At 44.7% G+C, this 72089-nt stretch overlaps 1 protein-coding gene across 1 annotated transcript; it reads right to left on the bottom strand.

Annotated features, from left to right (window-relative positions):
• Positions 1 to 37590: 37590 nt before the first annotated feature.
• On the bottom strand, positions 37591 to 68489 carry FHDC1 (FH2 domain containing 1). Its single transcript, XM_009487726.2, has 11 exons — positions 68004 to 68489; positions 60868 to 60929; positions 60189 to 60291; positions 51515 to 51600; positions 51329 to 51429; positions 48557 to 48627; positions 48347 to 48454; positions 47366 to 47436; positions 44895 to 45012; positions 42705 to 42869; positions 37591 to 39636 (listed from the first exon to the last, which is right to left on the bottom strand). Exons 1-11 carry the CDS (start codon positions 68487 to 68489, stop codon positions 37591 to 37593), a joined length of 3417 nt encoding a protein of 1138 aa, XP_009486001.2.
• Between the last annotated feature and the right edge of the window lie 3600 nt (positions 68490 to 72089).

Below are 72089 nucleotides of genomic sequence, written 5' to 3'. Positions count from 1 at the left end.
ACCACAAGAGCAAAGCCCCGCTCGCTGCCTAGGGCCAGCGGGGATGGAGCTCAGCTGCAGCCTTGCAGACCGCTGCCACCCACACCCTTCGTTAATTAAACCTTGGCCAGGCTCTCTCTCCTCTGCCATTAACGAGCAGGGGGAGAGAAAGCTCTCCAGTGCTCTCTAAAGAGAGCGCCCTAAATGCCATCTGCTAACCAGAAGCGATGCAAAATGGCTGCCTCTGCTGGCTTTTCGTGACCTTTCTCATTGCCGAGGCTACAGTCGTTGCTCACGGGCTCTTCAGGGCGTCAGTGCCAGGGCAGCGATTTGCCCGGGCCTCCCCACGCTGCCACAGCCCAAACCAGCAGCAATAGTAATGTATGTTACTCCAGCCACCGAGCCAGGAAACACGAAATTGCTACTCTACCCTTAATTGGTTTAGTGGTGGACTTGGGAATGTTAGGTTAATGGTTGGACTGGATGATCTTAAAGGTCTTTTCCAACCTAAACGATTCTATGATTCTACTACGTAATGCCCTACTCCATCAGGATGGAGCTCTTCTGCACAACCCACAGCTGCGCTGGGCTGGAGGGCATTCCTGGCTTTCAGGGACCGATGCAGAGAAGGAGCAAGTAGTGATGCATATGCATGGTGCACATTTTGATAGAGTTTGGGGGTTTACAGGTGTTGGTTTTTTTTTTTTTTTGCATAAGAAAACCTGTTTGTATTTATGCAGGGTTGTATTTGTGAAGGGTGCAAGTTTCAAAGTTTGCCCATTGCTAAGCATAAAGTGGCCAACCTGAGTTTTCTCAGATTTTCCCCCTTATGTCAAATCAAGCCACAAAGTGAAAAGTCATGCAGGGCAAACATTTTTAGTTCTAGCACCCAACCCAGCTTTGACAAAAAACTCAAAGGCAGCCCCTCCTCTGCCCCCAGCTGTGAGATCTAGGCCTGCAAATTCGCTACATAATTAAAAAAAAATGCAATTTTATTCTAAGAATTTCTGCCAAAGCTTAGTGGTAGGACCACACTGAAGTGGGTGCAACAAAGAGATACAGTAATATCTTCAGATGTCCTTGGGTGCATTGCCTCCTTCAACCACTTAACTGATATAATGAGCTAAATGAAAGCACATGCTTTTGTGTATCACAGACCTGCTCTTTACAGTAGATGAACTAACTCGATTTTTAATTTAATGTCTCAACCCCTTATCTTGACTCTCAACAGCTGCAGGAGCTAAGCTGAAAAATCTAATGATGGCTAACCTGCAGACTTCAAACTTGGTCTCAATTGACTGAATGGTCTTTTCCACCCAGGAAGCATACCCCTTCCCCCATCTCTTCCTGGAGAATCTTCAGTCCTCATGCTGCTTCCCCACATGCAGCACCAGCAAGCCAAACCCTTCCTTCCTCCCCTAATTTCTTCCCACCACTGTATACTTCTGTCTTATGCTACAGGATCGCTTTGGCATAGCTTTGTTTATGTCTTGTTTTGATAGCAATGAACTGATCATTATTGACAGGGAAAACAGCATCTCAGTGTTTCCCAGTTGTTTTGTTTCGTACATCCTGTAATTTTTATGACAGGGTTTTTTCTGTTTACCTGCAAAGTGATATGATAATCTAATCGTATTCTTGGTTTCCTCAGGCCTTCTCAAAGCCTTTTGCTTTTTATAATCCTCTTTCCAAATCCTGAAAATAACATTTTTCTTAGCATTGCTGTTTAATACTTGCCTTTTGAACTCTGCAAGCATCTTCCCTCTGAAGAGGGGGATGCAAATACATGTTCCAGAACAGTCTGCCCTTCTCCATCTGAAGGGGCATCACCTGAGGTATCTAAGAAGCGTTTTTTAAAAAGCTGTTTTTCTACTAGCTTACTGTGTCAATGATCCAATGACAGTTGGCAAAGGAGCTGTTTATCAGGTCTCTCCCTTGCAAATTGCTGTTAATGGGCATACATACCTTATACCCACAAAAAACCTTGCTTGGTGGGCTGTGTGGGTGCACCTGGGCCTGCATTCCTGTAAATATTTGTGGGCACAACATAGTCACATCCTTCCACTTCAGTGTAGTTTTAAGATACGCTTAAGATAAGTGTACATTTCAGATTACTTTTTTGTCACAATTTTACACCCCTGAAAGAGTATGGACCATCTTGTCATCTCTGCTTGTTCAGTGCTTGCCACTTTGGTGTCACAACCTGCTGGAAGGTCTGCCAGATGCTCTGCCAATACACATAAGCAATGACAAGTAATAAATTAAGCATGGAAACCTCACCGGTAAGGTTTCTCTGGAGGTAGGACACAAAATATGATACGTCCTACGTGCATAAGAGAAGGGCTCGAAAGGGTGTTTTTCAGTTATGATTACTTCCGGGAAAACAAAGGTGGGTTTGGATTTTACACATCTGATTTTCAGAATTGCTAAACGTATATAATCGCCCCAGTAGCCAGAGGGAGCTGAGACTCCAACATATCTGCAAGCCTGTCTTGCAAGAGGAGTAGCAGCATGGTATTCCAGCACTGAACTTGTTGTTCTTAGTGCTGGTTTAGAGATGGAGATTGGGACCTTGATTTCACTTAATACATGACTCATTGTGCCATATTAACAGCAAAATACTCCATCCACATGCTTTTAAGGAATGAGGAGCCAGAGCCTGTCAGGTGGATTAGCCATATGTCAACTCCCCAGTGCACTACAGCAGAGCCATCGTTAATCTGAAAACTTGATTGCAAGCCAAAGGGAACAATTATATAACCTAGAAATCTGAAAGGCGAATAGTACAAAAACAAACAAGAAAGAACAATCATCCTTACTTACACATGTTCACATTTTACAACTATTAGGCAATCAAGATTGTCATATAATTGGCTTTTTTAAAATAACAAAAATGATGGAAGGGTTGCAGTAATTAAAAAGTGCAGGCAAGACGTTGAAAGATGATAAATTACATAAAGGCAAAGTGCAAATGAAGCAAAATCTTTACAAGTATTTATTTGCTTCTCCACAATTTAGGGAATTTGTGGATCTGCTCTTTGTCTGTTCTGGACTGCCATTGACAAGCCAGTGTCAAATTGGTCAGAGGGACAGATAGCCATCAGAAGGAATTGCGTCACCAGAGCAGAAGATTACTTTTAAAAAATGGTGTCAAGCCCTAGAAAAGATACAAGCCGTAGGAGTGGGGCTCTTCACCAAGATGGATTGCATGGGCAAGTTCTATGGCACATGCCTGTTTTGCCATGAACATCCAAAGCAAACTTTGGAAAACTGACAACAGAAGAAAAAGGTCCACTTATTCCTCCCACATGGTTAAAGGAGATGATCATGCAATTAATTCAGCTTATTTATTAGGACAGTGCCTAGGGCCCCTCAAGGTGGGGCCTTATTATGTTAGGCACGTGAAAGCAGAACAAGACTCTGCCCCAAAAGACTTCTACTCTCCTTCTACAAGGTAGGAGAGAGGAGGATAAAATATAAGCGGAATGAACTAGCTGTGGAAGTGAGGTTAAGGTAATACTCTAAAACACACTGGAAATTATTCTAAAAGAGGTGTCTACCTAGGTAATTTGGAATGCCAGCCTTTCCATACTGCCCCAGAGCCATCTCCAGAGATCTGCTACAGAACTAGAAGTCATTGTCACATCCCACAGGAAGGTTGCCAGTGTGTAGTAAACTCCTAGGACCCACCCGATCCTCAGGGCTGATTTTCCACAGAATGACTCTTGGGAAGCTAATGGTCCCCCTGCTTCAAGGGTCCTGGTAGCAAGTCTCCAAACCTGGCATGCAGTTTAATACCAAATATCTGGACATACGCTCTTGTACCTATTGTCTCCTGAGATATTATTTGCAACACATGGGTTGCAACCAACTTATTTGTATTTGCAGCTTCCTTGTTTGTTTTGTGTCGTCCCTGCCCCCCCCCCCCCCCCCCCCCAAAGATGCCTCAGGTTGCACAGCCCTCTAGCACTTTACATGCACATTTCTGAATTTACTGTGGTGATATGGCACTGCTCCTCACTGGCATGGGCAAATTCCTTATGCTAAGCACTGCTAGTAATAATAACATTTGTTATTTTTCTGTTCTTTTGTATCTTTAAAGCATTGAACAAATTGACTATCTAAGCTGCTAGAAGAGCTTTTCTAGCAGCATTTCAGATTTTCACAAAACCATCCATTTGCTCTGCGCCCAAGCTCTCAAGACACTGCAGTGCAGGTACAATGATAATCTATAGCACAGAAATGTCAGACCTGACATAATGTCCACTTCAGCACATGTGTATGTATACACAACCCTGTAAGTTAGATGCATGAGTCGTCCAGCTGAGGTCACAGACAGTGGACACTATAACTGAGGGGTTTTTTTATATATGATGTGTAAAGAGTGATTTCAATGAGAATAACCCTTAGTTTGGATTAAGGGACCAGAAGGAAACAACCCAAGCAAAAATCTAGCGAGAGGGTGTCGTGTGCAATTTTGTCTGTATTAGTGTGTTCTGAGTTGGAGACAAAATGGCTGTCAAGCTTTCTTGCCAGCTCCGACATTGACAGGAGGCAGGGAAGCCAAGGGATCGCATGCTGGCCTCAAACTCAGAAAGCCTGCGCCCCACAAGCTGAGTGACGCAGGGCATATTTCACTTCCCCGTGCCTCTCTCTCCTTTCCCACCCATTGCTACTTTTGTAGATCGTGAACTCATCCGGAGAGAAGCTGTTTTCTTATTCCGTTTATGCACAGCAGAGCCCTGAGCTCAGCTGGCCCTCTAGGCACCAGGTTAATATATATAATAATAGTGTGGTACAAAAAAACAAAGGCATAACAGTTTCATGACGGAACGCATCTCAGATGAGTTAATGTGTGCAAAGCACTTTGAAGTTGAAAGATTCTGCAGCATGTAAAAGCTGAGCATTACTTTCATATGGATTTGTTGATCTTGAGGATCGCAAAGCCACTCAAAACATGCCTCTACTCAGTGAAGTGCAGAGTGCGAAACCCTGCTACACACTCTGATGTCCAAATGGAATAGTATGTCCAAGAAATTCCTATTCGACGATGTCATTAATCAAACCCATGTCATTATAAGCAAATATCCTTACTTTTAGCACCTCTATATTAAAAACGAGCATCCCTGGGGAAAAATGCAAATAGGCTTTTCACAATCCTGCTGATTTTGGCATTATCTCTTCTCCATTGCTTTGAGTCACTCTCGCTTTCTGGTTCTCCTACGTTAAGTTGCTATGGGAAATACAAAAATTCAAAGAAAAAGTGTTACAACCTGCCAACAGATTGACATGAATCTTATCCATTCTGGCTCCTGGAGCTGAACTGACTTTCCAAGGTTCACTGAAGACCAGCTGATCCCCGGCCAGGAATAAAGAGCATTTTGTGACTCCGTATCCAGGCTTGTTGGCAAGGTCCTTTTCCGGGGCCGGAGCTGAGACCCAGCCCGAACACTCCCCAGACAGATTCCAGACCCAAACTACTACTTAGGATCGTGCTCGCTTTAGTTGCTCTCACATCTCACCACCTCTTTTGAATTATTATTTACTGTATTTCAGGAGCAGGGAGCACCCCAGTTCAGGATTAAGGATCTGCCTCATGCAGCGCCGCCCAGGCACACCCAGTGGTGGTCCCAGAGCTCATCTGCTGACTGAGACACGATGCAGCAACTGAGAAAAACATCCCCTAAAGAAAGCGGAAGGGTTACAGGAGAACAAGGGGGTATGTAGAGCAGCTTTGTGCCTGATTTTGCTGGTTCTGCATCATTTCAACTCTTCTGCACCGTTTTGGCTACGTATTACTACAGAGATCCACATCAATATGCACGCTTACACATGCATCTTTCCAAAAGGAGAAAAGCTATAATTAAATACGCCTGACAGACACCCACCGTCCCCACGGGCCGTGCACCCTCCCACGGCCACAGGCATCTTTCCAAAAACGGTGCCACTAGGTGGAGCTGAGCAACAAAATTCCTCCCAGGCCATGTGCACGGCTGCAGCATCAGCTGCATTGCCTAAGTCACAGGTTTAAACATGTTTCTTGCTTACCGGGCACTAATGATGTTTCCCTGGCCAGTTGATACAGGGACAAGCTGCGGCGAACTGTCATTAAGAGATTGCAAAACCGTACTCCTCAACCACGCTGATTCACCCTTAGCGGAGGATGATGTCAGTCAGGGTAGATTTGGCAGCCAGAAATGAGTTTGGGAAATGAAAGGAGGGGCTTCTCCATGCCCCACAGTTTATGGGGTGGAAAAGCCGCCTCTGTAATAGCTTCTTTTGGTTATCTAGGGAACAGGGGGTATGGCAGCTCTTGGCCCTTAAGTGACACACTTCTGCTTATTGACAGCCTCCCGAGAGCCTGGGAGAGAGGCGGGAAGCATCTCTGCTTCTCCGTGGTTGCCTCTCCAGCCTTTCAAATGACCCAGTGACAGCAAACTGGACACAAAAGTGCCTGTCTTCCCTGGTGAGGGGTACCGCAACAGAGAGAGGAATATAGGGAAAAGCAGTAGTAAAATAAAAACCCAGCCTCATGGTCCAGACAGAGCAGAAATTTCAGGCAAACAATCAAAATGCAGGCACATCTGGTAGCAATACGACTGTCACTCTCATCTTGCATGGGTAGAGGTGCCAAGAGGCTGAAAACTGGTGCTGTGGAAACACGCAGCCCTGGGATGCCCCACCTGAGAAAAGTGACATTGCCAGGTCTTGTTTACACAGAGCATTGGCAGTGCTCCGTCTCCATCTCTTCGGAGGCAGGCAGAGTTAAGTATGCTCAGCTCCCCACAGCGGAAGGGATTATCCCACCATAAAGGTGGTTAAAACCATTCCATTTATTTTGTAAACTAGTTTACCTATAAACGCTTCCATATCTAAACAAGTATGGTGGCGGGAAATCTGCTTATAAGATGTTATAAGCAGAGGAGATAAATGAATGTGGAAATGAGAAGGGAAAAGGGTAAAAAAATATGTATTAGCAAATCAGGTAATGGCAACATCTAAAAATTTTTTAGGATGCAGTTTGTCAGGTTAAATTTGAATTATATCTGTTGACAAATATTGTGGTCTGCAGTGAGCTGGGAGCAGAAGGCAAATACAACCACAGTTTGTAACATTTAACGTTATTTATGTTATATGTTGAAATGGGAATAGGGATTAGCTAGATCTGCACTGCAGTGGGTCCAATGTAAACTTCAGAGAAACTAGTGTGAAAACAGAATCAGATCTTAAACTTTGCAATCCACTTATACAAATTACATGTTCATATGAGGAAAAAACCTCATCAATAAAGCATTGGATGAATCTGCAAATACACTGTTTCTGTCCAAGCCTAAATGTATTATCCAAAGTAAGTCTATTTTTGTATTTACCTAATCAAGTGGATGTATCTACGGAGCTCATCTCTCACTTTCTTTATTCCACGTGTGTGTCATATTGTGGTAACCTCAGTTTTAGATTGTTATAAAATGAATGCTTTCTGCATCCCAGCTCCTTAAGTGGCAAATGTCTGCAGGCAAACACCATAAAAGGTACATTATGCAAAGTGGGTCGTAGAGCAGTAGGTTTCTGTAATGGTAGCCAAGTGGCTAATATGTCGGAGGACCACTTTTCTCAAGCCAAAAATACTAAGATGCTTTTCAGTCAAGGTGTGTTAAAGCCTGCGGGAAAGGGTGTGGTATGCTCACAAAAGTGTGTCGGTGGCCAAGGTGTTCCCAGGAACGTGGGGTGAATCACCGATGTCACATTGCTTAGCTGCCTGTGACAGGTGACGTTTGGTAGCCGCATTATTACTGCGCAGAAGTATGAGCCTGCCTACATGCAGGCACTGAAGTGTGATGTGACCTTCTGATGCCTTACAGAAAGCTTCCAGGAGCACACAGGACTGAAGCTGTAGGATCATAGGCTGAGAAAAACTGGGCCCTCTGTGCCTGGTGAACAATTTTGAGGAGATTGATAACTTTCAAGAGTCTAGCCATATATTACCCCACTGTAATGAACAGAAATAGTTTTTTAATGATTTCTAATCTAATTTGATAATTAACTTTGTCTTCAGAAAGCAAACCAGTGTCTACTGTAGTTGAAATTTGATGTTGGGAAGCTGGAAAATAAAACTGGGGTTTTTTTTCTACCCTATTGGGCTTTAGGCAAACTTAGATGGCACCCTCAGCCAAGGGTAATTCAGCCTTTGAGCTCAGCTGTGCTACCTGACTTAGGCAAATGGAAGCCCTGTTGTGGCACTGTCACATTAAAGCCTCCTTGGCCACCCTCTAAGGTGTGCAGAGGTGCTCCATTTCCCAGGTCCCGCATTGCACCATTGCCCGCGCCACCAAGGAGGCTTGCCTCCAGACCTGCCAAGACTTGTCAGCCACCCAGTGCGCTCGCACACCAGCCTCCGGTCAGGACTTCCAGCTTGCCCGGGGCACCCTTTGGAGATGGAAACTCAGGTACCCTCGTGCAAGCCCAGCCCATCACGTCTGCGGCACCGGGGGAGCCGGACATGGATGGCGCACGCCCCGGCCAGGCAGCCGGCAGCCCAGGTGACTCTCTGCGAGAGCATGCAGGTCGCAGGGCTAAGCGTGCCGAAGCCTGCCCCGAGCGCAGACGTGGCCCGAGGTGGTTTGCGAGCTTTGCCTCTGCCCTGTAAGAAACACATGGTGGCCTTGCACTTCTGGGGGCCCTCTCTGGCTCCCTCTCTGGCTCCTGCACTCCCCAATTTTACAGGGGCTTGGAGTCAGCACACAGAGCCTCACTGCCTAAAAGCTTGGTTCGACCTTGGTTCATTGTGTGTATGAAGATCTTCCCTCATCCTCACTGGCACGAGGGGATGGTGGCAGCATGGCACTGACCCAGAGGAAGAACCATGTGAGTGTCCAGCCCAGAGGATCCCCAGCTCCCAGCCCCCCAAGCCTGACGTTATCTCCTGCACATCCACGCTCCAGCGGTGACGATGAGCACTTTCAGCTGCTGCCGGCCTGCCTGCTTTCCAGCACTGCGGACCCCACACCTTTTGACATAAATCTGAGCTGAATATAGCCTCAGGCTTCTGCTCACATTAATCCTACTACAAGTTCATACAGCGTGGTGCAGCCAAGGAGCTTGGTACAAGAAATGGAGAAAGAAGGGGGATAGAGAGAGATAAAAAGGGAATGGGGGTGGGGGGTTGGCACCTGCACTAGGGACATGGCAGGGAGCAATTGGAGGATTTCTGACAGCCAGTTTCAGATCACCTTTCATTTAAAAGACAATCCTGCCTATGAGCTGCAACACCTTACTGTGACTGAATAAAAAAGCAAGCATAAATCAGTTTTGCTGTTCAGGGGGTTTGTCTTGCACCCCCGGTGGGGAATGAAAGAGGAGAGCTGGTGAGTCACAGCATGCGGGAGAGGTGCAAGGAGAGCTGGTGTCTCTGTTTCCACCCAGAGATCCTCACTAACACAGCACAGCTGAGTACAGGGCATGTCCCTCGCTATAGTAAGCTGAATGAAAGGTACTTTTTTCACTGAAAGGCAGTGGTTCATACTGGGAGCAGGAGGAAGAGAAGCTCTTTCAGCAGGGGGAGGACTTCAAATGCCGCCAAATCTCTGTCATGTGGCTGTAGTTGGCAGTACCTTCCAGTTAGTTGGGGAATTGGGCAAACCACTCTTCCTCACTAAAGGGCAGGCTGGATTTGCCCAGAATCGGTGGGGAGAGAGACTAATAAATCCCTTGTCCTCTGACAGGTTTACACTGGTCCAAACTGATGCCTGGACTCAGGCAGCATCTCTCAAGAGTCCATGCACCGATGGGGATAACCGGGGCAGAGTGGCCCTATAACCACTGCCTACACACAGCTCCCTGCCTCCCAGCACAGGCGGCTGGATAGGGAGCTGTAAAAGCAGCCTCTTCCCCATGGTAGTTGCTTGCCAAAACTGTGACCACAGTTTTGGTGTGGGGTGGTCATGCTGCTGGTGCCAGGCTGCTGCCGGGCCAGTGCTGTTGGATACTGGGGCGCAGCTGGGAAAAGTACTGCTCCCTGCCTGGGGGAGAGCAAAACCTGGCTAAAAACTGCCAGCACATGAGAAAGGTCACCTGGATGAAATGGCAGAGCAGTTGTGGCTCTGCTGCTCAGATTACAGGTGACACTGAGGAGAGCTGAACAACCTGCTTGACCAACCTGATCTCCTTTTATGACCTGGTGACCCGCCTGGTAGATGATGGGAACGCTGTGGATGTCATTTACCTGGACTTTAGCAAAGCTTTTGACACCATCTCCCATAATATTCTCCTTGGGAAGCTGGCAGCTCATGGATTGGACGGGTATAGTCTTTGCTGGGTAAAAAACTGGTTGGGTGGCCGAGCCCAGAGAGTTGTGGTGAATGGAGTTAAGTCCAGTTGGCAGCCGGTCACGAGCGGTGTTCCTCAGGTCTCTGTTTTGGGGCCAGCCTTGTTTAATATCTTTATCGATGATCTGGATGAGGGGATTGAGTGCACCCTCAGTAAGTTTGTAGATGACACCAAACTGGGTGGGAGTGTCGATCTGCTGCAGGGTAGGATGGCCCTGCAGAGGGACCTGGACAGGCTGGACCGATGGGCCGAGGCCAACTGTATGAGATTTAACAAGGCCAAGTGCCAGGTTCTGCACTTCGGTCACAACAACCCCATGCAACGCTACAGGCTTGGGGAAGAGTGGCTGGAAAGTGGCCTGGCCGAAAAGGACCTGGGGGTGTTGGTACACAGCCGGCTGAACATGAGCCAGCAGTGTGCCCAGGTGGCCAAGAAGGCCAAGAGCATCCTGGCTTGTATAGTGTGGCCAGCAGGAGCAGGGAGGTGATTGTTCCCCTGTACTCGGCGCTGGTGAGGCCGCACCTGGAATACTGTGTCCAGTTTTGGGCCCCTCAATACAAGACAGACATTGAGGTGCTGGAGCATGTTCAGAGAAGGGCAACAAGGCTGGTGCAGGGTCTGGAGCACAGGCCTTATGAGGAGCGGCTGAGGGAACTGGGGTTGTTTAGCCTGGAGAAGAGGAGGCTGAGGGGAGACCTTATCGCTCTCTACAACTGCCTGAAAGGAGGTTGTAGTGAGGTGGGTGTTGGTCTCTTCTCCCAAGTAGCTAGCGATAGGACGAGAGGAAATGGGCTCAAGCTGTGCCAGGGGAGGTTTAGATTGGAAATTAGGAAAAATTTCTTTATGGAAAGGGTGGTCAAGCATTGGAACAGGCTGCCAGAGAGGTGGTGGAGTTACCATCCCTGGAAGTGTTCAAAAAATGGGTAGATGTGGCACTTGGGGACATGGTTTAGTCTAGTCTACCCTTGATTGGTTTAGTGTGGACTTGGTAGTGTAGGTTAATGGTTGGACTGGATGATCTTAAAGGTCTTTTCCAACCTAAATGATTCTATGATTCTATGATTCTAACCTGGAGACAGAATGACCCCTTACTTTTTGAGTCTGCCACAAACAACATTTTGTGTCTTGGGTTTTCACTTTGGCCACCAAACTCCAAAACCAATTTTTCAGCCAGCCCTAACAGTGATTTTAACATCTAGCCAGGAAAGATGTGAGGTGAGGCGTCTTTTCTCAGTGTGTATGTGCGCGTTGACACTGTTCAGCACAGGTCAGCACTAAACATAGTGGTGCTGTTTTTCCCTCCTTTCCTCCTCTTCTTCTCTGCTTTGTAGCCACAAGAACTGGTTCCTGCACTTAAAAAGAAGTTGTGTGTCCTCTCAGGACACATGAGAGATTGTTTTTAAGTCCAGCATCTGTTATTTATTGTTTACCATGAAAGCTTCAGCTTTGAGCTGAGATCAATGGAGTCGCTCTAAGTGTTGGAGAAAGTGTTCAATTACCACAAATCTTCCTGTCATTTCTTCATGTTAGTCTGCCATGCACTCAGGCTCCAGGCCACAAGCTCCAGCAAAACCTCCAGAGCTGGACTGCAAAGGGAGACATAAAACACACACTCCCAGTTATGCCAAGCTGCTGAAATTAAAGCTGGTTAGAGCGGTGTGAAATGCCCTGCAGGCAGCAGGCTAGTGTCTTTTCCCTAGGACCTTTTTGCTGGGTAATGATGAAAGCACTGAACGACTGTCAGGGAAGCCTCTTGTCCTGCCTTCACATGCAAAAGCCATATTTGCTTTGCCAAAATAAAGCTGCTGCCTCTCAACAGCAGAAATGCTCATGCCTAGAAGTGGCTCGCCTTGCCTCTCCCCAGGTGTCTGTTGTGGTCACATCCAAAGACCCCAAATCAAGATGTGAGCGGGGCCGTGGTAGATGCTGAGGCGCGATACGCTGGTGCAGGAAGTCCCACACCCTGCCACAAACAATTTCCACCCTGATGTGGAACAGGCCAGGGGAGCTAACAACTGGCTGTGGGGAAGGTCATGGCGAATGGGAATCCGATCAGCCTGGAAAGCGTGTTCTGGGAACAATTTGATCCTACAAAGTCATTCATACAAGAAACCAAACAAACCCTTGCACAAATAGAGCCAGTTCTCTTTGAAAGCTATTCCAGCCCGCTCTCGGTGTCCCTCACAGGCTGATGCAGACCGTCATCGCCTTTGCGGCCCCGAGGGTGACACAGACCCCTGCGAGCAGCAGCAGGGAGGGCTGGGGGGAGTGGGGCAGGCGGCACCGCAGGGCTGCCCCATCCGCTGCCGCAGAGCACATGCCATGTCCGCTGGTACCTCCCAGAGGGCTCCGGGACAGAGCCACCACCCCTTACGCCCTCCCTAAGTCTGCCCCTGTCAAAAATTGGGTGGAGGTGGCCCAGCCCCACAGAGCTGGGAGGCAGTTACAATGAGAATGCAAATTGAAGCCACCCATTTATGTAAACTACCTCAAGGTACTGAATACAAAAGCAGATGCTTAGAATTGCAATACCAGTTTCAGGCAGGATCCACCAGAGCACAAGATGAATTGTATACACGCAGGATTTCAAAGTGGATCGTTAGGACAGGCTGAGTTCTGCCCACGTCTTAATGACCTGAATAGATTAGCCTCTCCCTCCCCGCCACCATGTGCTATCTGGCTGGGGAAGGAAACTGCAGAGATTTTCGCTTGACTTCAGGCCTTGAAGTGCAGCTTCAGCTTCAGGGAGAGGGCAGGGAGGGCTGGGGGGGGGGGTGATGATGCAGTGCTGCATCCCAAGGAGCTCCCATCGCCCTGCCAGGGGTGGCTGGTTTGCAGAGACGAACCCCAGGGCCATCCCCAAAGCAGAAAACAGGGAAAGGGGAAGAAGAGGGAGCCTGGCTGAGCGTGCTTGGAGAGAGCAAGAAAGGACAAGGGGGAAGAGACTGACTGAAATGAGGGTTTCTCTGGTGTTTCTCAAGCATCGCTAGAGGAAAAGGAGAGAAAAAAGAGAATAAACAGAGGGAAAAAACAATGAAGGAAGAAGTATGATATTAACTGGATGGAGAGTTTAAACAAAAAGACCCCAAGAGATGAATGAAGGGCATAGGAGATGCCCCTGTACCGTGCAGATCCTTCCAGTATTTCCTTAGAAAAACTTCTCTCAGTTCTGTGAAATAAGTGCCTACTGTCCCGTGGTGGAAAGGCTGAGCATGGCCTCCCCGCAGCCTGCGCGGGGTTTCCCTGCAAGGCACGCACTGCCCATTCCTGCACAGAGCAGCTGTCCCCTTCAGGAGCACCAGTAACTAATCCCACACTTGCACACCTTGGGGCAAGTACATTTTTCCTGGGTGAATACAGATTTTTCCAAGCAATCAAGATAAGATACCCAGGCATAAGAAAACAGATGATACAGCAGGGCTCATGAATTTCCATGGACGCCCAGGAATGCTGTGTCACAGGTAAGCACTGCTGTCACCTCTGTTATTTTCCAAGACCAAATTCCAAAGGTAATTTTTGGTTTGCAGTAAACAGCCTTGGAGTCACTCTGGATTTATTCTCTGCAGATCACATCCATTGACTGTCCCCTTATCAGGACAGTTGGTGTCCTTATGACCCCAAGCCTATGGCCCCTGAGGGATGCCCACTGCAGCCACGGCAAACACCCCATCAGGTTTCCCGTGTCCTGCATGCAGCACAGTGGGTCTGGATGGCCACGTACAAAAGCCCACCCAAACCTGTGACTCCTTGCAAAGCACCAGGACACCTTTGGGTAGGGCAGACCTATGGCCAACGTTAGCATCCCTTTAACCCCAGGCAGGTGCAGAAGAGGTGACCTGACACAATCCGCGTCCTACTTCTCTCTTTGCCAGGCAAAAAAATGCTGCCATTTGGGTTCCCATGCCGTTTATTTTATACCCTTTTATCCTAAAACTCCGGCTGTGTTCTTTAATATAATAAGCAAATCACAGGTCTTGTTTTACATATCTCCCCACATGAAATCTCTTTCCGGCACTTTGTCTTTATGCTTGTCTAAAAAGTGCCTAGCAAACTGCTGCATTAAACAAAAATGAAGTCAAGCTTGGGGCTCCTGTACCCAGAGCCCTGGGGTTTTACAGAGCCTTCTTTGTGCAGCTTCTATTTCTGTCTGATTAAGCTATCTAATTCTCAAAGATTAAGCTATCTAAACTGACTGAGTACTGAAGCATTTAAAATGTAAACGTGCTGAGCTTTAATCACTGCCTGCAGACTACCCCCTCTCTCTCTTTCTCCATCTTTATATACGTGGGGGCTGTTTCCTTGCAATTTCTTGGTGTTACACCTGCATCTAGTGGCACTTTCACATCCCACAATTAAATAGAGTGTGCCGGCATGAAGGACAAAGTGTCCAGGTGTATGGATGCAAGGCTGAGGGTGCAGCTAGAGCAGCTAACACGATCCTGTCTCCCCTCTCTGTCCTGCTGCCCTCAGAGCCTCGCACGCCCCGTGTCGGCACCCACACCGTTGGCTTTCCCGGTGGCTCGGCTTGCCCTGGGTCAGGCAGCACTGCTGCCAGCATGAAGTCAGGGAACAGGCGGAAGGCAAAAACACAGCTCCCCCAAATGGGGCCAAAGCATGCTCCGACAGTAATGCATCTCAGAGAAGTGGGAGCTGCCAAGTTCTCCTCCCTCCCAGTACTTCACTATGTTATTCAGAAGTCCCTTGATTTTTTACATTGGAGAAAAATCCTTGCAGAGGACTATTTCTAGTCTGGCGTGGTGAGCCCAGGGGGGAGAAGACACACTACAGCTGTTCTGCAGCTCTGGCCCATAGGGGTTATGGGGGGAGGTGTGGGGCGAGCCTGGCACAACCCTGCAAGCCCCAGCGCTCGGCAGCCCAGGGAATTCCTGAGCCACAGGCTGCATCTGCAGCAGCAGCTCTAACAGGCCTCCATAGACTGCTGTCCCATTAATTTGCCTAATTGCTTTTTGAACCAATGTATAGTTTTGGCACCTGAAGCATCCCGTGGCAATGAGTTCCACCAATTAATTATGGTTGTGTGAAAAAAAGACTTCCTCCTCTTTGCCTTAAAAAATATCCACCTGATGATTTCGTATAACATCCCTCAGCTCTTGTCTTATGAGCAACTGCTGCCATTCCTCCTGCTGTTCGTCACGTTGTAGACTTCTGCCGTAGCCCAGAGTCCTCTCTTTTCCAGGCTGAAGTTGATGCAGTCTCACCTCATACAGATAGCATTGCGCATCTCCGATCATTCCCGTCATATGTCTGTCTGCCCTTTCCCATTCAAGCACAGCCTGAATTTCAGGAGTGCCGCACGCCCACAGCCCCGAGGTGGTTCAGTAGGAACCGAAGGCATTGGGTACCGTGTCCTTTAAAAAATCACATTTGCTGCGGCAGGTTGTGCACCAAAACTGACTGCAGCCACCTCAGCAGGAGTCCCGGAGGTGTTCGGTACCACCTGCCTTTGGTGGAGGGGTGGTAGCACCGCGCCTGGCTCCCAGGGCTTCTGCAGGCGTCAGCTCTGACGTGCCACCCCGGGCTGGCTCCGGCGCTTGTTTATTGGCGCCTCTGTCACTAAGCCCACAAACAATAGGTGACTTCCACAACATTTGTATTTGAGATCATAGGGGCAATAGAAGTAATATGTTCATTGAGCAATTGTAAGTGTTACCTCAGTTAAACAATTATAGGTGCTTGCACTAGAAATATTGCAGATAGGAAAAGAAATGACCTCAGACAGGATCAAATATGCAAAGCTAACTGTGGCTGCGGACTTCTCCCACAAGATAAACAAGTGGCTCAGCCCTCAAGAGGAATAGCAGGAAAGGGGAATCCTGGAGAGATATTCCTGTGCCAGAGGTTTTTTTGCAGGGCTTTAGCAGGAACCATGTCTGGGAGCCTGGGGATGGCCTCCCCGCTGCCTGCTCGCAGCAGCCCTGCCGGCAGGGCGATGCTGCTGGACCCCCACTTCCCCAGAGCCCTCACCCCGCACCCTGCACGCCACGGGGGACAGCAGCCTTGTGCCCACTCTGTGCCAGCAGTTGCTTTGAAACAGAGCAGGACAAAAACATAGGCACAGGTCTTGAAAGGAGGAGGGGAATATTTGCAAGGGCTGGGCGCGTAAGGTGACTTTCTCTTGCCCCTGAGATGCAGAGGTGATTCCAGCTTTCCGCTCCCTCCAAGACAGCCACGAAGAGGAAAGACAAAGTGTGGGGCAGAGAAAAAGCCATGATTCAAAGCACTATATCCACCTCCCCACAACCCTCGGCTGTGGGATAACAACCCGCCAGCCACTTCTCCCGGCGCCACAAAACCCGGGGGGCTGCAGTGTGCCAGCTTGGAGATTATCTTTGCCATCTCTGGCACTTTCCTAGCCCAGTGTATAATCCATCTTTCTTTAAGTACTCTGTTTTTCTTAAACAACAGTGCCATTCCCTTCAAAACATAGCTCTGTTTATTAACAACAAGCTGGGGGAAGCGCAGGGTTGGTATCGCACCATGCCAAATGGCAGCCGCGTTGCTGCTGGGTGTTGCTTGACAGCGCTGAGCTGTGGGTGACAACTCCTTTTTCCAGTAGGTGAAACAGGCAAGTGCCACCAAGGATATGCCTATAATAAACCACCGCTTATCTGTTTGGGCAGAGATTTTTTCCTCTGGTTGCCAACATGGATTACAGTCTGAATCTTCCTTTTCTTTAGCAAAAAGCATTTACAGACATTTCCACTGTTCCTTCTGCAGGTTGTTCTGCAAAAGATGAGGAAAACAATGAAATTGTTGGCTTAGCAGGAGTGAGACAGCTCTTCTTTTAAACAGAGGATTTTGATCGCGCCCTGTTATTTCATCTCTTTAGAATATTCACTAGACAAAGTAATTTTCCTGTCTCTGAGCAGTGCTAAGCTGTCAGACTCCTTTTATCTGAGCAAAAGGTAGTGCAGCATCTTCTCCCCACACAAGTGCTTTTTTGGGAAAACAAAAAAGAAGAGGAAAAAGAAAAAAAACACCCCCACCCACCACTGGTCACTTAGAGGCATAGGGTTTTCCCGAGATAGCAAGAAGAAGAAAACTGTGGCTGTTCACGTAAAACCCCAGCACCCAGGAATCGCTCCTAGCAGGATTGCCACCCCAGGAGAGTCGGCCCCACCTGGTAGCATAACGTCAGGAGGCTCATCTAGCAGCTAAATAACCTACCCTGCAAATATCCTCCCATTTAGAGTCAAATGGCCGATGGGCCGAAATTCAGCCTCAAACAGGAGGGGGGGGGGGGGGGGGGGGGGGCATGTGAAGGATGGGGGCAGGGCAAAAAGAGATTACCCAGAGCCCTCCCTTGCAACCAGCGCAGACACTGCCCGTGTTGTTTCTTTAATTGGGGAAACAATGTGCTCTTTCAGGGGCCGCAGGTGGCTCGGGGCATTGCAGAAAAGGGACATTATGGCTTTCCATGATAGCGTGGTTGAAAGGTTTGGAGCCCCACGTACAAAAAGGCCTTTGCTGAGGATATTGCTGCTGCATCGAGTATCAATGAAAGCTGCATATCTGCTGGTATGAATCCGATCACCGCAGAAAATGAATGGGAAGCATTAAGAGTAGAAAAATAGTATTTCAAGCTGCAATGAACAGCATCCAATTCATCAGTGAATAGCAGGCCCGGGTCAGTGAAATAATAGCTCTGTTTGAAAGAAATATGGAAGAGCCTTGAGCAGTCTGCAGGAGCAGATGTGCAAAAGCAGTAACCCAAACTGCAGGCACTTCTGAGCTCTAACGTAGGGCCAGCTTCGAGCAAGGCAGGCTGGCTGGGCGCAGGGTCTGCAGCTCCCCGCCTGAACCAGTTTATGGGGCCTTTAACGGCACACCAATCCCTGTCTTTGGAAATAAGCTTCACTGAAGAAGAAAAGCAACCTGTATATGCAATAGCGCTATATCTCAGCATAGTTTACCTCCTAATGTCATGGTCAACCCTTCGGAAACCAAACTGGCATGAAAAACAAGGAGGCATTATCAGCATTTTTACAGCTAGGGAAAGTAAGGGTGTGTAGTAAAACCAGAAGCAGAACTTAGATGTCCCAATTTCCCATCCCTAGCCCTGACCGCGCTCCTTCACCAGCCCCCATTCCTCTGACTTCTGGGATGCTGCAGCGATGAGAGCTGCAAAATCCAAAAGCAAGCCCTGCTCACGCCATAGCCGCAGCAGCACAGCCCGGCCTCGGGTTGTCACCGGTGGGTGCCGGGGTCCACGTGCAGGACTGAACGCCTCCCTGCCCTCAGCCTCAGCCCAGCTTGCCCCCTCAGGGGCCGGCCAGGGCTCGGCGGGCTCTGTGTGGGTTTTTTTCCTAGGTGTGTGGGATCCACCCGATGCCGGTCAGCCCCTGCCGATGGCACCCTGCCCACGCGTACCGCGAACTACAGGGAGGACAGAGAGGCCGTGTGCTTGGCCGGGAGGTAGCTGAGACATGGGTTTTTGGCCCGATGGCTGCTAGTCCCTGAGCTGCTGGGGTGCCACGGAGCTGGGCCAATCCCGGGACGTGTCCCCCCAGTTCTGCGCTGCTCTAGGCTGCACACTGGGCTTTTACCCAGAGATTTCTCTGCCTGACCTCTCCGTGGCAGATGCTGGCTTCAAGGGGCGGTGACACAGGAATAGCAAGACAGCTGATAAGGTTTGATGGCTCTTTACTTAGGGGAAATCCTCTTGACTATTGCCCAGGGCAAATAAGACTCAGAGGCCTGAATTCCCAGAGGAGGCATCGATGCACCAGATCAAAGTCTGCTCCCCAGCCGTCACCGCAAAGGCATCACCTCCAGCCATAACAGGAGGTTATAAAAACAAGGTCTCTCCCTGACACATCCCAGGCTGCACAAAGAAACCAGCTCCAAAGAAGGGAAGGCGAGAGAGACCTGGCTGCAAGTGCACTGTGGACTGTGGGTCTGAGCGGCAGGCTCCCACAAACGCTGTGGGACGGTGGCTCCAGCCCCGGGGATGTGCTGGAGCCACTCAGGAGCTGGGGCAGAGGAGCACGTGTTGCTTGGCTCTGCCTTTTTCTTGCATTAGCTCCCTTAGGCAGGGATGCATCCGTTTGCTTCCACTGTTACAGTTTCACACAAGGGAACTTAAATCCGGAGCGCAGTGAGGCTCTTGAGTTATTAAAAGTTCTGGGGTATAGTCCTGAGTTTTTAAACCAATGGGGCATGGGGTCCTGCTGCTGGCAATGTGATTTCTCTTGAGTGGAGGCTTTCCAAAAAGCCTCGTGGCTGCTGGCACCTCATAAGGAGCCCGGCTACAGGCGGGCACAGGCTGTATCACCCCACTCGTCATAACAGCCACGGGACTCACTTGCAGGGCACCACGTGCTCTTATGACAGTGGCTGCCCGCTGGGGCCGGCCTGCCGGCACTGCTGGCACAGGTCGTGCCAAACCGGTGTCAGGAGCCGCCGGCAGCCCCGCGGAAAGCCCGCCTGGCGCAGAAGCGGCCAAAGAGTTGAGCTGTGTTAGGTGACGTTGCTTTGATAATTTATACCACATTTTATAGCTGTTGATGTTACAACTCCTTCAAGGTACTTCAACATGAAAGATGGCAAGGTCCCTGCCTTGGAGAGCTGACAGTCTAGTACAGACAGGTAAACATAACAAGTAGAAACATTAAACCTTAGGTAGGGAGTGGGGACAGGTTGAGGGAGTATGTACAGAAATTATCTTTGGCACATCAAAGAGCTGGAAGAAGTCCATCAGGGGAACCTTTAGGCTATTTATGTATTTCAGGTAGCATGATAAAATCATGAATAATGAGTTCCTGCAACGTCTTTGCAGAACCGGTGCTGAAGCAATGCTTACAGAGGTGCTTCTCTGCTAATGTCTGTCCTTCGGATGGGGAATGCTGAATCCTCCCCAGATTTACATCGCTGACTTTTAACTAGTAACAAAAAAAAAGAAATAACAAGCAGCACAAGCACAGCCAGCATCCTTCCAGGTTTGGGTCCCTGTCTGTGGCTACCTGATCACAACATCTATCTGCCCAGCACCATCCTCAGCATCTCTTTCTTTTCTTCTTCTTCTTTCCTTTCATCACAGACTGCTTCTTCTGAACTCCCAAGCTACCACTCCCCCTCAGAAAAACCCTATTTTGAAGTCAAAGTTCCCAATCCTTAACCCTGCTCTCTCTTGTCCTACCCAATCTGTGCTGTCTTCAGTGAAACACTGCTGAGAGAGGAAAGTTGCACACCAAAGAGAGGAACAACTAGACCCAGCTTCCACAGAGCTCGCTGTTGCCTCGGCTCCAGCAGCCGGAGAGCCAGCGTGCACCAAGGTGCAGCACAGGGTCTGTGCTACCAGCGTGTCCCTGCATGGTTTCTCCGGGCAGGGGGCAAAGGGCTCGGACCCATCCCATAGAGGCTTTCAAACCCTGTTGGTGCAGAACACAGGATTTGACTAGGGAAACAGAAAAGCAGATAACCTGCTCATGCTATGCATCAGATGGTGGGAGGCTCAGGCTCGCAAGCACTGGAGACAGCTCGGGCACAGAGCAGGATGCATTTCTAGGTTTATTATTCTCATTTGTGAGGGCTTCCTTGAGCAGACTGACACAGGACATGAACTCTTTCCAGTATGACGCAAAAATATATCACCCAAAACAAAGACAAATGTACATGGCGGCACTGTTAGCCGTTTCACTGCCAAACAGGCCAAGCCAAAAATGTCGGTCGCTCAAATCACAAAGGAGTGCTGTGCATACAGAGACTGGAGACCCTTTATGCCAGGCTGGCGTAGTTACTGCCAGCCTAAGCCCCAGCAGTGATGGTGTGGAGCGAAGCAGAACTGTTACAGAAAAAAAGCAGCTCCTGCCCACCCCTGCTGCTGCCGTCTCCTGCCCTGCCAGCTCCAGCACTGGTACAAAGAGCTGGGTGAAAAAAATGATCCAGCAGAAAAACAGCCTGGCAGAAAGCATTATTTCTTAGCCAGGTAAATTCTGCAATCCAGTTCATCCTATAGCAGCACCTGTGGGCTGTATCAAGTTAAAAGCTAGCCAGGCTCCATCCTTAATCATCCCCTGGGCAACTGAGTTATGACTCTTCTACTTGGTGGCAAATAACTGCAAGAGATTGCCATTGGTTTTCTTCTCTTGCTGTTTCAGCCCCAGTTTGCCGGTCACCATCTCTCTTGCGGTTGCTGGCAGATCGAGAAGCTTGGTGGTATTTGGTATTTTCGACTGGAGAAGGCTCTCCCCAGATAACTTGCGCTGCTTCCCTGCAGCCTGGCCTCAGGACATGTGGAGAAACCTAGGCAAAACCACGCAGCCCAACGGCAAGGGCAGCCACGATGCTGCCCAGGTGGTGAAGGGGCCGGCAGGTCGCTTCCCCTTCACATGGCTGGGGGCACACAGGGCTAGCGAGACGCTGCCTCTGCCTTAGCCGCCTGATAAACTCTGACATAACTGTCAAATTTCTTTTTCCCTCCTTTTTCCACTTGTGTTCCCCCTGGCCAGCACCTGCCCTCCCGAATTAGCCGAGGTGGGGGACCTCCCTGTTCTTGCAGCTCTCCTCACGCCTTCCCACACTGCAGTACCACCCACCGGTTACGCAAGCTGGGATACACCTCCCTTCCCATCCCTTCCCCTCACCTACAGCAAACACCCCCTTGTTTCCCGTCTGTTTTGACGACCCTATCGAGCTGCTGTGGAAAAGCAGAGGCAGATCTCCAACACCTCCTCCTCGGGCTGGTGGGTAAACAGAGACACAGCGGCAGGGAGGAGGCACAGTCTCCTTCAACCTCTGCGAGCAACTGCTTGTATCTACAGAGGGCACACACATTTCAAGACACAAAGCACTCCACAGAATATCGCACAAGGAGTTACAAAAGGCTTTTAAGTCACCAAATGTCCCCTTCCCCGCTGATTCGGCAGTGGACACTGTAAATCCGTGGTACGCTGTAGACCACAGCTCTCCGCGGCTGGGGTCATCTGCTTGCCCTGCTGGGCACAGAGCCCAGCACTTTGCACGCAGCCATCCCCATCCCTTCTGGGCTCCTCCACTAGAAAATAAAAATTTTTTTACAAAAGCACCATCTAAGTGAGTGGAATTACCAATCACTTAAAGGCAAAGTAAACAATCAGAGAGAAAAAAAAAAGTTTGTAAGTGGGTGGGCTTAATCCATGCCAGGAGAAAAGGATGTTTGTTGCACAAATAAAGTGAGTGGGGGCAAGACTTTCCTGCCTGACTGGTGGAAAGGTCCGTAAATCAAGACTGGAACTCCTTGCCACGTATATGAATCAATTAAAGCACTTGATGAATCATTTATTTTCAACATAGGCAATCAGCAACAATGGTTTGATGTTCAATTGATTTCTCATTTGTCTTGCTCCCCTGAGTAATGACGAACAGCTCACCGCTTACACAGTGCGTGCCTCAACCCGACTGCTCCTGGAGCAGCTTCTTCTGCAAGGAATCATGCCGGGCACCTGCTCCTACCTGCTGACATTTCACACTTCTTGGTCACTACCCGTCAATGCCTTTGGTTCTGCTTGTCTCACTCATCTCACGCCCCGTGCTCTTCCCCCTGGGCTCCTCCTTCTTGCTTTCTTTAAAATAAATAAATAAATAAATAGCAAAGCTTTGTTTTCAGTGCGTGGCAGTAGAGACAGATTCCTTACTAGAAAGCATCAGCATCCTACATCTCAAAAGCTCAGAATATCAAAAATTGCCAGAGAAGCAGCACAGCTCTGTGGACAGCAGGTGATGTAAAACACTCTAAAGAAAGGAGGGAGTCTTTAGAATATTTTCTATTAGATACCATATCCATACAGCACATTTCCTTCATCCAAAGTGCCTCGTAAGGTGCTTTGTGTAGACCTCTAATTCATATTTTGGATGCCTTATGGTACATTTCAGTAGTTAAACTCAGGCACACACCAAAAGGAAGCCCTCGGTTCAGATGCTGGGCTCTGCTGAAGTTGCAGCAGTTAAGACATCACGCTGACAGCGAGCAGTCCTGTAGTCACACAGTTAATTTTAGGGTGTGCGATTCGCACGGCCCCAGATACCTGTCCTGAAACAAGAAGGCTTGGCTGTGGTTGTTGGTTGTTCCTAGCGGACACAAGGCACCCCTGGGACCAGGCCAAGATGAATATTAACATAATCCAATTATGACGAATAAAGTGATAAAAGACGTCAGAGAAAAAAAAAAAAAAAAAAAATCAGGGCAAGCTGAGCTTTCCTGTTCATGAAAACAAGGTGCCCGTGCCCAGCTTGCAGGGCTGAGCACTGATGTGGGGGCACAGGGGCCGGGTTTCCTGGGGGGTCCGAGGCCCCCGCCACGCTCACCCGTGCGCTCCCCTCTGCGGGAAGCGGAGGCAGGGGCTACCCCACCTCCTATGCCCGGCGGGACCGCGGCCTCGGCTGGGTCACTGCCAACACACCAACACCCAGTGGCACAACAGGCGGCACAGAGGCTACAGATGAAGCTCAGGCGTCGGTGAAGGACTAAGAGCGGGCTCCTTTGGCTGTATCACGGTGAATATCAGGGGTACACGAGCTGTGCTTCACCTCTGGCTGCCTATGGTCCCCCCGGGAGCACCCCCTTCCCCGAGCATCCCTTCTTGGGCATGAGGCCCCTGGGGCTCCTTTTCCCCTCTGGCGAGCAGGGCAATCAACCAACAGATCTCCTTGCTTCTTTGTCCATCCCCATCACTATGTAGCTCTTGAAAAACCTTTTTTGGCCATATTTGTGCATAAAGCAGGCCCAAGAGAGCTGTGGGAAAATAAACAACTTGTTTCTTTTGCGCTCAGAACACTTCCAAATGCTTTTGCTTTTCAGCCACTTCACTGGAGAACATCTCAACAATCCTCTTCCATTTATAGACATGATTCAATGTTTTTAGCTCCTTTGGGCACCTCCTCGTCTCTAAAGCTTTCAGGGAGCACAGGCCACCTCGGGCAACCAGCTGCAGGTGCCACACTTCCAGCTCCCGTAGGAGTGAGATGCGGAGACCAGCGACCGCCCAGCGCCCCTTCCCATGCACACACGGTCTGATTTTTTAAAACCTGCTCAATAGGAAAATATCCGTATTTCCAAGATTACCCAACTCGCCACACTGCAAGCTGTTGAGACACCTCTCTCAAAGAGCAAGCCTTGTGTCATTTGCTGCATTTGGGCAGTGCCACACATGCTGTGCTTATGACTCAAAGAGCAAGCGCAGTGGCTAAGGGAAGTCCTTTCAAAAGGCTCCAGATTCACTTCCAAGGACCGGGCGCGTTCAAAGTTCACTGAGCCCAAATTCGGCATTAGCTGCCTGATGTCATTGCAATTGCAGCTCACTTCCTTAAAACCCTGCAAGCCAGAACAAAGCTGGTATTCACGGAGGCCGTGCAAATAGTGCCCTCGGTGCTCTGTCTCTGGCTTGGGCCATGCTCAGATGCACGCTTGCACTAGCGAAGTAGCTGTTCTGGAAAAGGCAAACAGCCTTTTATCTGATAGTTCCCATTTAACCTGCAAAATTAATTAGAGACATTCCCAGGTCATACAGTGCATCCCGCAGGTGCAGAGGGATCCTTTGCCCCAGTTTAGCAGCCTGTCCCTTTTACCAGGGAAGCAATTGGGCTGCCCTGAAATGGGCAAATGTTAAAACCAGACTGGGAAGCTGAACAGAAGGAGGAAAACATACCAGGCCAATTGTCACAAGTACTTCAAATGTGGGGCTTGATACCTTTGGACCAACACGCTGCTGAGAACCACCACGTTCACCCTCAGCTGAGATTTTTACGAGGCTTTTCCGTGACACATGCCAGCGACGGGCCTGGGGAAGGGAGAATTAATGGACACGAGCAGGGGTGGGCTTGGGTACGGTCTGATGGTCTACAGTGAGGAAGTCCCATCTGAGATCAGTTTCTTCAATCCTATCAGTGCTTAGCCCCAGATTTCATCATCTAACCTGCACTGTTAGATGTGGTTAGCCACCAACATACACCTAACAGAGTCAAGGAATGGAAAGCAGCTGACAAAATATTACTTTGGAGATTGTCAGCAGTATCCAATTAGCACTGGCACGTGGGATGCCTTGCCTGGGAAGAGGGATGACGGCCATCATGCTCACAGCTCAAGGAGCAAGCGCATGCGGGAGTTGGTCCTTGCTGACTGCTCCTCGCCACAGCCTGCTGGCTTCCCACAGCCCGGGCGCATGTGTCAGAGCCAGCAGATGCAGCACCGTCACCGTGAAACCCCAGGTATCCCTGGGATAATGTTTCCTCCTCTTTCTCCTGAGGTCTGAGCTCCGGCTGCCAGCAACAGAGGCAAGGAGCAGCTTTGAGCTGCTTCACTGTCACAGATGCAAATTCCAGCTCCATCAAATCCACTCCACCAGCCTTTCTTGACAAACTATGAGTTGATTTTTAATTTCTGTAAAATTCCCAGCCTTGTACAATTTCAAGCCGATTAAAAAAAAATCAACCAATTTTCTGCACTAGTCTTGATTTTACAAGACCACACATTTTAAATAACTAGCCCTTCTCGTAGCTTTTCAAGGTTTGTCCTAGGAGAAGGAGCACAGGGTTATTATTTTTCATATTTGAAATCAGAAAAGACCACTTGATGCCTGCTCAGAAATCAGCAACATCTTTGAAATAATGACAAATCCAATGGAAATGGAAAACTGCCATGAATTATTTTTTTAGAAGAGGCAAAAGCACTTGCTTTCAGCTGGCATTAAACTTGAGTAAATCCTTCAGCTGGGTTTGGCGAGTGAGTTTGAACCAGTATTGCGGTAACCCAGCTTCATGGGCAGGACACAGTATGCAAAGATTATGTCATCAGACTTCATGTCGTGATCACCCAGGATAGGCAATACCTCTTGGAGAATCATAAAAGTAAATGAACACAGGCAATGCAAAGAGAAGTACTTAAAACTAAGTCCTTTGTGGACCGTGTGCCATATAATTTCTCCTTGCCTTACAGGTTTTGTTAGGAAAGCCACCCCAAATTTGTGTGTATCTTGCAGTCTCTTCCTTCCTTCCCTGCAAGAACAATCTTTGCCCTGTTTGGTCCCGTAACACTGAATCACATGCCCGGTTAAGTCACCTGCAAGCTCTTTGCTGAGATGTCATTTTCTCCGGCTCCGAGAGGAGAGCTCCACGTGACTTTATCCTTATTCCCCTCAGCAGGCAATGAGATCATCCTTCTGGTGGCCCAGGAATTGCTGCAAGTCTTCTCAGGCTGCAGTGATTCACGGGGAAGCTGCCGGAGGTGGCTTTGGTGGAGCATGGCACCTGTGACTCACCGCCACGCTGGATAAACACCCGCACCGCAGCGAGCTGGCGGGGCGCTGGCTGACCTGCGGCTGCTGGAGCAGGGCTGGTCCCAAACAGCAACTTCAGAGTCCTTCCTCCCTCCACCCTGCTCCAGCTCCAAAGAGTACAACTCCTTCGGTTGCCATAGTGCGAGGCTCCGCAATAACATCAATAAAGAAAAATGACCCAGGATGAGGCCATCTGTTTTATAGTCCCCTCGAGGCACTGGAGCAAAGGTGTTGCGCTCGACTGAGAGACGTTTCACTGCTGTGGCACAGTGAACAGGAGCAGCACGGCTCATGTAGGGCCAAAAAAGGAAAAAGCTGGGGAAAAAAAGGAAAAGAAGTAAGAGTCCCCTCTTTCTAAAAGGTGGCCTTAAAATTGAGAAGATGGTCATCACAGTCAAAAAATGGTCAATTGAGAAGCAGGTGGCATAGCCGCCATTTAATCTGTAGAATAGCTCCAGGCTCCTTGTCAGCCTTAGCGTAAGGGAAGGAGGGAAGGAAACCCAGGAGAAGAGGGGACAGAGTCAGAGTTCCCTTTTTAAAGGATTTCAGTAAATTAATCATTAGATATTGCCACTCTCCTTAATTACAGAATACTCAACACAGTCCCAAGGCAGGAGGGAGAGAGGTTTACTACAAAATACATATCCCTGGCTTAAGGGACAGCAGGACAAGGCCAAAGAGCTGCAGGCCGGCTGCAGAAGACAACAAAGGGCCGTGTCGATAGGGTTTATCAGCATCCACGTTGTCCCAGTCAGGCAGAACGGAACAGTGAGCACAACGGGTCTGACCACAGACAGCCCTGGTGATTTCCAGCAGCATTCGGGCTCTGTAATTGGCCAGATAGTGGATGCCTAGTTAAAAATAAACATTTAAACACAACCGCCATGTAGTTCTGAAACAAGTCCCTTTTGTTAGTCACATTTTTAGAATCACAGAATTGTTTAGGCTGGAAAAGACCTTTAAGATCATCCAGTCCAACCATTAACCCGACACTACCAAGTCCACCACTAAACCAATTAAGGGTAGAGTAGCAATTTCATGTTTCCTGGCTTGGTGGCTGGATCATTTATAATGAAAGTAAAGACTAGGAATCAATAAGATTGGAGAGGACCTCTAAGATCATCAGTCCAATCATCAACCCGACACCACCATGCCCACTAAACCATGTCCCAGAGTGCCACGTCAACCTGTTTTTTGAACACTTCCAGGGATGGTGACTCCACCACCTCTCTGGCAGCCTGTTCCAATGCTGGACTACCCTTTCCGTGAAGAAATTTTTCCTAATATCCAACCTAAACCTCCCCTGGCACAGCTTGAGCCCATTTCCTCTCGTCCTATCGCTAGCTACTTGGGAGAAGAGACCAACACCCACCTCACTACAACCTCCTTTCAGGTAGCTGTAGAGAGCGATAAGGTCTCCCCTCAGCCTCCTCTTCTCCAGGCTAAACAACCCCAGTTCCCTCAGCCGCTCCTCATAAGGCCTGTGCTCCAGACCCTTCAGCAGCCTTGTTGCCCTTCTCTGAACACGCTCCAGCACCTCAATGTCTGTCTTGTATTGAGGGGCCCAAAACTGGACACAGTATTCCAGGTGCGGCCTCACCAGCGCCGAGTACACGGGACAATGTGACAGAGGCAAAACTTGGATTACCAAGAGTGGTTTTGGGAAACCACTGCAGCAAACACAGGTCCAACCTTTCAGAGCTCCCACCCCATGTCAAAATAAATTCTAATGAACAGATTTCTAAATAGTTCCTGTGGGTCCCTCCCGAGGCCAGTGGTCAGGCGGGAGCCTGCCAGCCAGGGCCACCCTCCCAGGGCAGCCTCCGGCCACGTGTAGCCGTGTGGGGACCAGCCGAGAGCCAGCGCCTGTGAGCAGGAAGACTGACGCTGATGCCAAAAGCCACTGTGCTCTGCTGGGAACGAGGTCCCCCTAGCTCAGCCCGGCAGCGGGAGCACATTGGGATGCCCTCTCCCACGCATTTCAGAACCCTGCACTGTCCCTGGAGCGCGGGCTGGCCCCAGAGCCGCTGCGGGTCTTCACCGGGGGAAATCACAGCTCCTTTTCTGCAAAGGCTTAATCCAAGAAGCAGAAATCCGGTAATAAGTGCTTGCAAGTTTGGCACACAGCATTGTAACAGATCCAGTTACCAGCAATTAGACACTCCACCCCAATTAATTTGTGCTAGAAATACTATGACCATTTTAAAGAGAGAGGTGATTATCTGTTCAAAGTATTTACCAAAGGTTGGGGTGACTTCTCTGTCATTTAAAATGTCGTATATTAAGGTTCGACATCTTATTCAAAGGTATTTACTGTAGTTTAAATGACACTTATTCAGAGAAGTATTTTCAGTAAACAAGGGGTTAGACTCGATCATACAATGGACCTCTGTGATTAGTCATGGATCCACTTTGCCAATTCATGCTGAATTTTCAAGCTACACATTCTCGCAAATCTCTGCTTTGTAGTCTTTTATAATACTGTAGGTTGTTTCTACAATTACAAAATGTCTCCTGCTGTATTTCCACATGCCCTTCTCCCACAGCTTGCTTATGCCACATTTCATATTATTTCAGATACGGTCTTTGTGCAGGTTGGGGACGCCACGGCCGCTGGGACCCCGGGGGTGCAGGGCTGTGCCCGGTGGGCTCGCTCCTCCACTTGCTGTGCAGATGAAGAGCAGCAAATGATTTTCAGGATGTTTCTCACAGTAGTTTAAAGAGCTCCCACCTGCTAATACCCCACTCCCAGCCACTCATCCCTGCCTCTGTGCTGTATCTTCAGCTGGAAACTCATCTGTAAATTATCTTGCAGAGGTCTGGTTTCAGCTGGTTATTTTGTTTATTGGGTCCAAGTGGTCAGTGAGAATTGGTTATGCTCCTACTGCAAGGTACACACGGGGAGAGCAGGGGTTAAGATTTGAGTTGAGCATTCATGTTTTCCCTATAGCCATCTCCTTGTTGCGTTACTCAATATGAAGTCCTTCAGAGCACGACTGTGATCTGGGACCATCTCCACTGGGGTGCGAACCGTTCTCGTGTATTGCAGCAGCCACTGAAAGCACCAGCAGGAGCTGCCACATGATCCAGCCCACCCTCCATCCAGTTGAGTTACATACAAGTCTCCGGCAACAGATTGCATCAAAACCTTCAGAGCAACACAGGCGGTATTTTCTGCAAGGAAAAAATATTCACTAGATTTCTAGGCTTACCAGTTAGCTGCTGCTTTACACACTCAATATGAGCATTTGTATTACTTGGGATCACCATAATGGCTCTATCCTAAGTGTGGGGGTGCTGATTTCATTAGAAAAGCCACCTTGCAAGAAAAGACGTGCATCAGAAGTGTCACATTTATCGGGAGACTTGCTGCTTAGCTCTATACATGTAAACAGGCATCCCATCCCGGAAGACACAAGCTAGTCATGAGGAATACTTGCTGAAACTTAACTATCCTATTTGGCCCTAAGTCCTTTAAGAACAGGGTAAGCAAACATCTGCCAGGAAGGGTTGAGCTAGAGATAGCATTGTCTTGGGGCAGAGGGACGGACTCGCCAAGTTCACGAGGGCCCTTCCTCTGCTTCCCGCACATCGATTACGGTGCTGCCAGCAGCTGCCCACATTCGCCCGTGCTCAGGTTAACAGCCCCGGCCTGGCTACTGAACATCTCTCACCTCTCCTCCTCTCTCTTCATCCAAAGTGCAACTGTCCACCCTTTCCGACAAGCCTCTGCAACTTTCAGTGGTTTTTTCCTCTGATTTCTTTTAAGCCACAAACTTATTTCTTTCTTGCACCCCGTAGGTTCCCTTCTGCTTTCTGTTTTTTCCTCAGAATTCTTTCCCCACTCCTGCCTTCACTTGCTTTACTGACTTCACATCACCATCAGCCAGCTAAGGCAGACTAGTATTAAAAAATACAATATATTCCTTGGACTAGGCGGCAAACATTTTTCAAGCCACAGTCTACAGAAGACGAGCGTTTTCCTTAGTGTTTTCCCATCTTCAGCACCCTTATTTCAGTAGCGAAATCATATACGTCCCTCTTATAACCACTCTGTGCCGAGAACAACACCCTGCGGCCCTCAGCAAAGAGACCTACGTGTGAAGTTAGCCCTTCTTGGAGCAGGAGGCTGGGCTAGGTGGCCTCCAGAGGTGCCCTCTCAGCTCAACTATTCAATGGCTTAGGCTACAACCTCCTGGGAGGAAAACCCATCTTAAACAGGATGCAGTCCTTTTTAGAAAGAGCATGTGTGAGGACCAAGTACTCGCAGCCATAAACAGCGCATACCCTATATAAATACACTATGCATGCGTTCCAAGTGCTCTCCATTTTATGCAGTGATTAGTCACTTCCAGCAGAAGGAAAATGGAGTAGATGCTCTCCAAGAGCCATCTCTGGGCTTCTGAGTGCTGTCTCTTGTTGTAAAAAAGTCTTGGTCCTTACCCTATGAGAGAAAACCAAAATCTACTGGAGCCTTAACCCATACCGTGAAAGCTACGTGCTAATTTTAGAAACACTAATACAATTATTTTGCTCTGATGCACAGGGAAACAGCACTGAACTGACTGCACAAACCTATTTTGCTTGTAATACCGAGATTACGGGTGGGGTTAGGAATCACTGCGCCAAATGGCTTTTTAAGCTGTTGTCGACAGTCTGTCATTAGGGCTTTTTCGACTCGAACCGCAAAGCGAAATTACTCACACCTTTATTTGAACAGACTTTCCTCGCCCACCTCTGCAAAATCAGCCCATGCACTCAGCTCCTCAGCTCACCCTCCTGCCCCCCCCGCCCCCCGCAGGCTGTTGGCCGTAGGGGGGTGAGCGGCGTTCATATAGAAAAGGCGCAAAGATGCACTTCTGCTCGACAATAGCCTCCTCCCTCCCGCTACTCGCTCACAGTGACAAGGCAAAGCTGCAAAATGCAGACACATAAACCTTAAAAACTGAGTCCATTTTGTTGCTCTATTCCCACATCTTACTGGAAGTTGGCAGCGAAAGGTCTCAGCTTGCAGATTTTGCAGACAGACGTTTGGGGCAAGACTCACATTGGCAGAAAGAAGAAAGCAAGCAATGGCGCGAAACGGCCACTGGAGTCAAGAAATGGAGAGAAAGCAGGGTGAAGCAAACGGAAGAGTACGGAAAGCCTGCCATGTGAAAAGAAGATAAAGAAGAGGGATGAGTTATTAGTGGAGGCTGGAAAATTTAATAGAGGAGGATGGAAAATTATAATAGGAAATAGGAGTGGGAGGAAGCGGTCGTGGGACGTAAAGGGGCAAATACAGCTGTAAAAGGGTGGGGAAAAATCAAAACCACATTTATGCCCATTTTTTCATCCTAAAAAAGGAGATTACAGATTTGCATAGGGAATACGTCTGAATCAGTTTAAAATGCTGCATGAGAAATACCAGAAACCAAAACACAAAGCTAGTTAGCAACGTGTCGTATTTTCAGCCCCAGAACTCAAGTGACTCCAGCAGTTCTCAGTGAAATGCTTTCTGCAGCGATTCAGTGGAGTCAGGCACAGGGGAGTCCTGATTTCTCCTGGAGACTGTGGTTTAAACCTGGACCTGCCAGAAACCGCAGCCACTCAGGGAAGCGTGAGGATGCTAATGAGAGAGAGAGAGAGAGAAAAAAAGGACCCATATGGTTTTCAAAAACTTGTCTCCAGTTGTGCCTATCCATTTGTCGTCATCACATTTTCCCTTATGCACATTTCCCTAATTTCCGTAGGCAGCACATCAGTTAGTGGGCTTCAGTAATTCGTAACACCTATTGCGCCTGCATCCATCTTAGAAATATATTCAGTTCCTTCGCAGAACTCGTGCTAGCCCACCAGAAAGATGCAAAATCTGACTCTTTTGAAGAAACCTTCAAAAGCGCACACAGAGGCTCAGTTCGTTTGTTTCCCTAACCCTACAGAAAAGGACCCTGAGGAGTAAGCACTAGGGAAATGATGCAGCTGTGGCTGGGTGGATGGTTTGCACCCATCAGCCCTGCTTTACTGCTCTCTGTTGAAGGTAGCTTTTTTACTTCTAATGACGATGAAATGCAGGAGTAATGGGAAATAAAATTAATTGTAAACGATTATTTAGAAGTGGAATCAACTGTTTTCTAGCCAGCTCCTTTTGCATGCCCAAATGAGCATCGTCTGTTTCAGAGCAAAGAGGAAACAGTCACTTGGATGTGCTCTGAAGCTAAACGGAGTTCCTGCTTTTATGCCTGTTTTGCTGCTGGATCACTGCAGCCACTGAAAATACCAGGTGCCCCTGTGAAGCAGAGAGTTGTTTGAAGCTACCAGCTCTATTTATCAAAGTCCTGTTGTTTAAAGGAAAAAAAAAAAAAAAAAAAAAAAAGTGGGTAGAGTTCCTATCTTTCCTCCACTTGACCCAAGAGGAGGCATCAAAGGTTTTTGCTTTTTTTTTTTCTCTCCTCTTCCCAATAAATAAGGATGGCATAGGATAAAAAAGGAGCTATTGTTCAGATGTGATCAAAAGCAGAAGAGACACATCTCTGTTCAAAGGGAGTCTGTCCAGAGCCTCTGCTTCAGATGGGGTGAGCGGTCTCAGCAAGGCGTGCAACTCTCTCCCCTCCGTGCAGACCAAGGCCACCCCTGCCGAGCATTTGCTCGGCCACTGCAAACCTCACCCTAAACACCACCGCTGGAGTCGATGTGCTAATGCCTCCTCTGTGCTCCCCAGTGGTTCACTGCTAAAAGGAAGGACATCAGCAGCTGGAGGTTAATAAGGATTTTTCTTTTCTTGGGTTTGGTTTTCTTTTTTTAATTGGAGCGAGTTGCTCGCTGAGGCAGTACATACCCTGCAACCTCGGCGTTCAGCCTGAAAAGACACAGAAACCAGCTCTATGGCAAGGAACAACCACTGGCTGGAAACAACTTCCTCAAAGTGCAAGTAGTTGATGCTGGTGGTGGCAATCACACGTTGGGAAGAGAAACACGCTTTTTTGCAAGAAGAACCTTCACACATCGTTCGCCTCAGTGTCACTTTCTTTTACAGTCGCAAGGATATTTGCTCAGCCGCCGGCTTTAACAGCATACAAGATTTCCAGAATGCATCTTCCAGCCAGGAGAACAAGACAGATTATTTAATATTGGCTTACCAGTAATAAAGGAGTAACGTATTTCTGGCTATTTAGATAGTGACGTGGCTAAAACAAACTCCTTTGCTTTCAGCAGCTGTTAACGATACCTGCAGGGAGCTGTTCCCAAGGCAGTTATCTCTGGCACTGGCGGCAGTAGGATGTAAACAGCGTGTATCAAGTTAATGGAAAACACGGAGCAGCCAAATCTGAACGGAGCCGTGTTTAGCTGGGCCTCTCTCGCGGGGATTACGTTCTCACGTGTAGCAGCAGCGGCGGCGCTGGCTTGCGGAGGGCAGGTCTTCTGGGGGCGGACAGCCGGGGCTCTGCTGCAGCGCTGCTGGAGCAGCGCAGCCCGGCCGGCGCGCACCGAGCTGGGGGCGAGGGTATGCGATTACCGCCGCGGCGTACGAGCTCGGGGTCAGCGCCGAGCTAACGCGCCGTACGCCTCCAGCCTGGAGCTGGCTCGTGTCTGGTTAGGTCAGAGCCAGCGTGCGGCTGTCTGCATCCGTCCACGCAGACATAGCCTAAGATTAGAAAGATAGCGGTGGGTTATTTTGAATGACATAGTCCGGACTTGTACACTGTGGGAGGTGTGATGGGAACTCTTTCTGTCTTTCTCGATCATTTAATGAGCTGTTGTAATGAAGGATGCTCTGAGCCCCTCATTTGTATGCAGTTCCCACAAGAGATGCGAATATTAAATTCCGCTCAGTATGAATCAGCAGCTCTTACTCCCACAGCTCTTTCCCCTATCTCTCAATCTCCACCAGCTCCACAGCTCCAGATCCCCTCACGGTCCCCTGGGCTCCCCCACTTCGCTGCCACCTCAACAGCCACCCAAGGAGGGAGTCGCGCCCCTGGCCACAGCCAGAAGCATCGGCAGTTCGGCAGAACAGAGATGGAGAAAAGGTCTCGGTTCTTTCTTGAAAGCCGACTGCAACCAGGCCAGCCCCGTGGCCTGTTAGCGTTTGGGAAAATTGCATGACATGGGAAATTAAACCTACAGGGCATCGCTGTGTCTGACAGCTGGTAGTTTAAATAATGAATTGGTAATTATAAACCCTTTTGAAATAAAAATGAAGTTTAAAAAAAAACACACAAACTTTTGAGACACACCTTTGGATGGTGAAGGGCTTTCCCACGTAGATTCCACCAGCAGCCATCACTCAGCACTGGCAGACAGCAGGTGCTTGCCACTCCGTACGGGGAGAGACACACTCACCAAACGAGAAAAGTCAGGGGCTAAACAAGTTTGCAAATAGCAGCAATTCCAGTCCAAAAATCATTTCCATAGCAGAGGGGAGGAAGTGCTCCCTGAGGACAAGGAGGCTGGCTGGCTTTCACTTTTTTTCTGCTGAATATATGTTCTTTTGTACGCAGTAAAGAAGGGAAAATAATGGGAGAATGGGACGAAATGTAAAAATTCAGAATTGCAGTGTAAAAGTCACCACCTGCTCCTGCAAAACAGGCTATTCTTTATTTCCAAAGTCCTGGGAGTTGTAAACCAGGATTTCTCAATAAAGTGTACTAAGCTAAAAGGCATGAAGATAGCGACAGATCCAGACTTGTTAGTGCCATGAACATTTGTCTTGGCCACACCATACTGTGTGTACACAAAGTGCTGCATCTACCCTCTCATGCCTTCCATGTCATACCCAAACCTGTGCAGAAAGTCCCACCTCAGAAAATGTTCAGAAACTGAAGTTAAATTGCGTGTCTTAGTTTAAAAACAAACCTAGCATTTTAAATGTCACGATTTCTGCTGTAAAGTCATTCCTTTTGGGACTTTCCTACAGTCACCTACACCCCAACTCCAGTTGCTTGAGATCTCCAGGACCAAAGCCAAGAGTATAACAGGAAGGAGAAAGTACAAACCTCATACCCAGTAAATGGGAACTTTATTAAACTACCGAGTTACTCCGAAATGTATAAATGTTCCATTAAATACATTCAGTTTTCTTTTACACAGATTTATAGAAATTTATTTACATATTCCAAACACATTTAAATTATTTTTCAAGCTCGCTACCAATAAAATTTTTTGGGTTTTTTTTTTTTTTTTAAAAAGGAAACAAGTCAATCATCTGCTCTTGCAGATGTGCATACATACACACAGATACAAATAAGAAGGGAGATGCTTTTGTATCTCACCCACAAGGGAGGCAGTATCCAAAAAGCTTATAGGGTTTCAAGCAAAAATTTGCCCCTGCCAAAAAGCGGGCTATATAAATTCTCCCTGTGGGACAGACTCAAACAAGAGGCCCTTTGCAATACTTCATGGTGTTTGGGTATGATGTCTGCATCAAGATTTGCTGGTACGTGGGAAGAGCTAAAGGCCCCTTGCCAAACTCAAAACACAGAGCTAGCTGTCCCTGATACTAGCCCGTGAGAAGCATCTGAGCAACTAAATGGCTCATTCTCATCGAATTACGCTCTCCCAGCACTGAGGGATAGAGCAGACAAACAGATCTACCACTAGCAAGTCAATGCCACTTGTCCAAAGAGATTTTCCTTTCATTTTTTATTTTATTCTTAAATGAGGCTTCATTCATAAGTGAATAAAAAGGCAACTCTTTAAATAAGATGCTTAGGAGAACAGCGAGCAGCTTCCCCACCTACACACATTTCTCTTGGGGAGATGCACAGCATGCTGAACAAGTTTTCCCTCATTCTCCGTACCTTAGTCTGACAGGAGTTAAAATTTGTATCTGCAGGAAAAAAGAGGTGTTTTTATTTTGTAAAAAGCTTATCAAACACCAGTTTAATTCATCTTTTAGAGTCTTTAAAGATTAAAAACCACATTTGAAGCAACCAAGGAAGTCTACGAAAACATTGTCATGCGTAAGCTCTGTGTTTCATGCTAAATATTCATGTTGACAAGGAGAGGGAGAGGAGGAGGAGGCGGCAGCAGGGAAACTAATGGCTCAATCAGAGCCATTGCAACATTCAAGTAATTTGGTAGTAGATAAACCAGTGGAAACACGGAATGGTACGAAAGTGCTCGGCACTACAGCGCAGCCTTCAAGAGTTGAACTGCAAACATCCTTGATATGTATCATAAATATATGGCACTTCTGTATGACCAAAAGCTGGCAAGTTTGCTTGTGACCGAAACAAGTCAGGAGTAGTCACCATCCCAATGGTTACTGAAGGCCCTTCCACCAGGCACAGCCTCCGGCCATGCTACTCGATGCAGCACCAGCCATATCTACTTGTGCATGCAAGACAATGCTGCCACATTCTTGGAGAACAAGCCCCCTGCCCAGCAGAAAGCCTTCTCCAGACACACATACACATTCATAAAACATGCTATAAATTCTTCAGTGAGGTTAAAGACAGCCACAAACAGCAAATGTCTCATTTTACTATTTTTTGGCCAGCAGTTCCTAGTCTGTCCAATTGCCAGCAATGGACTTCGCAACAGGCAAAACCAGTTCCTGAATCCGAGGAATCGAAAGTGATGGAAAGCACAATCACCTAAGTTTGTTTTCAGTACTGTTCCACAGGATCCACTTTGACATCGAATAAGGAACCAACCAGCACAAAGGCTTGAGTCTCAGGAAGAATCTTACGTACACAAAAACTGGCCTTTATCCATGTTTTCTGTCACAAAGAATTTCATCTTGTAGTTTAACTTCTTAAAACTTTTTGGCTTTTGGTGACCTTCTGTATTAACAAATACGCAAAGATTTGCTGTTACGCTCGCATTACATCACAGTAGCTTCAAATACATTCAAATTCATAAAAAAGGATTTAGACCAGAACACAACTACTTGCCCTTTTCCAACAGTGTGCCGTACTTTAATGAGCACATGATGTTGCTTATCGGCAATGTTACTGTTTTACGGAATTTCACGACACAGACATCCAGTGCTTGAACAAGTGTTCACATTCCAAGATTCGAAAAAACCTCCCCCTTATTTCAGTAATGGCTTCAGTATTTTACCAATTGTGGTCCGGTTTGCATCTTTCAGTTTAAGAGAGGCCTTTTCCACTGTTCCCTGCTCACTTGGTGCAGGTTCTACTTTAGTGCTGACAGCTTCTGCCTGCAGGATGCTTCTTCCAACCAGTCTGGCACTACTCGCTCTCTTTAAGGTACTCACACTGTTCTCCTTCGGAGTCGGATCATCAGAGGTCACTGCTGGCTTCACTTTAGGCAGCCTCTGGGACACAGACCTTGTGATAGTTGGAGGTTTGGATGAGCTGGATAGATCCACTTTTGCACGCTTTGAAGAAGAAGCCACTGTATTCCTCGCAAAGTTTGGGACAGCGGATGGTGTTTTGGGAACACTGACTGTGGCAACCTTCGTGTCATCTGTAGGGGTCTGGGGTTTTACGCTGGAGCGACACATCTTCATTTCATCTATCTTTGATTTGACATTACTCCTAACAGGTTTAGAGCTTGGCTTCTTGAGAGAGATTCTGTCTCTCTCAAAATGAGCACTGCTTGAGGTGACAGTGCCCCTTTGTAACTTTGGCTCTTCTACCGACATGCTATGCCTGTAAGGACTTCTTGGCAGCGTGTCTGTTGTGCCTCGGACCGAGCTGCGACGAGACAGCCGACTTTCCACTGTACTAGTTTCACGAAGTGCCGGCTTGGCTTCCGGCTTTTTCATGCTGCTCGGTGCTCTGTTTGACCGAGAAATAGGCACCACTTTCCTCATACTTTCATTCTCAGAGGCGTTCAAAGTTCTTACAGGTCTGGAAGGAGCTGTGTGGCTAGGGCGAGTGCCAGTGGATTTTGAGGAGCTTGGAGATCTATCTTTGAGCGAGTTTCTCTTTGGTCCTGCTAGGTCTTTATTTTTTATGGGCTTTTCTTTAGGAAGGGTGTGCTTGCTACTGGCATCATCCTTATCGTTTGCGGAAGTGTGAAGAGACAGATCCTTGGCAGAAGCAGAATTCAGGTTTGAGAAGAATGTTCTAGCCCTGTATTGAGCATCATTCCCAGAAGAGCGTGCTTTGCCAGCCTCACTTCTTATTTCATTGCCTACTGATTTAAAATCGTTTCCTTCTTCAGAGTCCAATGTCAAAGAACAATCAGTCGTCGTATCCGACACGTAGAATATTGGCCCATCTTCCCTACTTCCCGAAACACTTGTATCCATAGACATGGGGCTGCTGCTGCTGGGCTCTGAAGCTTCACTCTTGCAACCCACTGCCTTGGCTTTATGGTCGTGGGCCTGTCTGGAGCTTCTGCAAGCTGGAGGCAGGTCGTCATCGGCAGTGCTAAGGGAATGAAAGCTTAGATCATCTAGAGTCTCCAAGTCTGTTCCACCAGCATCCTCTAAATATATCAAAGGTGTATCCTCTGCAGGCTTTGCTCCTTGAATATCAAACTTACGTAATCCTTTAACAAGTTCACGCTCCTCAATTGCAAGGGCCAGAGCATTTATATCTGTGGACTCCTCGCAGGACACATTGGAAGCGTGCATGTTGTAGTCAGTGCTTCTCTGCGAGTAACGGGCACCAGGACCGGTTGAGCCACTGAAGTGACTGGGCTGAGCTGGAGGCACCTGCAGTAGGCCACCACTTTTCACTTTGGTTTCAGACTGCTGGTGTAAACCCAAGGTATTTAAGTTGAGATCTCTCGTTTCTTTGGATTCAGTCCAGGCTACGTTTGGTCTCGCTTGTCGGGTGTTTGTACGGGGAAGGCTATTAAACTTGTTTGGATCCTCATCTTTTGAGATTTCCAGGAAACTCTGCAACTCCCTGTCTGCAGTAATCCCCAAAGAAAGTCGAGAGCGTCTAGAATTGGGGTTTCTGTACGAAGGGCTTTGAGGTCTTTGCTGCAAGAAGGGAAGAAATTCTTCAAGTCCTTTTTTGGCCAACATCTCCACATCATTTTCACTGCTGCTCCGCCCAAAGCTCCCAAGCTCTCCAGCTGCCCAGGATCGACGCTTCTCCTCCAGCTCCTTTTGCCTTTGCAGACTATGAAGTTCCTGGATCTCTCGCTCCCTGTTTTCCTGACAAGGAAAAGCATAAATAAATGTCTCAGAGGACAGCGTCCTATGCATGAGAACAAGTCACACTTCTTTATCTTTCCCTTTATTTCTTCCCATTGAAGTTAGCTCCTACTGCTATCACCCTCCCCTAACCCCCAATACATACACACACACACACACACACGTGTGCACGAAATCACCATGGCAACCACAGCTTGCAACCATTAACCATATAGAGAGCAGTTCCCTGCATAACTAATGCTGGTGACACATCAGTCTGGTCAGCCTAAGAAAAAAATGCACAAATCCCTGCAAAGACCAAGAACGTGACCTATCAAACCCACGTAGATATCAAGTCCAGCCAAAGAGTTCCTGCTATAAGACGGAGAGCTTCAAGTCCCCACTAAGCTTAAAGCTGGCCGTTTTATTATGTCAGGTCTTCTACCTGATTATTACATTCATATTTTAAGACAAACTTGTCTAATGAGCACACAGCCAGTGTGCTCCTTCCATCCTCTCTTATTACAATTGCAACTGTTCCTCAGCAAGTGCAGTTTCTACGGGGTGCTACTAACCTCTGACTTGAACATTATCGATTGGAAATTTTGTGAAAAGACATTACTTAATTGCATATGAAAGCAAACAGAAAAGTTTACATAATGCCTCACAATCGTTAGCTAGACTATCAGCTGACACCACTCAAGGACCATTAATCCATACCGCATTCCAGTTTTGGATCTCGTATTCACTGTTGGCTTCACAAACTGGCAACTACTGCACAGAAGTTGCCCAGGGCAGGCTGGAGGGTAGGCAGCTAGGCTGAAGGGTTTTGGTTCAGGAAGCCATAGAAAGAGGTAGTTGGTGTTTGAAAAACAACACAGTAACGCCTTTTTACTAAAATCATTAGCAGTGGATTACTGCAAATATCAACATTTTAACTGTCACCTCTAGGCTTCAGATTTAATCTAGCTGAACCTTCGGTTGAACTTACCAGGTTATTTTCCGAAATGGAGAACCTGGTTTTCTAGAGTCAGTACAGATGTAGCAAAAGAAAGAAGGGGGAGGCTAGTCTTGACAGAGGATTCAAAAATTACATAATTTTCCAGCATGTTGTTCAATCTGTTCTGAGCAATGACACACTATTTAAAAAGAACCCACACCTATATTTATCTGAAGCACTGTCTAGTTTGATCTTCCCATTGTTGTGACAACAGAAGAGCTGCACAGCTAGAAAAAGTTGCCTGAAAGCTTTCAGTAAACAAAAAAGCCTAATGCTGAAGCTCTTTTTGATGAATGGGTTAATCTACACCTCTTAAAGTGGATTTGAGACTACACTGGGCTCTGAAAGACAAGATGCTTTAGAGACCTAGGAAACGCGAACTGCTAAGAAAAGAAAAAGAAAAAAACTTGCATTTCAGGAAAAATGTCTGTGGCAGGAAGCTTGCTTTCACAGGTATGGAATTACGGAATTAATTCTTGCCAAATGCTAAAGCTCGACTTTAAATATCCCATTGTAAAGAGAAATGGTTAAAAATAGTTGTAGGTATTATTATCATATCCCATATTAGACACAGAACATTTTAACCTCACCCAAAACATGTTTCAGGAGATTTTATTCAAATGAAAAATCTATTTTAAGCGCACACAGACATGTTAAAAAATTGCAAAAAATGTTTAAACGTTTGAAATATGTGCACAAGGCCACTGTGGTATGAGCCATCTTTTTAGACTGCTGGCTGTGCTGTCCACACATCACATCACTTGTCAGAACTGCAATCTTTATTCTGAATTGTTCTGTTAATTTTGTAGGGACAGAGGTTAATCCCCACAAAATACCTAGTAAGCAAGTCTCCTCAATATTTGCAAATAAGAGACTAATTTTTCATTTTTAGAGTGTAACTACTTACTACAGAGAGAGGAGGGAAGATCCCCATTGAAGATCCCCCTGGACCTCGAAGTAATAGCTATCCAACAACCACTTGTAACGCATGACTGTGAGTTAAATCCCCAATCCCAAATAACTGAACATGTATGCATGAAGTCACCTCTCACTAAAATGTCTGCAATAGTTACCACCATTTGGTTCTATATATTTGTATAATGTTCACACACAAGCGTAAGTACATGCCATCTTGGGTGGTAAAGTGTAGGTAAACTAACAGTACAAGAGGCGTGTTAGCTGAACATCCTGTCAGCTTGCTATAAATCAAGATTGTTCTCTCTTTTCTGAACTACAGCTCTTCTACCAAGTGCTGTCAAATGCAGACTGCATATGGCAGAAAAACAAAAATGTGTGGATCCATCTAAATCATGCCATTTATAAAGGCCTAAAAAATATTTGTAACAATAGGCAGACTTTGCTGAACCAAAACTGTAACCAATGCTGATAGTGCTCCTTTGTCTTCGTAAACTTCTTGAATTATCTGGGACCAATTCAGGGTACTTAGCAAATGAACGGTCACACTGGGGATGAGGTATCTTTGTACTGTTGGCCTGTTTAATTTCTTGAGTTTTCACCCACAGAAAGCATTTGAAAGAACAAAGTAGAAGACGCAGTCCTTACTGAGCTTGGCAAAGTGTGTCTGGTCATGTAAAGGAGGGCAGTGGAGAGGCTGACCTCGTGCTGATTCAGGCTGGTACGTTCATGTAACATGGTGCCACATCTCAAGGCCTTTCCAGTGATCTAACATTACCAGTCCAGGGCCTGAACAGTGAGCGCTAGTCAGGAAGTCTGCGCAATCTGTTTCACTGCTCAGCTTAGCAATCACCAACCTCCTCACCAAAAGAGAGGGAAGGAGCTCGCTTACAAGCAGGCCAGTAGGCTCCCCTGACGTATCATCTCAATGGTCTAGTCAGCCTGCAGCAGAAGATGCAGAGCAGCGGGACTGCGCACCGGACTGGGCAAAATGACCATTTCCCACCTGGCTTCTGGCAAGGAATGCCTACAAGAGGGCAGTTTGCTGTAGCCATTCGAGCAAATATACCAAATACCACAAGATATAAAACGTCCCTTAAGCAGAAAAAACAACTTAATTCATGTGAGCCAGTATCTATTTCAAATGTGTGACAATCTCTTTCAGTGCTCTTACCTTAACAGCTTTGTTGAATCTTATGCAGAAGTCCCTAAATATCTGGAAACATTCATCCAACTTCATAGTTTCTTTGTCTTCACAGAAAAAGTCAATGAGAGCATTTCCCTCCTTTTGTAATTCTCGTTTCTGGTGTTCAAGCTCCTTTAGATGTCTTATAGCAAACTGTAGCAAAAAACATATATGGAATGAACCAGACAGAAAAATTAAGGTCACAACAGGCCATGTATATGTTAGGAACTTAGGAAATTAATGTTTCAACCTAGGAGCTGTTACAGAGCCCAGGACAGTGACAGACCACTTTGGAGCCCCTTGGAAGCTCCACATGCCTATTTTCACATTTTCCCCGCCACTTTCAACTAAGCATAAATGGATTAATTCCTTCTCCTTACTTTTCTGAAAAAAACATGTGGATAAATTCATGGATACACATCACAGAATCAACTCCTTCCTAAGTTGACCCTAGACCACAATAAAAAAGGTTTTCATGCCAGAATAGGAAGGAACCGCTGGAAATACGTGTATTTTAAAACATCCAGAAAACATCCCCATAAAGTAGCGCTTTGAATCATAAGTGTAGAGCTATACAGACAGGATTGGAGCAGATTAGTGGATCTTTCAGGAGGAAGAGAATAAAGCTGTGGTTAGTCTTTGAGCAGCAGAACTGCTTAAAACACTTTCAGCAGTTGCCCCTCTTTGTCCCTTATCTGCATCACCAGCCATTCACTCCCATCCTTGCACAATCCCAGATCTGAGACCACATGTGGCTCAAAGTAACCTGGGAAGAAAAGTTAATTTTCAGACAAATCTGTTCTCTGACACTGTCTAACTCATGATCACCTAAATACTTTTGATACGGCAGCACCAGTGTGGGAATAGGCAGCTGGAGGCACTGGCGACCATTTAAGCCAACCCTGCTGCCACAAAGTTACTTGGCAAATTATGCCAATAGGGTAGGAACAAATCTTACTTGTTAGTCTTTAAAAAAAAAAAAAAAGCACCCAATAAAAAGCTGGATTGAAGATAAGCTGGACAATTGATGAAAGCATACATAGAAAATTAGTTCCTCCCACATATTTCAGTAATTTATTCATGAGGATGAGATAATGAAAGCTGACTTTTAAATCAGCTTGGTTATCACCTGTAATTTAGAAAGAAAAACCGGAAGTGTTTATGTAAGGTATGCATTTGTAAAATGATTTTTTTCCCAACATTTCTTTTGGAATGTGGCCTAAACAAGGTTGTAGTGTTACATAAAACCAGCTATTAAATTAAAAAAAATCCCAAACGTGTTAGAACATAACATTAAAGAGTCTGGGTGCAATGGATAAAAGCCAATAATTCAGAGTGAATGAGGACAGGTATTTCAATCTTAACCCGCCCCTTTCTTCATCAGCTTCTCATCTCCCAAAAAACTGCAAGGACTATTAACTACATTTGCAAGTTGAAAATCAGGGCGGGTTAAGTTCCAGACCAACACCTGCTGTCTTACTTTTAATAATTATCTATAGCGTGAAACAGAAAAATCATTTAATTGAAGTATAATACATATTTCTCCAGGCATCACCACATACTCAGAAAATACCAAGAACTCTGCTTCAAAGTTAAGTGCTATGCACATTCATGTCTATAAAATCACTGCAGTACTGAAAAAGAAAAGGAGAACCACCCAGAAGTAATGGTATGGCTCAGAATACTACACTCTGTGCTAAGGGTAAATTAGTAGAGAAAACTGTCCCTTAACCTTCCAGCTTCTAACAATATCTCTTCAGCCACCACAATCAGGATTCATATGCATAGCACAGCCTTGGCTAACACAGACATGCTCCGGTATAACATAACATGCAGATACTGTATTTTGGGCAGCTGTCAGGTATGAAACCAGAGACCAATCCAATTGTCTTATATTTTAACTACTGATCTTCATCAGTCATTTCACAGGCATTGAACATGCTTGCCTAACAAGCTTCAGGCAATGTACACTCAACATCCCTCCCTGTAAAAACACAGTCCTTCCAACACTCTTACTTGACAAACAGCGTGTAGTTGGAACACCTTTGTACAACTGATAGGGTAGACATATTAAAACAATGCTTCTGTTTATTAACATGTCCACACAAATTACATTGAGTTGAGGAATGCTCCTGTATTCAGGCAACAGTAACACATTAACATGGATATCCTACAAACCTGGAGAAAGCCTTCCATCTGGTGAAAGAGTTTTGGGTCACGCCGAATGCTGTCTTTAACAGATCTTGCCTTGAAAGACAACGAGTGGAGCTCTGCTTCTACATTATCAATGGATAACCTAAAAATATACAGAGAATGTTTATCGAGGGGGAAAGAGTTGCCCACAGGTAGGCACAATATGCTTCAAAAATAGGTGTTTAACATGAGGTGCAGCCTGGCTATCAAACAAGACCTGCCTGTTCAGGAAATCGTTCCAGAGTAGACACTGAAAGTTAGGAGAGAGATAAGCACATTTTTTCTTATTTGCAACCTGAAAAGATTCCCATGGGGCGTGGTTTCATAATTAACTCCAGCCAGTCCTACCCAACCTTAGCACAAGAAAGGGTAAAGCTGCCCTGCCTCTGCCCAGGTGTTCCTTTTCTCTCCCTGGTACCTGTGCTAGCACTCATTTTCCAGATGGCCAGCCATATCTGTATACTGAAAATTAACCTAGGAAAGGAAAAAACCAATTTGCTTCCAGATGGATAATTTGCTCGGTACAGTTGATTACATGACTGTTCAAGTGCAGTAGCTGGCACAAAAAGGGGGTCACAAGGGACTGTCAGCCAGGACTACCCATTTTGGCAGTAGCATTTGGCATCATGAAATTGCATGTTACATTCTTCTAAGCAGTCACAGCAATGCAGCCTACACAGTCTCAACCCAGCAGTTAACAACATTTCATCCTTCTACCACATACCAGCAGCAGAGCTGCTCCTGTGGAGAGGTAACTCAGAAGTCGAAGACCACAGGGAAGAGCTCTGATCTGATGTAATCTAAGCTTTATCCTGGGAGACCCATGTCCCATACAATGGGAGCTCCCACACAAATCTGTCAGTCACTTTGAGAGTAAATGCTTCTAAATCTATGGCATTTCCTTCACAAGAGAACTGAGCTTTGCCTAGGAATTGAAGCACTACAGTTTCCAAAACGATAAAAATTAACAACTGTACACATGCTCCTAACTAAGGTCATTTCATCAGCAGCACGACTTTAAAACAGTAAAGCTGAAGAATTTGTGGCAGACTTATTGAAGTGCGCATGGCAGCAGATGGTGACAGCATGCGTAAGTTTGTCAGTGCACACACAGATGAATATAATGTATGCTGGTTTTCCTCTGCTTACTTCATCTGCAAAGGTTAGTTCCCTATTCTGGGCAGATCATGGGTGTTTTTGCAAATAAGAAAAGCAGCAGAAGATACGGGCTCATTTTTCTGCCTGTGAAGGATGAAGAAGATGGCCTACAAGTAAAGAAGGCAAGACAATAAAAAATAAAGAACATAATGGTAGCTGTTTTAACATGCTCTAATTGTGAGGATTTATGAGCAACTTGTACATGACAGTTGTCTCTAATAAAGATCTTCCTCATGCCCAATGGTGAGACATGTATTTCATTTTGTTTCATTTTCCTGTACAGAGTGCATTCCCTGAATAGATTTCAGCATGAGTTACAACAGAAGATTTTCAGCATTAACAAATGTGATCAAAGAACAAAGTGGTTAGAAAAAATATCACCAGATTTGGGATTCTGCCTGTTCCCCTGCTGTTTGCCAAGGGGCTTGGATGCCGAGGGAAGCTACATTCCCCAGCAGGCCACATGGCAGACTGCCAAAAAGGTGTGTGGGTTGGATGGCAGAGCGCCACACAGGTGGTCCCTCAAAAATTTTCTGATTAACTCCATGGCCACTCCTTTGCTCAGAAGATTTCAGAGTCCTTTGCAGACGTTACTTAACCCTGCATCAGATCTCAGAGATTGGATCCATTTTACAGCTGGGAAAAGAATGTAAATAGATTGCCCAAAGCTCAAGAGCAAGGAAGTAGCAAAATTGGGAATAGAACTCCACCATTGATAGCTTCCAGTCTTGGGTTTTAGATCACACTGTCTCACAAAAGCAAGTACAGTTACTGAGGTATAAATCAGGTTCAGTTTAAAATTATGCATCTAAAGACTTTAAAATGAAAACAATACAGAGCCCCAAACCCTTCAGATTTTTCCATCCAAGACAGAAATGGAGAAGCAAATGAAATATCAAAAAGCATCTGACAGAAGCCAGGGCCAGTACCTGTACCGGGTACCAGATCTGGAAAAGTACTCTAGCCTGCTCAGAGACAGATGAAAATTGGTTTAAGGAAAACCAGTAACATGCTTTTAGTTCAATCCCTTAAAAGTTAGAGACATGCACATGTATTTGACAGACACAAAACTACCAAAAACCTATGGAGATCATGTCATAAAAAACCTCACACCTGAAGGCACATTGCAAGCATACTTCTGCTAGCAAATGGAAATGAAGCCCTCAAAGCTATAGCAAACATTTGTAAAGATCTCAGGTTTTGTGCCAAGACTTCTCTGAATACGCCTCATTGCTTCACAAATAAGAAAACTCCAAGTCACAGTCTAACCATAAGTTCTCGGTTTTCTTTTGACTTACCTGGCAGCATCATGAACATCCCTAATTTTTTCTGAAAAGTTGAGAAGAGCAGCATCTTTCTTTTGGGCTTCCTGAAACAAACAGAACCAAACCAAAACACACACAGTCCATTAACATTCCACCACCATGCCAAAGTCCCTAAGTCCAGCCAGTTCTAAAGCCTCTGGGAGGGCACTTAAAGGTTTCTCTCCTGCACTGTTTTTCTTCCCGTTCAATCCTAACACAATTGAGCGGAGGACACCCCTTAACAAAAGGCAGGGATCAAAACTGGAAACTTTAAACAACAGCTTCCATTTTGCAGCGTACAATAGCTGCTTCTGCCAGTGAACACAAGCCACATGTATTAATAGGGAATGTCAGGGAAAGAACAATTTACTGATGCCCATTGTTCAAGCAGATACGATGTTTCCTGCACAAACATCAATTAATACCCTATTGTTAGCTGACTGGAAATCTGTTAAGCCAGTTTGTACACAGATAACCAAAGTCACACATAGAAGCATTTAAATTCTCTCCCTTCTAAAATCAAGAAGTCTGAAAGGAAGGAAAAATAACTTGAAAAAAGCCTGCAGCAGCTTTAGAAATGCATGTCAGTCACCAAGGGAGAGAAAAAGAAAGAAACCCTCTACCAAAAACGCTGCTCAAAAGATTCAACAGGAAGATTGAAAGAATATTTATCAAAATAAGCCATTTCCCCACTGTAAGAATTCAGGACAATAGAGGAAAAGCTACAATGAGAAAGTTAGAGGAAGGCAAGCTTTCACATGATACAAAAAACTTAAGTTTTCCATGGGTTTCTGGATAGGATGACCAGACATAGGTAAACTGGTGAAATTTGTGGCAGGGGAAGAAAGGTGAAGATTAGGATCAAAGCTGTAAAAAAGCTGCTTTCTCTGAGGTACATGGCCCCTTCTGTTGTCTATTATCTATGGCTCTACATTTGTAAAAGTTGCTTATATCAGCAAAATAGTTTTCCTATACCAGGGCAACAAAATGCAGCAGACTCATCCCAGGTTTGTTTGCTTTTGTGTCCGCCAGCTTGAGCAGTGACGACAGTTTAAATCCAACAGCATTGCCAGCATAACCTCCCTAAAAAGAAACAAGTACACAGCTGAGGCATGACATTAGTGGACTGCAATACTAAGAAGGAAGTCTGGTCAATCAGCCATCTCCATTTGAGATGTCACTTACCGCATTCATAATATTTCCAGCCTGAAGGACCAAGTGCAGTATGGAGTGCAGTTCCTCACAAGTCATTAGCTCTGTAAGGAACAAGAAAATTGCTGTCTAACAATTGTTTGTTTAGAAATATACATAGTCACTTACCAAACTCCTCTTCAACTCAAGCTTTTAAAGGTGAAAATTTTTATTTTAACAGGAAACTACAACAAACTGAAAAGGTTGGGGGGAAAAAAACGGTACTATATAATTCAAATTCACAAGCACAGTTGACAAACCTCAAGTATATGTTCAGACTTTAGCTTAGCAAGTGTAGTATTTCCAAGGCAACCCCCAGCAGCTAACAAAACATTTGGGGCCTAATCCTGCAATGTGCAAAGTGTCTAATGCAAGTGGTTAAGTATCCTCACCACCTACTAATTCCAGCATGAGGCAAGTGTTCTGCAGCCTGCAGGATCCATTTGCCATCTGCCGGGATTGGGCTTTTGAACAATTATTCTTTTTTTGGGAGACTTAGCCATCAGGCCTGGAAAGATAACAGGCAATGTTTAAATTTCCCTTGCTTATCCCACTCCTGCTATGAATCATCATTTTATTTCTGTATGATCACCAACTCAGAGCAGCATTTACCTTACTTCAGTCACATCAAAGATGATTTAGCACAGTTATATTCAGTGTGATGCAAAGAGTCAAATGGAATAAAACTGCCTTTTAAAGCTTTTCCCTCACAGAAGCCTGTTTTGTACATAGTTCTTTTTTTTTGCAAAACGCACATTAGTGCTCTATCTGAATTCATACACCTTTCCACCCAGCCACATATGAACACAAAACAATATATGTGCTTAAAAGTCACCAGAGGGATGGCCTTAGAAATAAGATACAGAAGTTCAGAACTGTCGAGAATTAATAAATTAGCATTACACAAGTGGCACAGCAAACCAAGCAACTCCAAATTTGCAAGTGCCCATATGACAAGAAAAATAACATGAGCTGGTTTTAATGTAAGGTACTTTATTTTACACTTATGAACATAATAAAAGGTGGAATCCTTTTGATTGCAGTGTAAACACTTTTAAAAACTATTTTGCTTCGAAGTTCACATTTTGTAATTTACCCTGCATTTAACTGCTCAATACAACACACTAATCTATCATTTTGGAAGCAGACAGCCCTTGTATCTTTGGACTCCAGTATTAGCAGCCTAAAAACATAGAACTAATCAATAACCTTTGATCTAACAAGCTATAGGTAAGGAAGCAAGGAGGAAGAAAGAGGAGAGAATACAAAAGAGAATACCAAATTTCATAAGGCCAAGAGGAGAAGGCAACTTCTAAAGATTTTGCATAGTAAGAGCCTGCTCAGCGTCACTATGAGATACATCCATCTGCAGGCTAGATGAGAATCCATCAGGCTATTTAGACCATCCTAACCCTTAGTGATTATCAGAGTGAGAATTTAGGTAAATATTCTCTCAGCTTAATTACAAGGAAAGAAACATAGGAGATAGGAATAGAAAAGTAGACATAATTCCTAAACAACTTCGGGCTAACAACAAACCCTGGAGTGAAGAGACCAGATGGAGAAGAGTGCATGACACAAGTGGACTGAGAACAAGGAAGCTCAGTCAGTCTGATTTGCATGACTGGCCTGATGAAGGAGCTGGAGACCAAAGCGTCTCCTCTGGAGGGAATAAATTCATCAGTTCACAGATGTCCTGGGTGAAGGACATGAAGGACAATAGGGCGCGGCTGCTTTTATACATAACATATTCCCTTACATGTGTCTGTTGCTCAAAACACAAAGAACAATGATTTGAAAGAGATCCCAATAAAAGGCCAAACTCCAACCTCAGCCTAAGCTAAGGCACATCTTTCTGAGTCAGGAAGGACTAGCTCAATCTCCACTGGTGAGAAAAACACACCAGGCTTTACTTCCTTTGCTTTCACTAAAAATGACCGTCCTAAGCACTGGCACTCATAGTTGAGTATTTTTACCACTGTGCCTTTCTATACCACTAGAAGCCATCTAAACAGTGCTCTAGTATCCTGTCAAAAATTTGCCAGCATGAAATAGGAATTTCATATTGAGGAACAGGACAAATAGGCACTCAAGGCATTTGAAAATGTCAGCATTAATGTTTAACTGAAACCAGAAAGAAAACCCCTATTTTCCTGCAGAGTAGAAGACACCAGATTACCTTACGAATAACCAGCTGCAGCATTTCAAAACTTGCAAAATGTAGAGAACAAAAGAGAAACATAGAGAAACATAGAGAACAAAAACAGAAAATGAAGGAATAGCAATACTATTAAGTCTCTACAACAAAGATTTTAGCTCGTCAATACTGCCACCTCAAAAGGCAACAGCATACAGAGAAATTTAGAAACTATACAGTGATTTTCTCTATGGATCTCTGAAAGAGTGAGCAGAGCGGTGTAACAACTGCATTCAATCAGAGAGACAGTGATGCATGAATGAGCAAACTGTACTCAAAAGACGATTTATCCTAATTTGGCCATGGACGCCTTTGCTTCTGTCAGTTTTGGATACACTGCTTGTAGGCTTTGGTCATGAACTTATTGCTAGTGTGTCCAAAGTCTCCAGATTTTTGATTTTGGAAGCAAAGATTTGCCAGGCACACCCTGATGGCACTTGTCAGAGGGGAGTTAGCCTCCTTTTAATAGCTAAGGTACCTGAAATTCAAGCTCTAGTCTTCATAATGCAGACTAATTAACATGCTAACAAAAACAAGAGTATTATGCATGTCCCAACATGCTTAATTACCTTTTGTTGCCCGTCTTATAATTTTCATGTCATCCTGTAGAGAAGCACAGGAGGGTGAGAACTCCCTCTCTAACACCATGGCTTCGATCCTAAGAGCATAGCTGGAGCACACAAACAAACAAGTTTAGAACTGACAGCCAAAAGAGAATATTTATCATGAACAGAATAAACCTACTATCTCCTTACTTTGGCACCTGGATTAGTAAATACATGAAGGAATCAGCTTGAGACAGTTTTGATACATCTCCATCAAAGGCTTTTAATTTCTTTACCTAGAAAAGAGAAAAAAACACTAGCAAAGGATTTTATCAAAGATCAAGATTAACTTGACTTTGGAAGGAAACACCTTGAAAAGCAGTAAATTTAACAGGAGGCATTAAGAGAGTTCACTCAGTCACTGACTGCATGGTTTCACTGTCCAAGCTCCTGCAATTTACACATACCCCAGTCACAAAAAAATAAAATCAGTAACATCACTCTTCTCCCCAAAACCTAGCTACACAGTCCAGCAGAAAAAATACAATGCCATTGTTCTGACTGGTGATTCTGATTTCTGATCCATCATTCTGATTTCTGATCAACGATTGCTCTCATCACTACGTTTAGGACAGTGCTGTTCCAGTTTCCCCAGAAGAATTGGCTCTTTTCTTTCTGACTGGTCCATTTGCTGTTCTCTAGCTGCTTGCCCAGGTAATAGCTGCTGAAGTGATGATCTGAAAAACGATCCTTGACTCTTCAACAACTGTGATATACACTTGTGCATAGCTTAAAGTTAACTGTGTTCAGCATTTCCAGCACAGGACTGCCTAGATCTCTTTGGCACAATGAAGCTAAAGTTTAAGTTACAGGGTTTTTTTTTTCCAGATACTTGCTTCAACCATTTCCTCTAAAACTCTCTTAAGGGGTAAATTTCATGCTCTTGAGTTTGGTTTTTTTTTTTTCATTCAAACAAAATATTTTAAAGATAAATGCAATCTTGCATTTTAAGTTATTTGTTGTCAGTACTTTGAGAACACCATTTACATGCAAAGGAAATATCACTGCCTTAATTTTGTCGATCTTCCTTCCCAGCTCCACCAAAATCCATAAATTTGCATGTTCTGGAAGCCACTGATCTGCGCACATACTATTTGTTTATATAGAAGAACTGGAAAATACATGCACATATGTTTAAGTGTAACTGGAATTTCTTCCACATCTTCCAACACAGCAACTGTGTCCAAAAGCAGAGCTCACTCTCAATTACACTATTTCTTCATTCAACCAACAAGTTCACACCCAGTATCAGTTGTACGCTTCCACTGATTTACACACCAGCCCATCACCCTTCCTTTTTATAACATTACACTTAAAGCCCATTCACGGCCACATTTACACAGATGGTCTTCAGTTTTAGAAAGCATATTAAGCTATCCTGGAGAGAGGCAGACTACATCAGAGCACCAACAGTTATCAGGTTGCCATGATTTAGCAAGATATCCACAGGTTTTTTAAAGCATCAGGCTCCAAATTGTCACTTAAGTTATTTTTCTGCTTTCACAGTAAAAAAGTAACTGATTTGTAGTGGAAGACAACATATGCTATGCTAAATCAGGGATTTAAAATAAATTCTGGACTAGCAGAAGAAAAGGATTCTTTTAACAGCTTTGTTCTGCTTTATTCCCATTCTTTTTCCATATCATGAAAAAATAGAAACGTTGAGAGCACATGAAGAAAGAGAAAACAAAAATTACAAATTAAATCCAGAATAGAAAAAACTTCCTTTTCAAATTGAAAAAAAAGAAAACAAACAAACAAAAAAACAACAAAAACTTATGACCGAGAAAGAGAATTCTAATCAAAGAGCAATTTTTAGGCTATCTAACGCCATTTCCTAGCACCCCCCCCTTTAACTCGACACTCGGACAAAAGATCCTTCTAAAGATAAACAGCATACCCATTTTTCTGAGGCCTGAGAAAGCTCCTAATTTACAGTCATTCAAGGAGTCTGCCAACAAAAAACAGGAAAGACCAGACTTGACATTCCTGATATTTCTACGGAGTTAAACGAACAAGAAACAAAACGAAAATAAACACCTTTTCCTACATCATGAAGTGGGGAGTGGGAGACATCTACTATCTCAGTTAGTCTTTGCAGGTGTTCTTTAACCTAGCTTCCAAAAAATAGTGGTCTGCAACCTAAACAACAAAAATTGCAAATTCTCCAACCTCATTTTAGTATGTTGCAAATATGAAAGTTTGCCTGAAAAGGATATAGGCATTCAGATTTGAGATGGGGGGAGGGAGAGAAAAAAAAGAAAAGCAGCCCACCGAACAATGCACTCCAGATCACCAGAATCAAGATCTTATAAATCACAGTCAATTATAGGAAGATGCAATTTGAAGATTTAAATGCACAAATAGTGAACAAGAGATCCTGAGATACTCACAAGAATATTAACTTATCCATGCTACCTGTACTATATTTAAATATACTTTTGACAGTAAGTAGCAATCAACGGTATCTATGTGGAATGTTAATTTTACAGACACTGGATGAAATCCCCTTTCTTCTACACTATTACATTAGGAAAAATGCCTGGAGTGGTACAAGGGAGTACTAAATCCTAGAATTCATCCTGAGGAGGAACTTTCCCATACATGCACAACAGAAGTCATTGATGAGGCTGCGTTCTGATGGGTAGGATGGTTGTGAATGTCACAATGCTAAAAGCTTTGGGCAGTAGTCAACCCAAAAGACAGTCTGTGTAATCAGCCTTAAAACAAAGATGTGCTCACCGCCTGGTTACACTTTTTCCAGCCCACATCAGCCATCTTAACCCCCACTGCCTTTGCCTCAGGCGTCCAAAGCTACCTTTATAAGAAGCAGCAAAGCAGCTCACCTAACAAGCCCCACATCCAAGCAAGGTGGAGGATAGTGACCCATTCCACAAACAGACAAAACAGAAACACAAGAGAGTTATAAGGTCCTTTTCATCCCGGAATTCAGCACAGCATAGCCTGGTTCTCCATATGTATCTAAGTTTTCAACACAGGAGACTAACTCTTCTGTTAACTTGGCCTTAAAACAGTAAATAGTCTGGGGAATAGCTAAGGTAAAGTTAGGACAACAACTTATTTTGTGTTCCCTCTTTATTACAAATTTCATAATTGAAAAAGACCAGTTATCTCACCATGAAGCAGAAAAAAATGAAGTTATTTGACTTAATTGACACTACCTATAAACTAAAAGAACAGCTTCTGAACCCCAAAGCTAAAAATTACTGAAACATGTTTTGGATGGCTGCCTGTACACTTTCCAAGGGAGGCTACTCAAATGCCCATGGAATTGGCCTCTTCTCTCTGCAGCCATGTCGTCCAAGTCTTCTCAAAGAGAACTGAGATTCCCTGATGGCTCCTAGAAGTGAGGGTCAAATTCAAATACCAAATCCAGCCAGGAACTGCAAAGAAACTATGGGGATTGACAACAATGCTCACGATTAATCATGTTAACAGATATAGTAGATAGGTTTACAATTAGTCTGAGAACACAAAAGAGCTAAAAAATGTGGTTTACTTTAAAATCACAATGAATAACTCTATCAGTTCCGGCCTTGACCTCCTTTCTTCAAGCACAACAAAATCTTTTCCACAACAGCATGCAGCCACATACCAAGATATGGCAGTGTAATGTATACATACAAGAGAGCATAATTACACTGTATGCTCAGTTCTGTATTACTCAAATTGGGTGCAGAGTTACTAAGTTAATTTTTCATTATATTTGTATATGGAATATGCATTTGCACTGTCCGTGCATGCCCATGCACACTAAATCAGATTTCAGACATAGAAGGTTCTCACATATGTAATTTGCTTCATTTTAAAAACAGTTATGAAACAGAGAAAGCCTGATCTTTGATTTGATTTATGAACAATTGGAGTAGATATGCCTACTGCAAGTATCTCATTATTCCTCACAGACAGGAAAGCTGCTGCATTCCTGCCACTCAAGTTTTCAGTCATTTTTGAGCTACCAGTAGCACTTATGTACAACTAGTGGGATTTTACTTTATGGCATAAAACAGGTATGTTGCACTCCTATGCAGGATCTTTGAAGAAGAGTACATATCAGTACACCACTCATCCTCATATATCCTTGTAACTAAGTACTTCCTCACATTCCGATCAAATAAGTCAAATACTCCTGACATTACAAATAAATAAGTAAAGCCAAGTGCAATAGTCCAGAGGAGTAAACATTTTCTCGTTTGTCTGTTTGTTTTTTTTTTTTTTAAATATTTCCATACCATTGCAAACATTCAGGGCACTAAAGAAAAACAGAGTTAAAAAATACCAAAACCCCAAAAGGCATCGCAGTGGAATCCAACTACAAGGGCACAGGGGAAAGCAGCTAATGTATTAGGGTGGGGACGCACCATGGGGCATATGCCTGGGCAGTGGCAAACCTCCATCAGCAAATGGTAAAAAGAAAAGGAGAAAAACCTGCAGCTATCGTAAGGGGCAAAAAAGGAAGGAGGAGATGAAAGTTTCGAAGGATGGTCAGCCACATAACAGCACTGACTGAGGAAAGGAGGGGGCAGTTAACTACACAAACATGGTTTGAAAAGGGTAGAGCTGACAGACAGAAACAATTCCAGTAAAGCAGGTGACAGATGACTAGGGTTTTAAAACAGAGCATACGAGCGAAGGACAGGCTTGAGATGTTACAAAGGAAGTTAAGACATTGTGTTGATAACCTGGGCGTGCATGTGTGTGGGTGAGCTGCTTAGCAGTATGATATGCTCTCTTCTGTATATATTTAAAGTACAAATTCTGGCTATTCTAGCTCGTTAAACACTGGACTCTCTCAACTTCTACCAGTCAGGGCCTGCTGAGGAGTGCAATGATATGCACATAAAAGCAGCTAAAAGCTTCTCCTCTGCCTTGGTCAGGATGCCAGTAAATGACAGCTGTCAGCCATTTTAACAGGATATCGTTAAGAAACAGCTAGGAGTTTTTTTAGAAGCGATACAGCAGAGACGACCATTGCTTCAGTCAAGACAAAGGCTCCCTGGAAAAAAACATGAGCTGCCAAAGGGATGAAGCAGAGGAGGTTCCAAACAGGCATTTCTCCCTCTTACAAAACTGCTAACCACAGTAAGGTACAAACAGCAGGACTTCTAACAAGGCTTACACAAAATCAGTGCTCTTATCCTACTTGTTAATGTACTGAGAATTTTTATACCTTTTCTTGGTCTTTTTTTAAAACCACTGTATGATGGCTAGGCTGATGCCACACCCACAGCCCTGAACAAAACATTGAGTGGAACCTTGCAGCAAGCTCCAGGTTTGCCAGTTTCAAGAACTTGTCAAGTTTTTCAATTTAAACATTTGAAAATACCCAAATGTTTTCAGTTTGACAGAAGACTTCACAGCAGTGCCAATATTTCAATAATGGTCTTATTCAGTTTGACCAGAACATCCAGCAAAGAGCCAGTATTTGCCATTTATACACAAAAATCCCAACAGCTTTCACAGAAAACAGCTAGAAAATTACTAGTCCTGACAACTATTTCTGCACGTAAACAGAGCTTCCACATTACAATACTGCAAAAAGAATAATTTTAAAGACAACAGATGTTAAATGTATTTGTTAGCGCAAGTACTTAGCCTTCATTGTCAAAAAGCTGTTCCATCTCAAAGACACTGGAATGTCCATCAGGTGCCTAAGATAATATGGACTGAAATGATGTAAAATATGTCACATCCGTCAAACTGGTGACCAGGGTAACGTTCGGGTAATGTGACTATATATCACAATACTTCTAGATAAGATAAGATTGGAGTAAAGCCAGTGTTTATTCACACTAGATAAACTGTAAAGGTTGTTGGTAAAAGAGAAGAAACGTGACAGTCCAGAGTTGCCCTTTCTACAGCTATGACCAGGAATGGTGTTCCTCTCTCCCTCCTTTCACTTTTACAGGCTAAGGATTTATGGTACCATATAAAAGAAAAAGTAGAAGGCATCTCCAAACACAGTTATTGGAGTGGAGCACATGCCTGGCAGGGGGTACTTCGCTCTCATTCCAACCTGCAAGACAACTGTGCTACTGGGAAATGTGACTGTAAATACCTGAGCTGCTGAAGAGCATACAAAGAGGAACTGCAGAAGCCCACCCATGGTTACACCAAGAGAGTTAACACTGGTAACTGAATAACAACCTGCCTTTTAGGATCTGACTGCTTAAGTCTCTGCTCAGAGTAATTCTCAACCCCTACAACAACAAAGCAGGTCTTTAGGAGAATGGGAAGTAACTAAGGGTAATCCCAGGGAACCCCTTGCTGAGGCTAGCTGCAACATTCTGCAGGGACAGGCCAATGTGATAACACCTTGCCAAAGCTATCTCATGTGATACAACAAACAGATCAAAAAGAAATTAGGGACTATTAAACAGAATAGGGAACAGCAGAACAAATAACACCACTTGATCTGATATCTCTAGTCATTTGGAATTATTTGCATGTGGAGAGGGACTGTATAGTTCTGATGGCTTCCCCTTAGCAAATGGTGAATCACTATTCCAGGAGACAGGTATTCAGACTAGGAGACAGATAATAAATTAACAAAAAAGAAGGGGACATACAAACAGGACAATGAACATACATTTAGGGGAAAAAATGATGAGAAAGACGAATGACAAAAGCTCTGAGGCTCCTAAAGAGAACAAATTTTTTAACTGACTACACCAAAATTTTAGGAGCCACAGCAGTAAAGGAGTTACTGGACCCACTTATTCTTTGAACACTTGAAGCATGAGGACATGAAGGCACTGAAACATATTTCTATACCAGCAGAAGCATCAGTCCCTCACACTCAGGATCTTCTCCCTGTCCTGCCCCCTACCCCAGCTCCCACAGGGAAAACTCCCAAGAAGTTAAACAATTATGGAGAGAATAACAAAGGGAAAGGCAGTCTTTCCTTTTCTTGATGGTGAGCAATGAGACCTCTGAAGCATGGAACTAATTAAATACATACAAATAACCTGCACGCTGTGAACAAGCCTCTTTTCAGCCTTCCCTTGGGAACAGCAACAAATCTATTGTCTAATGACCCTTAATTTCTAATACTCCTCTGCACCATAAAATCTCTTCTATTAACTTCTCAAACGCCTCCTTAAAAGCACTTAAGTGCTCTGGCCCCACTATCTTGAGGGGCAGGCCTGTTGTCAAATCATCTACTAGGAAATAAATATACCTTTTCACTCTTAGCAGCACCTACTGGATATCTAAAGCATCTAGCTGAGTATTGCAGACAAAATTCTGATAAAATTCAACAACTTACATTACAATTCTAGCTGAATTATAACATTTATATCACATAGGAGTACACTACTTGAAAGATTTTCTACTTGTCATAAAATAACAACCAAGATCTAAACCAGAGAGTGGAAAAGAAAAAAAGTACCTTTCTTTCAGTCTAATTTGCTGAATATACACAAAGTTAACTAGGAATCACTTTAAGTTAGTACTTCACTGTTCTCCTCCGTCTGACTCTTTCAGAGGAAGGAGATAAATTCTGTTTAAATACAGGAATATGCACTGAAATTCAAACAAAGAGGGAAGGGGGAATAGTTTTGAACTCCCAGAACTACTGTCACTGCTTTTTTTCAGATTAATTACATTTCAACTTGTTGATAGCCCCCAACTCTAAAAAATTTATTCATGAAATATAATAAGATAACACAGTTTTTGCAAGATTCCTTGCAAAAGCAGCCCAATTTAGGGTTATATATTTAACAGCAGAAGAATACAATGTGTTTTGCTGTTGACTGGATCTGAGATTTGCTGCTGCACAGAGGAAACAGAGTGCTTTGACAGTGTGACCTTGAAGTGGTAAAGCATGTGAGTTGAGGTTGATCTGTATGTGGACGTTAACTAGCAATTTCCCAGGTTTCAGCCATCACTTTGATGTGAAGCACTCAAGCAATTCTAATGCTAATTTTGTCAAGTTTGTGGTATACATTTCTTTCAAGTATGTACAAATGGGCCAGTGCAAATACATGAGCAGACAAGGAACTGTGCATCATTAAGCAGGGCTCCCAGGTCAGTGGATGAAGCTTCACATCTTTAATCGTGTGAATGGACTTGAAGGTTGGGACTGGGAGGGCAGAAAGCAGCACTTGCACACTGGTCATATGGTGAGCATGGGGACATTGCAGAAGACGCTGCTGGTAATTCTGTACCTTCTAACATGTCTCCTTTGGAGCACTAAGCCATGTTAGCAAATTCTATGTGTGCTGCACAGCAGAGCAGCCTTTCTGCCCTGTTGGAAGCCAATGACCGGGGCCCAGGAGCAGGCAGATCCCAGATGCCCCAAGCAGGCAGCAAACCAGAAGGGAGAACAGACAGTAGCATAGGGCTACCAATATTCAACTTGCAGGCACTGCAATGGGAAAGCACGAGGCAGGTGCCAAAGAAGTGAAGCTTAATTTGTTTGCATTAGGATATACTTTGATTCTGAGTTTTCTGACCCTCCCAGAGCAGAGTTATCTACACACAGGAGGGTTCCAGGTCTTGCTAAAATATTTATGGGACAAAAGGGACATCATAGGGGACATCAGAGAAACAAAAATACCTTACCACTACTTTCATTAAGAAGCACCTTAAAAGTAGAGGAAATTACTTGATGTGAAGGGAATGACTACACTGCAACCTCAATACCACATGTCAAGTGAAGATTAAACCTTTGCACTCAGTGGTTTCCTATCCCCTGGCCTCAGGAGGGCTTTGGGATTCCTCTTTTACAGACCTTAATGTTGGAATCCCAGGCAGTAGAACTCTACAAAAAAAAAAAGTTCCGTGTAAAACCATTATTTACCTCCTCTGCTTCTGGTAATAATTTAAGAAATTCATGCAGCAGTTCAGAACCATAGGGCTCACTTCTTCCATGATAAATATCTTCAATGATGGATTCAGCAGACCTTGAAAAAACAATTGAGCATACACATTTCTAACACTTGCAGGGTGAATAGTTACACAAATTGAAAAAGCCATGCCTGGGCTACTCAAAAGAATTATAATGAGGTTAGGTATCGGTGTCCACAGCAGCATTGTTCTAACACCACTTTCCAGTGATGCCTTTACTGAAGGGCAACATTATCAGTGAATAAAGATAGCATTGAAACAGCTTGCTCTTAAAAAAAAAAAATCCTCACCTCACCCCTTTCTATTAATTCTCTATAAAGAAAGGAAGCCAGTGAAAAGCAGCTCTCATGCAGTATTACATAAGATACAAGGGCTTCCCTTAACTATACCTGAAAACTCACTTCAACTGGTTAACAGCAGCAAACTCTAATGTTTGGTGCTAAGTCATAATGGCACTCAAAACTAAACATATTAGAAAACAAATTATGAAATGTAGTTACTTATGACAAACCTGTAGAGAACTGCAAACTCCACAAGGAATGGAGCACAATATACAACACATTTGTTGAGAACTATAAAGAATTTCATACATCTGTAGACTGCACGAGCTGCAATGAAAAATCAAATCTTACTTTTTGAATTGTTTGAGAAATATCCCAATGTTCATACTTCTTTTTGCATCCAAAATGGAAACCTGAGAGAGAAAGCAAGAGAGATTAATCTACCAATACCTAAGAAAATATCATACAAAGCAGATATAATTTCTTAAATTGCTACAGATAATTGTTTGCAGTTGCCACCAAATCACAGCCCAGATGAATATGCAGAGTCACTTCCTATCAACAAAGGTCATGTATTACAGAACTGGTTTTTACCAGGGAAATATACAGCTCACCCACAACACCTTCTTCCACGTGAAGCAAAAAAACCCATAGCAATGTTTATAAAGGAGGGAATCAAGATAAGTTTTATTTCATTACAATGTAAAAACATTCTTCTTGCTTATTTCATAACACAAAACTGCTTATCAAGTAATATGTTGTATTGCATTCAAAGGCCCCATGGTCAGTGAGCACCACACTTCAAAACCCATGTATTTCAGAGGTTTTGTAACAAATGTGAGGACGGGTTTTCTAAGCAGAGGTCAGTATGCACTACTGATTTCGTTTATGCAAACTAACAGCCACACTGATCCACAGAAAGATAAGTTAGTCCATCTTGAATCAAAACCTGAGACAGATAATGCTGAAATCTGTTTGCTTTATCTAGAAGCAAACAGAAACCCATAATAAAATAATAGTCTCCCTCCCGCTTTATATTTTAAAGTTCATTTGCTATATCATCTTACGTGTACAATTCCAGAGATCAAGCAGAGGAAAAAAATTTTTTCCCCTAATTAATTTTTTAAAAATCTTGAAATAAAAGTGTTAATTCTTTTTATACCTGTTTTCCTTCCTGTAACAGCATACAAGTTCAAACCTGCGATGTTTGCCCTGTTTTAGTGAATCGTGTCCTTAAGGTTAAAATTTTACCACAGCTATTTTGGTGATAACAGCTACAAAAGTCACGAGATTTACGAGGACAAGAGGATTGTTTCACATTAACAGTGCCACCCGACTGCTACAATAAAACAACTCAGTACACACAGATGTTCAAGACTGCTGTTGGACTCACACAGTGTTTGCAGTTTTGACAAATGGAAAGGTGTCTTGATCTCTGTGACAGCGCACAAATTAGAAATACCTATATAAATGCAATGTTGGCATCATCATGAAATTAAATTAGCCTACAGTCAGCTGGTGACAGTGAAAATATAGGTATGATTAATGCGCTATCCTCAACATACACCCAGGAGACAGCCTCCTCATCTGCTGAAAAGACTGAATCAAATCAAAAAGTTTTCTGAAATGTTTGAATTTCCTCTCTTCTGAAACCAGCAAAGACTAGAAAACACAGGAAATATCAGCGTATTAGTTTTAATTAGATGATTGCTAGCCTGAAGCCCTTCAGTTTTAGCATATGCAAAGATAAGAGGACAGATTGTGGTTTATTCTCCTGTTATCTTAGGAGTTGAGAGGCCCCCAACAGATCATTAAGGGAAAGCCCCTTAACACAGGACAGGTTCAACTATCTCTCCCCCTGCAGTATCTAATCTTTTTCAAATGTTTTACTGCAGGGACCTCTCATTGACCTCTCAAACTGCAGCTCCAGCCTCCAATTGCTCTGGTCACTCCTAATTCTCCGACTTCTCTGCACTACTTCAAGCCTATAAGTTTTGCCATCATGATTTGGCTTTTGGTTTTTTTGGGTTTTTTTAAAGCGTATTCACAGTTAACCTTCTGTACACACTATTTTCAGTCACAGTTGGTAACTGTTACAGCAAGACTGACCATCAGCTGGGTAAACCTTTGGTTTCCATGGCACTACTCAGATTTACAGTACAGCCTCAAACAAAACTAGAGAATTTTTTTTAACATCTTCCCTTGAAGAAAAAGAACAGATGGCAACATATACAGCTGTATTTGCCTTATCAGCACAACATAAAAATGTCATAGCTGTTCTGAAGTACAAGGCTCTTACACACGCTTCTTCCTCTGTATATGACTGTACTCTATTTTTTCTCTGATTTCTTTTTCAAGCACACAATTAAAACACATGGCTCAGTTTTTGGCCACTCTTCGCTTGGTGGCCACTCTTCGCTTGGTGTCCACTTCAGGATTATCAAAAGTGTTTGAAAAAGCAGTCACTACTTGACTACCTTCAACGAGTTTCCAGATGGGAGCATGAGGAGGAGAAAAGTGGAACCTGGCAGATACTCCATAAATACAGGTTCCTACTCCTTGCACACAGATATGGTATCATCTTCCATCTCACATTCAGTTGCATATTAGATTCATAATCTTAGCCTTAACACCTGTTCGTAATGTCTACTTTTCTTCTCCATTGAGCTTTCATTTGATTTGGTCCTTACAGAAATCTGTCTCCATATGACCTCCTACCAAGCTGCTGCTTTTTACCCTTTAAACATTACCCCAGCTTTATATAAATTCTGCTCAGTCTGCTCCTATCTTCTATTCATAGACACCTTCAGCACTGGTGCCAGCAGAGCATGTTCCACATTTCTATTTGCCACCTAAAGAAACTTTAAAGTGCTGCCCACCAGTAATACCCTTGGACTTCTTGACTCAACAAGTTACACTGGTCTGTAATTAAGATTTGAGAACAGACTTTCCTAGTCTCACTGCGATTCTCTATACCAAAGAAAACTCTCATATGGTTTCTTAGGATTCATTTTAGATAAATTCAGGAGAGCTTGCTTTATTCTCATCTTCTTCAACACTCCTGCCAGAGAAAACTATTAAATTTTTGTTTACCCTACTCTGGAAGTACTACAATTCTCTCAAATACTTTGCACTATCTCAACACCTGCACTTTGCCAGCCAATGCAAGTGTCACTGCCTCACACACTTGCCACCTCTCCTTCATAAACAGTGCAATCTGCAAAGCAAGGACAGCTGATTCACTCATGAATCTGCTTCTTACCACCATAGTATTCAACTCGGCATATTTCTGAAATCTGCAGCAGGCACAGATCATGTGGGGTAATAACAGCATCAGTTTGACAAATGTCAATCTGCCACTGAAACATTCACTGGTTTAGATGTATTACGGGAAGGGGAAAATTAGCTTGAGTACCATGGTGAAGTTGTGATGATGGTAAGAGGAAATCTACTCCTGAACTCTGACACAAATTTGCAATCAACACGAAAGATTCAGAAGAGGGTTCTGGGAGACACAAAAAGCCCCACAACAATACTGACTTTGTAGTGACTGCAGAAATGCAATAGGAGTTTCTTGCCATGAGATTGTCAGCGAGGAACAGGAACACGACAAAGCGGATTTATGACAGATTAGTGAAAGCAAAACATTATATGTATTCTTTGGATAAGAACAATGGGGTTTCACATGGTGAGATACAGTTTACAAATTACAGCAAGCATGGAACAACCTGGTGGCGCGGGCTTGGTGCTGGAGGTTAGGAAGGATATAAACAACTTCCTGCTCCAGCATCCACTTCATTTTACAACATACTAACCATCACTGTTGAGTTTAATATTTTGGCCTCTATTCTGCAAGCCATACGCACTGCCCAGAGTTGTGGAGGAAAGGTGTACTTTCGCAGCGCGGCAGAGTGAACTTAGCAGCTTACTACAGGGCTGTCCCGCTCCATGTCGTCATCCTCCCTTGTCACATTCCTAGCCTGCGCCTTCCCTTAGGCAGGCGCTGGTACTCATCTCATTGGTTTTTTGCTGTGTTAGTCCTCTGCTGGATTAACAGGTTGAATCAGCTCTCAAGAAGGTGGAATGAGCATAAGAGCCAGCACAGGGAAAACAGAGAGAGGGCATGGCTAGGAGAGGGGGGAAGAGACATCCTGTTGGCCCCTTCCATCTTCCTTCTCTCTCCTCCTCTCATTAGCCCCTTGCACAGGCTCTGGAATTCACTGCACCCTTTTGCAAGCCATCAAAACTCACTAAAATAGTGGAAAACTACTCCAGTAGAAAACAAACAAAAAACCCCCGACAGCATTCTGCTGAGCTACTTACCTCAATCTGTTTACAGAGGGTCCAATGTCTGCCAGAGCCAGCGCACAGATGGGAGGAGGTGAGGGACAGGAGCAGAGGGGCAGTTCGAAGGAGAAAGCAAGACCAGCCCCCTTGGCTGGCAACAAGCTGTTCTGCCTGCTCCGCTGCCAGGCTAGCTATAGCCTAGGTGAGCCTACGTTGTGCCATACTGTGACACCACTAAAGGATGGGGAAAGTAAGAATCAGTGTGTAAACTCAACTCTACACCCCCTATTTTTCAGAGGCTCAAATTACATGAAACCGTCAAGGCAAATTGAGCCTTTAGTCAAGGAAACATGTTAATTAATCTCCTAAGGGTTTGATGAGGGATTGTTTACAAAAAGGAAAGCATTTGCTGTAGGAGTTTGACTCAAATCTCAAAAGGGACTTCTGTTATAATGATGATGTTTAGTGCTATGCCTCCAGAACTGGGATTCAGTAACCTGAGTTGGGCCTTTAAATTCCCTGTAGAAATCACTGGCGAGTGAGGAACTAAAAGGATATGCAGTATTGGAAGCTCCTAGATGGAGAGTGAGCTTTTTCCAAAACTGCTCATGATTTCATAATCAACAGCGATCTCTGGAGAAGGTATGAAACCCCCACCTCCACCACAGTCTCTGGGGGAGTGCCCTCAGCACTGGCTGAAGAGTCACTCTTCACCACTTCCACTGAAGCTACGCCACTGCACCGAGAGGAACCCCACTGAGCCAAGAGAGCAGACTCCCCAGCCACGCACTTTTGTACAGCACTTTGGACATGTGCTGTTTTTTTTGGATTTGGATCTAAGCGATATTTGAATTTATGCACTTGAAGTTATCTTGAAAATTCATTGTTGACATACCACGCCGACTAATTCCACTATTTAAACTCCAAAGAACATTTTTCACTGCTAGACCATAAAGCACTTTCTAAAAGCAACTGTGTTTTACACAAAAGTAATAGAGGTACTGAAACACAAAATGTCTTGTCCATCTTCCCCTGCCAGGCCAGTGACACAGCCAGGAACAGAACAACAGCTTCCTCAGCCCCACGCTAACGCGCTCTCCGCGAGGTCACACGGACGCTGTGTACCTCAGCCTGCCCCCAACTCCTGTCAGCCTCCACAGGTTTTACTACAGTGAACTGAGGATAACCATCATACATTAAAGTGAGCAGCAGCTGACAGCACCGATGACAGAAATCACAAACACTACCTGTGCCTCTGATCTCCATATTCTTGCTGCATGATGCCTGTAGTAACGTTAAGCATGTGAGCTGTTGCGTATCTATGCTTCCGCACTTCCAATAACACACAGCTCTTCAGGATTATCTCCATTCCTCCTTACTAAGCAGCTAGTACTGCAAAGTCCATTAACACACAAGAAATTGCTCATCGCTATCTGACACACTGCTGGGGCATGCCTGACAAAGCTTAGCCACGGAGTTAAATATTTTGTCACTTAAATAGCGTAACTCAGAGGCAAGTCCTGTTGCCTCACCGCCTGCCATGTGCAAAGGCACCGTGGGAGCCCTGAACCGGGGTGGACAGGCATCAAGCAGTAGAGATGCATTGGACCACCGTATCAGCTCCAAACGGATGCACAAAAACATTAACTTGTAGCTAGGCAGGTTTTTGTTTCCAAGGCACCGTATCTTGAAGAAACCCTTGTTTTGCAGACCTGTAATTTTAATCTCTAACACCGCTCTCAACCTCCCCAGGATGCCCCAAGTTTCAAGCTGTACATGAAAACGCATGAGTTCTGGAGCACGCTGGGGTCTTGCCTGCCCCGGCTGCTGTACACTAGGGGACATTCAGTTGATGAAACTTACCATTATCTTTACTACAACTAGATCTTCACCACAGGGCAGTCCTGAAAGGGGGAGCTTCTAAGGCAACACATGGGGCAGGAGTAGTGTACATCTGTATGCAGTACAGGAAGTCCACTCACTCTAATCCTGATTTGAAGATGAACACAGCCCGAAAGCAGCGCAGAGGTTAATCACTAGCTCTGACAATGGCCCCAATTACTCCTTCCTGATGTCAGGCTTTCAGAGTCTGCAATACACATGCCTGTTTTAAACCCCTTATTTTTAGTCTATGTACAACATGCACACTATGAGTACATTGGTTTCTCACCTTGTCCCTGTTGATCTTATTTTGACATCTGAATCCCATAAGATACCATCAAGTCCCTATTTTCTCACTAAAAACTGATACATTGTTATGTCTCTCAACCCCATGCCCTCTGTATTTTCTTTACAAGCTAACATGTACATAGACACACACCAGTGATTAAATCTGCATTTCAACCCTCCAATTACTTCACAGTCACAGAAAGATCACTTGAGACAACTCAATTCAGGCTCCATAAAGAGGCTGTCTATAAATCAGCATTTAAGAACTAGAAAAGCTACCTATCAGTTAACTGAAGAACATTTGAACCTGAAAGTGCTTGGTATATACCTTCTCACTGCCAGAACAGAAATCAGTAACAATCTTCAGACCTTTTTGGAAGGTTATTTTAGTGTCCAGAAAAAGCAAGGTAGATGAAATAAAGTTTTCATTAGCAGGAAAGCAACGTTTATGAAAGTTGAAACTTTAAAATTATCTCAATTAAGTAACAAATTCCCTCAATCACTATACTATGTTTTATTTCCTCGCTGTCATACTGGTACTTCCCTTCCTGATGTCTCTAGGACATCAAGGGTATACACAGCATTAACCCATGCAATAGGATTCTCTTCCCTCCTGCCTGGTGCATGTTTACCTATAGAACATTTTGTTTGCACCACAGTGGAAGACATAGTGGAAGAGCTGAAAAGAAAAGTTACAATACACCTATGTTTGACACTGAAAACTCAAGGGCTATCCAACATGAGTAAATACACATGCCTTCAGCTCCCTCCACTTATTTATATTTAATTTAATAGGTGATCAAATCACAGAACTTACCAAGTTAAAATAATAAAACACTGTTAGTTCTTTGAAAAACAAATGTGTGCCACTAGAACAAAGAGTTTATCCTCCCCATTGTTCCCCTCTCCTTCAAATCAATACAAATTTGCCATAGCAATGAAACATGGCAGAGAAAGAGACAAAGGCAAGTCAGAATTCACATCAATTCCTACAGCATTATGTAAAAGAGAGGTTTTACTTCAACTCTTACCTCCTCTTTAGTCTCTTTAAATGAAGACTTTAAAGATCGACTTCGAGTGTCCTGGGGCTTGGTTTCTTCCTGCTGCCCAAAAAGTTCCTCAATTGTCTTTGTATCAATCTGATACTGCGGTCTTGCAGCAATCGTCCAGATGTTGTTCTTACCACGGACTTGTTCTTCAGGGATAGTTTTCCAGAAAAAGCTCCGCATTCGTTTTTTTTTGCCGTGGTTGTCATGCCCATTTATCAGCTGTGGAGGCAGAGGTATGTTCGGCCCAGGCAGTGGAGGAGGGGGTGGCGGTGGGGGCGGCATCCCCGGGGGGAGCGGAGGGGCTGGGGGTGCCCCTGTGAGGGGACATGGCGGCGGCGGCGGCGGCGCTGCTGCAGGCTGAGAAAGTTGAGATGCTGTCGTCGTATCCTCGTTCATTAATCCCGTCGCAACTGGAATAGCCCCATTTTCTTTATCATTGACCAAGGAGAGACAATTCATAACATGCATTTTATGTCCTCTCCAAAGAGGAGAGTGTTACTTCCTTGGATCGGTTTCAAACATTGAGCAGTGCGTGCAGCAGCAACCGGTATCACGCGCTCTCAAGCTCTAGTCTGCCAGCAGTAGCAATGCAAGAGGGGACTGTACCATCTTCTCAACCTATGACAAAGCACAATAAGGAGACTGGATATTAGCCCTCGCACTGAAAAGACACTAAAATTAAAGGTATAGCAGCTACCGAGTTTTTAATCCAGAAAGGAAATTTAGTAAACCAAAAGTCTTTCCCAGGGCAATTGTATAAAATTTATCTGCACCAAGATTTCAAATAGCTTTGGGTATCCAGATTTCAAGAACGTACATAAAAAGAACACTTCTTACATCGCCCACAGTAGATACCAAACCCACCTATTAATATCAGTTCAGTGCAACTTTGTAAGAGAATATATTTATCTCAAATTATTAAAACAAACAAATATTATTCCACTCCTAATTTTAGAGGGTTTTTTTTAAAGCTGATTACACACAGAAAATATAAGTAGTAACTACGGTACTGGATTAACTGGATCAAACAGACCCTGTTTGAATCCTTTTAATTCATGGCTTAAATCCAAGACTGCATTAAAATATCAAACAATATGTCGATGATATACTAACGTACTGCTTTTTCGCCTTCGTATTTTTCACGAAGTTGTCAATAAGGGAAAACCAGTGCGCAGTCCCTAAACTCTTTATGTTCACTGAGCATAAACTTACAGTGTTTGCATTTTACCATTACTAGTCTAGTTACACTACCTCCCAAAATGCACAAAGAGAAGAAAGACTGCAGTTTGATTAAGCTGCCCCTTACAATTTAGTTCAGTATCTAGCTTAACATAGCCAGTTCAATAAGCGGAAAGAGAGAGAAAAGGACAGAGAAGCTGATAGGAACCGTAACCTATACATCCCAAGCACTGTACACATGCAAAGCTTTAAACATTTAGGAAAGCTTTTATATCTAGATTACCTCATGAAGCAGCTTAACAAGAATCACAGCAGTTTTGAGCAATTTTTCTTATACTGTCACCTACTAAATGAAGATGCTGTTATTGACAGTAAACCTTCCAGTAAGAGCATGACTTCCGCAAAAAACACGATTTTGACAAGCCAAATCTATTAAAACAGATTTACTTCATAAGTCTCAGAGAAAACAAATTAAGGTGTTTCAAATACAGACTGATGAAGAATCCCATGGCTTTATGGAAGTTTGTAAGTTACCTCAAAAAAAATTTTGGGAATTTACAAAAAAAAATCAAAGATACCACACAATACAAATTTAAATAGAAGACGGCCCCTGAGCAAAAATCAGTCGTAGGAAAGTTCAACAGAAAAAGCTGAAGTCATACACTGGCACAAGAACAATATCAAATCAGAAATCTGGCACCGATTTAGTCGTATGCCTCTTCAGCAGGGTTCACATTCACATAGAGCTAAGAGCTACCCAGATCAATTTGACATCTATAATAGTAATGAAAAACCCTTGCTATTTTTGCCAGAGATCCATCATTAGAGTGTACATGAACAAACAGACCCAAGTCACAGAAACAAGCCTTAGGGCAAATTCTCTCTTGGTCTGCAGCGACTCAGCCACTCACAGCTTGACTGAAGTCGATGGAAACCAACACAAAATGATCCACTGTACCTTTTCTTTTCAAAAGTTTGCACAGGTAGCAACAAACTCCTCTCTCCTGCTTCAGATTTTCTAACCTTATGCCTTACACCTTACATTATCAAGGTATTCACAAGAATAGAAAACATATAAAAATCTGTATGAGGTTCAAGTCATAGAAACGATGGAAAATATTTTAATGGCAGGGTAGAAAGGGGAAGAGCTACAAAGAAAGTAGATCAGGATAGAAGGTTTCAAATTTAAATGAGCATTAATACCCAGTTGCTATTACAGAGCTCTGTATGTTCATACCTCTCCTCCCAAGTTCATGATCATAGATGCAGAGAGGCATAAAAAAGCAGGTGCAAGGTGGTGGAAAGAGATTAACCACTCAAAGCAATTAAGTGTTGCATTAATTTAAAGAAATACTCAACTAGGAAAAAATCTTCTCCTCCCTACCACTTACTAAAAAATGAAAAATGTATTAGCTAGTCTTCCACCACCACAAAGCCATATTCAACAATTATTATTTTCTAACTTGGATTTAAAAAAAAAAAAAAAAAAAAAAAGAAAAAAAGGCAGACGACCAACCGACTATGCCCCTGGGCAATGTGCAAGAACCTCATTTTGAAACTTCCAATAAATCTAGATGCTTTAAGAAAAATGGGATCAAATCCTAATGAAACAAAGTTGTAGGCGATGAATCATCAGAGTCCCAGCACTAACACACAAAGAGTGGAAAACGACTGATCTCAGACCCGAGCGCTTCTGAGTTAGACAAGGGACACTCCTATTGAAAGGAGTGGAGAACACAAGGGGGAAGAAAACATCCCAGCCTAGATGTAAAGATAGACATATAGAACAGGAAAAACTGTTTTCAAGCCAATGAGTCCTATACTGCTTTAGATGAGGTAACCGTCACCCAGAACCAGGGAAGGGGAAGAATCAGCACTTGGAAGGAAGGCACGAAAGGAAAGGCACAGCATAAAGGCCGGCATTCAGCTTTGTCTTCTGACAGATAAGCACGGTGCAGGTGACAGAGGTCACCTGCTTGTAAGAGGTCGGCGGTCTCAAGTTACCAGATACCAGAAGACTGGTCAAAATTCCCTTCTCCTGCTGCCTCTCAGAGAAGCGGCTCGAAGACTTTCCCAGCGCCCCCGCCATCACCGTGGGTGGGAGAGGAGAGAAGCTGGCAGCCGGGACAGGCTCTGGGCTGCCTGTTGGTATCAGCAGGTGCCTCCAAGCAGGAAGTACAGCGAGAGGAGGTGGGGAACAACGCAGCCGTTCCGACTGTGAACTACAGCTTACCCAGAGACACGCCAGGACTGGGATGCGTAACAAAACCCAAGCAAAATTTTAACTCCTAAGGAGCCTCTCCATGCTTTTCAAAGCATTAAAGAGAAGAAAAAGAAAGGGACCCAAGAACAAACATTTAAGACGCCTCAGTTATGCTTAATTATTGCACGTTTGTTATCCAAAACAGCCCAAGAAGCGCAAGAGCTCTCAAGTAACGTCTTTACTGCATGTTTTAATTGTGCCCATATTTGGCATAAAAGAAGTATTTTATTTCTTTGTCTCATTCATTGTTTTAGCCAACCTAATCTAACTTGGAAATGTATTTCAGAGTTAGAGGGTGGGGACAACTTTCTCCCCAGGTAAGAAGACAAACACTTTAAAGTAATTTGTTTCTTGCAAAAAGGGCAGTTGCCACAGAGACGGACATAGATTGTATTTGCATACACAAATTAACAGGTGAAACGCACGATGCGCTGAAGGGCATCTCGTAATTCATACTGCAAGATATTACTCCCTTTAACTCACGCCTTATGTTTTCTGCTGCCCACGTTCCTGTGTCAGGCGTCCTCCAAATTCTCATGAGAACAACGCCGATTTGGACACCAAAGCCCAACCGCAGTATTTGGATGTCTGGGTCTCAACAACAGCTATACAAAAAGGTAAACGCA

This window comes from Pelecanus crispus, chromosome 4, assembly GCF_030463565.1.
Source record: "Pelecanus crispus isolate bPelCri1 chromosome 4, bPelCri1.pri, whole genome shotgun sequence".
In the NCBI taxonomy this organism is placed as follows: Eukaryota; Metazoa; Chordata; class Aves; order Pelecaniformes; family Pelecanidae; genus Pelecanus; species Pelecanus crispus.
The sequence above is the reverse complement of the archived record's forward strand: the minus strand, read 5'-3'. Positions and strand labels throughout refer to the sequence as shown.

Excerpts from the sequence above, each read along its gene's own strand:
- FHDC1 (XM_009487726.2), bottom strand. The coding sequence starts at position 68,489 with ATGCATGTTATGAATTGTCTCTCCTTGGTCAATGATAAAGAAAATGGG. Across the intron at positions 60,292-60,867 it reads TTTCTCAAACAATTCAAAAA|GTCTGCTGAATCCATCATTG; the intron begins GTAAGATTTGAT and ends TGTTTTTTCAAG. Across the intron at positions 51,430-51,514 it reads TTACTAATCCAGGTGCCAAA|CTATGCTCTTAGGATCGAAG; the intron begins GTAAGGAGATAG and ends TGTGTGCTCCAG.